The sequence below is a fragment of the Amblyomma mixtum genome, chromosome 5, assembly GCF_055824585.1.
Source record: "Amblyomma mixtum isolate Tamu chromosome 5, ASM5582458v1, whole genome shotgun sequence".
NCBI classification, from domain to species: Eukaryota; Metazoa; Arthropoda; class Arachnida; order Ixodida; family Ixodidae; genus Amblyomma; species Amblyomma mixtum.
This window is the reverse complement of record NC_143016.1, coordinates 128,919,161-128,991,249: the sequence shown is the minus strand read 5'-3', so window position 1 is coordinate 128,991,249 and position 72,089 is coordinate 128,919,161. Positions and strand designations below refer to the sequence as shown.

At 44.9% G+C, this 72,089-nt stretch overlaps 3 protein-coding genes across 6 annotated transcripts in view; all 3 read right to left on the bottom strand.

Moving 5' to 3' along the window:
- The window catches only part of CASK (peripheral plasma membrane protein CASK), a 629,306-nt gene extending 623,277 nt beyond the window's left edge, over positions 1 to 6,029 (bottom strand). The window contains exon 1 of one of the 4 annotated variants that reach the window (XM_089546010.1): positions 5,258 to 6,029. In XM_089546010.1, coding sequence (XP_089402136.1) covers positions 5,258 to 5,316 — 59 coding nt within the window. In that variant the 5' untranslated portion in view covers positions 5,317 to 6,029. The remainder of the gene's footprint in view (positions 1 to 5,257) is intronic. The other 3 variants (XM_089546012.1, XM_089546011.1, XM_089546015.1) reach the window with 3 other exon arrangements.
- A 5,956-nt stretch (positions 6,030 to 11,985) lies between these two features.
- Positions 11,986 to 65,297, bottom strand: PAN2 (PAN2-PAN3 deadenylation complex catalytic subunit PAN2). The gene is made up of 27 exons (XM_089546008.1): positions 64,713 to 65,297; positions 58,486 to 58,674; positions 57,489 to 57,658; positions 56,256 to 56,454; positions 55,519 to 55,643; positions 54,409 to 54,553; positions 52,919 to 53,057; positions 52,191 to 52,267; positions 50,710 to 50,834; positions 47,219 to 47,364; positions 45,079 to 45,236; positions 44,027 to 44,155; positions 41,870 to 42,019; positions 41,375 to 41,415; positions 39,888 to 40,033; positions 37,516 to 37,628; positions 35,406 to 35,504; positions 32,851 to 32,981; positions 32,335 to 32,458; positions 31,681 to 32,037; positions 28,803 to 28,893; positions 28,081 to 28,238; positions 27,428 to 27,513; positions 26,081 to 26,138; positions 24,123 to 24,302; positions 19,841 to 19,934; positions 11,986 to 17,957 (listed from the first exon to the last, which is right to left on the bottom strand). Exons 2-27 carry the CDS (start codon positions 58,672 to 58,674, stop codon positions 17,782 to 17,784), a joined length of 3,606 nt encoding a protein of 1,201 aa, XP_089402134.1. The 5' UTR covers positions 64,713 to 65,297; the 3' UTR covers positions 11,986 to 17,781.
- On the bottom strand, positions 63,311 to 64,706 carry LOC149343699 (syntaxin-18-like). The gene has a single exon (XM_089546009.1). It carries the CDS (start codon positions 64,313 to 64,315, stop codon positions 63,320 to 63,322), a length of 996 nt encoding a protein of 331 aa, XP_089402135.1. The 5' UTR covers positions 64,316 to 64,706; the 3' UTR covers positions 63,311 to 63,319.
- Positions 65,298 to 72,089: the final 6,792 nt, after the last annotated feature.

Here is a 72,089-nt window from a genome sequence, read left to right as displayed (position 1 = left end):
TACAAGTAACCAATAACTAGTAACGCGTTACGCACAACTCTGTACAGTATTACACTTGATCCCTCCACTGCTTTTTTTGTCGATTATATTTGAACAAATGGGCCTCAGCAAGCTTCGTCTATTGGTTCAACAATTGCTTACGATAATTGGGTTATAATGGTGGTGACTGCGAAGAAAAAGAAAGCAAGAAAGAGAGAGAAAGAAGTAGGAAAGAAGTAAAGAAAGAAAGAAAGAAAGGAAGAAAGGAAGAGAGGAAGAAAGAAAGAAAGAAAGAAAGAAAGAAAGAAAGAAAGAAAGAAAGAAAGAAAGAAAGAAAGAAAGAAAGAAAGAAAGAAAGAAAGAAAGAAAGCAGGTTTACTCAGAAACTTCATATATGCGCGATGTTTCCCGGAAAGTACACAACCCACACGCTCGTCTCTTACGTCACACACACCACAAGTCCACGGGGCCCGATGGCGCAACTCCAGCATGCGTATATGCGACTCGATATTTCTGGCCGCATGTAGTCCGGACTTGGGGGCCCCCGCGGCTTATCCCGTAAGAGTGTTCCACAATCAGCGGAAACGTAAGAGGGAGGAGCGGTCAAGTGAGCCCAGAAGAGGGGGGACCCCCGCGGTGACCGCGCGGGCGTCCCCTCGTCTGGAGAGTAGCACTTTCGGACTACGCGCGCTACTGGGAGAAAGGAGAGGGGGGGGGGGGGGGGGGGGGGGGAGGTTGCAGCGCGCGCTATCTTTCGCCGAAGTTATCGCTCGGAAGCTGAACGAAAAGTAGTCGGCACGGGGATTTTTCCTCGCGCGTATACGAGCGCGATAAACGCGGGCCCCGGCTAGGCGCGAGTTCAAGAAGCTGGGCCACGCGAGATAGTGCGCATTCTAGGGCGTCGCAGAAAGCGCAGCAGTTTTGATCGTCGTCGAGTCTCGGCAGTAAAATGAAATAAGCTCGAGTCGTTCACGGCGAAGCTATACTCGCGATCCTCACCTCGGAGGGAAAATGCAGCGGCCCATACGGCAGCCTGCTCGACGGAGAAGACGAGGCTCCACTCTTCAGATATATATTCTGACGACGAACGAAAATACTGAGTATTTAGGCAGCCCTGCAGTTAAACTACGGAGATGGAATGGCTTACGAAAGTACAGAATGTTTCTTTGGAATAAAACTGCGCCGTTTCGTGCTTGCACATCTCATTTCCTTTACTTTTCTTGAGATACATTAATGTCGTTACTATACGACATATATTGTACGTCGCATATATCCTGCCTGCACGTTTTGTATCTTTTACAGTTTATACATACTTTTTTTTTTTTTCATTGGAAGACACAACCGCGGCTTCTGGATATTATTGAGCATGGGACATCGACTACATGTCCCAGCACTCATTGCGACAGTAGGCGATACGGGCATGCGAGGCTGACTTGCGATCATGCATCACAGCTCGGCGCTTAGCATCCGTGGCAAAGAATGTGAAGCGGCGGTGTTCACGGCATGGGAATAGAAAGCATGACCTCCTGGCTTTCCGGCAGAAACTGAAGTTGTGGTCCAGAAATAGTACCGTTTATCATACAGCCCATTACAGCAGGCATCCCCAAATGTCCAGAAAGCGGTGCCTTCGAATCTCCCTCTCATAGGACGAACATGGCCACTTATTGATATCACCAACCGCTGGGCAGTCAACCAGTTTCTATTCGCACTCCATCACGTGCACTCTCTAAAGGCCGTTCAGTAAAACGAGCATTTGGGCAAGTTGGTTACTTTCTTGGGACATAACTACAGTGCGAAAACCATACGCACGTAAGGAAGAAGCACTCACAGACACGGACAATCACTGCACTCAAGTGATTTTTTGGCATCAAGGCATGGTGAATATGAAGGCTGCGTCGCGCATGCGCACGCAGAATACAGAGAGAAGGGAAGACATGTGCCAACGACACATCGAAAGGTACAGTCTTTGTCCAAAGTATACAGCCCAAGGGATCTGCTTCTGAGCCGTGCAGCGCGGCTCCTCTTGCATACTCAGGGACTCTAATCTCACGAAGGCGGATGGAACGTGACTTCTAAACCCTCCCCAGCTTAGAACTGCCAAATGTGCTTAACAACCCCGCTGGACGGCTTGGAAGCGAAGCCCCTGGGCTGTACATTTCTGACAAAGACTGCAAATCTTATCCTGTGGCAGAAAAAAAGGTCGTATTTCGATCTATACAAGAAAATCGAAGCCCTTCCCTTATATGGTACGCTTCCAGAAATTCGCGTGCGGTCTGATCTTTGCTTTTGCCTAGTATCTTTGCACTGTCAAAATGCGGCGAACGCGTCTTCAGGACGTGCAATGTTCAACCAAGCGCACACCCTCGTTGTTCTCTAAATTTCGTCCGTGCTCCCTTCAGCGGTCGTTGCCTCATCTGCCAGTTTGTCCGACATAGGCTTTTCCACATGACAGTGGCATCTCGTACACCCCACCTGATTGGCACTGCACACAGGGTAAGCCCCTGTGTGCAGTGCCAATCAGGTGGGGTGTACGAGATGCCACTGTCATGTGGAAAAGCCTATGTCGGACAAACTGGCAGATGAGGCAACGACATCGCATGGCTTAGCATTGCAGGTACTGCAAAGAAGTGCTCGCCGCATTTTGACAATGCAAAGATACTAGGCAAAAGCAAAGATCAGACCACACGTGAACTTCTGCAAGCGAATCTATATAAGGAAAAGGGCCGAGAATGCGTAAGCGATGCTTCGATTTTCGTGTATAGATCCGAACACGACCTTTTCTCTGCCACAAGACGTCTGGTGTAAGTTTGTCGTTGGCATGTGCGTGCCTTTCTTTCCGTATTCAGTAGGCGTATGCGCACCGCAGCATTTATATTCATCATACCTTAGCGAAATAAATCAGTCGTGACTGCGGCGACTGTCCGCGTCTGTGGGTATTTCTTCCTCGTGCGTTTGTATAGTTTTCGCGCTGCAGTAATGTCCCAAGGCCATTCAGGCTTGTCCGGTCGGGCAGACAAAAAACGGTCCGTGTGAACGACTTTGCACAACTTTTTTCGAAATGGAGAGCGCAGAAAGACGCAAATGGAACGCGCACTACGAGTTCTTCAACAGCGAGGAACCACGCCACGGCAATTACACGTAGTACAGGTCAGTCGAGGGTGCAGCGGTCATCCCAGACGAGGGGCTAATTGAAAATCAGCGGGAGATGCCTCTGTGCAGCGTCAGATGAATATCAAGGATAAGTCGGGCTGGCATCGCCTTCACGTAAAGCTGCCGGTGTGAGATCGCGGGCTATGCCCGGAAGCTATCCGACGGGGGTGGCAACCAGTTGCCATTGGTATTCTGGAGAGGGCGGAAAAGTTGGCTGGCACGGTGATGCTGATGTGACGTCAGTTATGTGAAGCGCGTTTTCAAGCCTGTTCTCTTCCCCCTCTCCCTCTTTTTTTCTGGGGAACAATATACGTTGGAAGGAGGATCGACACACTTCGCGGCAGGAACGGTGGTTTGCGCAGGATGTGCGCGCTTTGATGCGCTTTTAAATTGCGTTTCCTTTTTGACAACACCTGTTCCGCCGTTTACTGTTGCTCGAGAAAGACAGTCTGCTAATTCTCGTAGAGTGGGACTCACTACACTGTTACTTAATCTTGTAAAAAGTTTCACCCTCCAAGGACAAGACTTCATTCTGGCAGCAATCACTTCCGGCTCTTCACTTTAATTCTTTTGAGGCCGCATTTATCATAGCAATTCAGAAGCAATATTTTACAGCCTACACAGCTCATCCAGGACTCAAGAAAACCTATTCGCTAGTTTTAGAACGAAAAACACCCATGGTTTGTTTTTACGCCCACATACAAAATATCTTAATCAACTGCCGAAACAGTTGGAGCATGTAATATTGAAGCACCCGGATTTATCATAACAGATGTACGCGACGCAAGAAATCCAGAAAAAAAGAAATTATTAGCGGTGGTAAAATCTGCCAGCCAGGAAATGGAGGAACACGTGCCACCAAGCTCATTGTTTCGCGAAACATTTATTGCTGTGTTCGCTAGTTGGCTTACAAAAGCGCCCTGTTTGCGAGGTATGAATAAACTAAATTGTCCTAAAACGAAGAAAGCTGTGTGTTCTCAATGTACACCATTGAGTACAAAGCATCTAAAAGGGTTAACGAAACGCACTGTTGGGAAAGAATTCATCCAGAGGAAAACTTAAATGATCAGCTTGAGAAATCGCGATCACCGGGCAGCCTAGTAATACACACTCGGGGAAGAGACGGAGGTCATGGTAAGAAGCGTTTATCTTATTCGACTCGTGGCGAGACTCAAGCAAGGCGATAAGGGCCTCTTACAAAACAGTGGCCTGGAGTCGAGACACTTGGGAAAAGAGCTTTTACTCTTCGAGTATTTATTCAAGTTGCGCCTACCGTCTCCACTATCATTATCATCACTGCGCTCCGCAGCACGCTGATGCGTACAGCCGCGACAAACTGCTCGCAAAAGATGTCTCTTTCACCGCATCTGAGCGACGATCTTCTATAATAAGTATCAGCCAGCGCCACGCGATTCTCGTGCTTCAATGACGCGACACGTACTACGTCAGCGCCGCCGCTGGCGCCTGAGTGAAATACATAAACACGCCCGAGTGCGTCTACGAACGGAAACTGTAGAGATGAGTCAGGCCGAACACACACATGACGCTCTCGTGCCGGCACCATTTATAGCGCATCAAACAAAACCGGTCTTTTTCTGATGCCAATCTACCGAACGCGTTAAGAAAAAAATAATAATAGTAAGCTCCGAAACAGATGCATGCCACGAACTTTTTCAGCGAATCTGCAGTGTCGACTGCTAACGTTCAGAAATACACGAAACGAAACTAAAGCGCACATGCTCTCTTGGCTGTTCGACAGTTGCCAACAGTACAAATGTTATTCGGGAAAAGATGACACGCCTTATCTTCGTCACTTGTCTGATTGGAAGCCAGCGAATCCGTTATTCCCCGTCAGCCGCGCGGAGTATCGCGCAAGCGGATCTAGCAGCCGCGCGTACGAGCTAACGAGAAACGCGAGGCGCGTCAAAAACGCTCCAGCGCCCCGCAACAGCTGTTGGCAACGGGCGAAGGATGCTCAGGAGCACGCGCCCCGCTCCGCCTCATCCCGGCCGAGAGAAGACGCGCGACGACGTCCCGAGACACCAACCACCGGCGACCGCGCGTCGCTGCCTCCTGCGCACAGGGCGCGCGCGCGCAGTGCCAGAATCGGGAGCGCAGTCGTACTCACTTTCCGATGAACTCGTGCATCTCGTAGACGTCGTCGAAGACCACATCTTCATCGGCCATGCTTATCGACGACGCGCTCGAGACGGAAGACCACCACACGGTATTACTAGACGCAGAAGCGCCACTCGAGCCCGAAGTCGTCGTCTTCTCGCCCGGTGGTTCACTGCAGCCGCGACAGCGGGAGCCGGCGTGCGCTGCTGCTCTTGTTTATGCGATCACTCCGACACACTTGACACCGCGCACACCCCTTCTTCGTCTGCTCGCCGGCAGCGACGGACGATCCCCGCACAGACACACGCGCACGCACACACACAGAGAAAAATATACTCACGAACACCGCACGATGTGGAGGGAAAGGGAGAGAGCGATAAAGAGGAGAACGGAAGGAGCGCTGCCGAAGGCGAGGGAGAAAGAGAGAAAGAGCGGCGCGCAAGCGCGCACACACAGGAGGCGGCCGGCAAACACTTCTCCACTGGTCGGTCGCTAGGTCAGTAGGAGCCCGGCTCGGCGGCTAGGCCTAGCACCAGCGCCGGCGCATCCACTGACATATCTGTCTATCTCTCTGGTGAGCGGGATGGCTAGCGCCGGCGTCGCGCGCAACCGAGATGCGAGCCCTAGGCGCGGTCCATGGCTCGCGCGGGGGCTGACGTGCGGCGGCCAAGTGCCCTCGATCGGTGCCAGACTAGCGTCGTTGGCTCGCCCGTGACATCAGCGGCCGGAGAGCGAGCGCACTCCGCTGCGGCCTTCGCTACCGCCGCCGATACGCCGGAGAGCTCGTCGGAGCGCCGGGGATTTCTCAGCGCAGCGCCGGAGACCGCGGGCGAGCCGGAAAACGGGACTAGCGTCGAGGAGGAGGAAATGAAAGGGGAAAGAGAGCGCGCGGAGAGAGGAATGCGAGGTTGTGCAAGGAAAATCGTAAAAGGATCGAAGGGGTGAAAAGAAGCAAATTGTAACACGCGCGCATGCGCATCGGTTCTTGCGCCATTCGCCAGATGGCGCGAGAAGTAAGCGAAGCTTTCTTTCTTGCGGCCAAAACTCGGAAAAATGAACTAATATTACAGTAGGATACAGCGTAAAAAAAACAAACAAACAGCAGTTGCTAACACTGGGCTACGGTCCACGGCATACTATATTACTCTGCTAGCTAGTCACAAAAGTAAACGAAATCAACTTTTTAATCTCAAAAGAAAACATTCGACAGAAGTCTGTCTGGTTGGGAAATTTAATGTTAGGAGAAGGTAAGTGACGCCAACCAAGTAAAATACAGGAAAAACACGACGTTTCGGGACCGGCTCGGCCCCTTCTTCACGGTGTGACTACGGGCGAGCGCAGCTTGGCTTTTTAAGCCCCTGTGTGGAGGACCTGCGGGTCAATGGCCGCAGCCCATGGACGTAGGATGAGGGGAGAGTCCCCAGGGAACGATTAACATTCTCTCGTGTTTGCTGTATGTGCCACGACTCGAGTAGAAGCCTCCTGCGTGGGTTAGCTTCCGTTTCCAATACAATGGTGCTGTCGAATTGACTTCGACAGCACCCAATTGACTTCGACCCAATTGACTTCGACAGCACCATTGTATTGGAAACGGAAGCTAACCCACGCAGGAGGCTTCTACTCGAGTCGTGGCACATACAGCAAACACGAGAGAATGTTAATCGTTCCCTGGGGACTCTCCCCTCATCCTACGTCCATGGGCTGCGGCCATTGACCCGCAGGTCCTCCACACAGGGGCTTAAAAAGCCAAGCTGCGCTCGCCCGTAGTCACACCGTGAAGAAGGGGCCGAGCCGGTCCCGAAACGTCGTGTTTTTCCTGTATTTTACTTGGTTGGCGTCACTTACCTTCTCCTAACAACTTTTTAATGTTCATCATTATTGAAGAAGCCAGGTATCAAAATTCTAGAGCCATAAACCATCTTTTATCACAACTAGAGGCCGGATTTTTAGGCACTAAAAAGCACGTTTAAGGTGCCATAAATAGGCGGCTAAAATTGCATTTTAGGCACCTAACAGAGAAAAATAGGCACTTTAAACTTTATCAAAAGTGCACACAGTTCCAAACTTCAGCGCGCAATATCTTCCGTAAAATAAAACAAAAATACAGTAGGAATGATTTGGGACCTTAAGCAAGGTGCGAACATTAGAAGCCGTTTTTTTTAAGTCTGTCACTCAACTTTTCGTACAATACACATGCTTCAGCAGAGCAAAAGGGACAGTTACCAACCCTTTTAAAACACCTTGGTATACCTCGAAACAAACAATTCGCTTGTCGTGTACAAAAGTAGAAACAATGAACACCTTAACAGGAGGCCATGTATTTAGAAATTGATAGAAACATTGTCAATTCAAGGCATCTGACAAATGAGTTCAGTCTTCGCTCACACATTATTTGAAATTATTTATTGTAGGCATACATGATGCTTCAACATTAATAAATATGTTGTCATTTGTGTAAACAGCATTTTATAGTTTGTGGCTTCTCGCGTCTGGAGCCACGCGACTATCAAATGGTGCTTGCTATTAGAAATGTCTGATACCATAAATACTAGATGCTAGAAAATGTTTCACACAGTGCTGCTTGATGCGGAATATGCCGAAAAGAATCGTAGTTCTGCACGGGCCTACGTACGTCCACGAGGATCCATGGTAAAATAAACATCATCCATCTAGAAATCACTGTTAAAGCTATGGAAGCAGTAGCAGACAAGGACCATCTCCAGATTGATGGACTCAAATTTATGCTTCTTATCAGTAAGAACAAGCTTGTATGCTGAAAAGGAACGCTCAACATCAACGGATGTTACAGGAGCGTGCTTGTACTTAGGAACATTTGATGGCTTTACACTGTTCGGTATCATAGAATGTTCACCTTCGATATTTTCGGCTGTCGTGGTTGTTATTGTGCACGCAGCCGGCGTAGGTGCAGTGTTCACCACAGCCAACTTTCGAGGTCATCTAATGTTGCCACGTGTGTGTTCTACACAAAACCGAAATGGATTCGAAAGCAAACACAATCTGAAAGCAAAACCACAGCGTATTTCAGGCCCCTTTTCTGGAAAATAGGGCATTTTTAGGCACCGACGTCGGAAATAGGCATTTATAGGCACTGACACCCAAAATAGGCATTTATAGGCACTATAAAAACAGTATTAAACATATTGTCAACACCTAATTCGTGCTCATATGTAAAAATGGTGCACCTACGAAGCGCTGAAAAAAATAGGCATTTGCCTAAAATCCGGTCTCTAATCACAACACATGACAAGGACACAGAACGAGAGGACACAAACACAGTGCTAACTATCAACAGCTTTACTGTGAAAAAACACACCTATATATACACATTGCAATGCAGTGATATCACGACACATATGTGATGTCATCGAGCCTGCATGAGTGCAAATTCTTTTCGGGAAAGAATAACAGATACGGTGCTAACGCAGGCACTTCTTAATTGGTCTATCTTTTTCATTTCCATTATTTTCCATGTGCACTTATCCTTGTTTTTACCGACTATAACTGTCGGTTCCGATAGTCTCTGATAAGTTACATAGACTATACAGGGTTAACGAACCAGAAAGTCACATGCCCAGGATGTCCAAGAACAAGCACAGAGTTCGCTTTGTTGAATGTAAAGAAGGTGTGATGTATTAGATTCCGCTATCGTGTGGGAAACAATACGAGGGGGTACCCAAAAGAAACCGGACTTATTTTTGTTTGAACTTATTTGTTCACATTTTAAGCACAGACCTTCAATCTCCTTCAAAGTATTCCCCACTGGCAATGATACGCTTGTCGAATCTTTCATTCCATTTTTCAAAACATTGTTTAAATTCATCTTTTGTGATGCTTGAGAGTGCCTCCGTCGTTTTTTTCTTCACCTCAGCAACATAAGCGAAACGCTTTCCATTCACCTATTTTTTCATTCTAGAAAACAAAGAAAGTAGCACGGGGCAAGGTTGGGAGAGTATGAGGGTTGAGAAATAGGGGTCATGCCATTTTTGGTCTAAAATTGTCGTAGAGACAGGGCTGTGTGAGCAGGGGCATTGCCATGATGGAAAAACCAGTCACCCGACCGCCACCAATCTGGCCGCTTCCACCGCACACTGTTGCCCAATCTTTTCAAAACATCCAAGTAGAAAGCCTGGCTAACTGTATGACCCTGTGGAACAAATTCTCAATGGACGACTCTTCTCACGTCTAAAAAAAAAATCAGCATTGTTTTGAGGTTTGGTTTCACCTGACGAGCTTTCTTGAGGCGAGGTGAATTTGAAGTTTTCCATTGGCACGATTGTTGCTTCGATTCAGGATTCAATTCAGGAACACTTGAGTTGTCCCCATAGCATCGTCGTTGTACGTCTTTCTTAATATTTCAAGAGTTTCCATTCAACTTTTTCCGAGCAAAAATCAGAATTTCACTGGCGCACGCTGTTCACGAAAATCAGCCATTGCAAAAACGACATTCACACAAAACAGTCGTCACTCTAAAACTCTGCCTAAACTAGTCTGACCTCCTTCAACGACGGCACTCGGCTTACTGACTCTGGAATGTTCGTTCTATGCGCTCCTAGTGGCAAAACGCGGTACCACAGAAGCTTTGCCGACCAAAAAATTTAGTCCGGTTTCTTTTGGGTACCCCCTCGTATGTAGGACAGACTGGTCGGTGATCATCTTCAAGAGCACAAGTGCAACGTAAAGAACAAAAATGAACAAGATGGGTTGGTAGTAGGACATTGTAATGAGTGCCAAGGGTGTACACCTCTCTATGACAAGACAATTATAGTCAGTAAAACCAAAGATAAGCGCACTTGTGAATAACTGAAGCGGAAAAGATAGATGCAGTGTCTGCATTAGCATCCCATCTGTTATTCCTTCCCAAAAAGAATTTGCGTTCATTCGGGCTCGCTGATATCACATATGTGTGGTGATATCACGGCATTACAGTGTGTGTATATAGATGTGTTTCTTCACAACAAAGTTGTAGGAAGTTAGCACTGTATATGTGTCCACTCGTTCTGTGTCCTTGTCGTGCGTTGCACTACAAGACGTTTGTAGGTCAGAACCAACAGGCCCAAGTTCCTACATTATTGAAGTAAAATTCTAGAGCTTATAACTTTTATCTTGTGATTAGCTTCTTGTTAAGGTGACAGAAGAAGTTTTAACAACATACTATTTTTTTGTTGCGGAGGAATTCTGTGCAGCGGTGATGAATGTGGGCACAGCTTCACTGTAGACAAGTTGTATATGAGAATAGTTAAACATTGCGGTGTCACTTTTATGCAAGCTTTAGGGCCTGCTCTCCGTACCTACGACTTTTTGTTTTTGGTTAAAGAAGCTTCAGAAAATGAGTTTTACCTGTCCTAATCACCTCTATATCAATGTGCACCTTTAATACCAACGCTATAAAGATAGTTCAAACCCGCCAAAATGGATCGACGAGTTTGGTGCTCTACCACTGAGGCCAAGGTAACGGGGTCGGGCCTCAACAGCAGCAGACACGTTTACTGTTACAGTAGCTCCAAACTTTCGAGAGTGCATTGAAGCAGGCACCTTCTAAAGCCGCATCATAAATTGAATGATGTTCACGTTGCCTCAACAAATGTATTACACAGTATAGGCTAACAGGTGAGCTCGCTGAGGAGGCGATGCTACCCTGGAAATATTACTGTAATCCTGCATTAAGGGTTGCAGCACAGTATAAGACGCATATACTAGCAATATGAAAACAAAAACAAAAGGCACTCCTTTGTTTTGGTTAGTTCCTTGTTCTGTTGTTCTGCACAATATGCGCGTCATGGAGACAAACAACAGGCAAAGTGCATATCTAGGTGGTGCTTAAAAAAGAACATTAAAGGGACACTAAGAGCAACACCATTAAATTTCTGTTCTTTAACCTGTGACCACATCTTCTGGGACTGTCCGACAGATCCCCCACCAATATTGATCACTTCTGAGGCTCGCGCACCCGGGCCCATGGGAGACCCTGCTGCTCACCTTCGACCTGGAAACACAAGTACAGGTCCTGACAAGACGCCAAAAAGGTCACTGCTAGCCTCCATTGACGGCCACCTAGCAAGACCAACTAATCCACTCTTTACTCAAGCTGATAATAAAAGTTTTCCAATCCAAGTCTTTGTAAAATTTTATTCTATGGCTTTGTGCGGGTTGACATTTGCCTGGCAGCAATAAGTGCTCCATGATCACTGTTTTGAAGTAAATGACAAACTAGCCTAGCCACCGTGATCAGTGGCCAACAAACTGCGCCGACACACGCAATGTACTTGCGGAATCGACCAGTTACGGTGACCAGAACTATTTGACGACAACCATACTTCATTTTTTGGCCCTTTCTAGCTTATAAAAGCTCCGTTTTCAATTAAAGTACAATCTTTGACATTATAATGTGGCAATATATTGATACAGACCAACCTGAAATTATTTCCAATGTCCCTTTCAAGTTTGTCTGCCTCCTCCTTGAGAATGAGCACCATAGGCTGCCTCGAGAAATTTGTACAAAATGCTGCCATTACTATCAGCAGATGTCATGGAAAAATGTCCCCATGCAGTCTTTATCAACTACGTCTGTTAGTGAACCATAACTTCCTCTTATGACATCTACAGTCCTATGAAGGCTGTTGATCAGCCAATTATGTGAAAAGAAGCAGTACCACGGAAACAGTTTCTTGCGCCTGTGGCACAAGAAACTATCATCATTAAACTGCACAAACATGCAAATATAAAAAATAATGAGTGTCTTTATTTTAAATATGACAGCTCAAGATAATGTACATGAGTTTGATGAGTTGATGCAACATCACAGTTGTTTAATACACAGACCCAACGAGATCAGACCTTGGACACAGTAATAGCAAGGCTCAAGACAATCGGGCAATATTTTGAGCTTATAAAAATAACGCTCAAAACTTCCAAAAACCAAAACACAAGTTGAAGACCATTTACCTGAGTACACCACGATAAAAACCACTTTTAGTAAAACCAACAAAAAATATAAAGCACTGGATGTGGATGCACCCACGGCAGCATTTGGCAAAAAACCCATCAAGTTCATCAAGCGAACTTTACCTTCACATCCTCAAACGAGCACAAGATGAACATGCTTGGCCATTTGGCAAGAGAAACAAGACTGCAGCAGGCCAGGGTAAATTTACTGCCGCCCGAACCTCTCCAAATTTCTTCCCATAACAGTGTAGTTGGCAACACAAAGCATGCCAACAATATCGCTGTATATCAACAAAAGAAATTGTACATGCTAAGTAACAAGGCAGAGCAAAAGGATGTTTACTTGATTAGATGTAAATTTATGCAAGATGCAAGCTTCCCACAAAAAGCAGCTGCAAGAACGTTCCAGGCTACATAGACATGATACGAACACCAACGTCACCAGACACTAGATAAGTCAGCTTGTCTAATCAATACCAATAAAGCTTTTTTCTTTCTTTGTCCAAAATGCTTTAAGGGGGGATGAGGTGATCGAAGGCAACTTTTCTATTTTTCAACTTGGAGTGATGAAATTTGGCAGACTGGCTTAAAACAGCAATCAAACAAACAGATATAAAGTTTCACAGTGACAGCTTTAGTAGTTTCTCTTTTATCATTGTTTATATGTTGTCCCCATGTTGCTTGCTTGTGGAAAGCCTAGCATGACAAAAAAACAAGCTACAGGTCTGTAAATGCTTTAAATATTTACTAAGAAGTGTGGTGTAAGTCAAGACTCTCTTAATTTTTTTTTAAATTTCTCTGCTCTTTTTTTATAAAGGACACAATATGCACCTTCTTTTATGTTTAGAATGTATCATGCTCTAATTACCATGTAATAAAAACATGTGAGCCTAAACGGTAAATCTGAGACTGTCTTGACGCAGACCACATTTCAGTGATCACAACAAAACAAACGGGGTAAAAATGCATGCACCAATTGCTGTGCTACGCTTTCCACGAACAAGGTATTAAGCTCAAAACAAACTTTCGAGAAAGCTAGCCTGAAAGTTCTAAGCTAGCACACACTGTCTATGTGTAGATGCCGACGAATATATTTATTTGGAGCACTTAAAGTTTACTTTTGGGTGAAATATTTCAGTACAACATAGAAACAGTGTTGGAGATGCCAAAAAGTGTACTTTTCAAAAATTGACTTTTTTCGCAATTTTTGCGATCTGATCCACACATCCCCCCTTAAGAAAAACATATCTATCAGCACTCAAAACAATTTTTCTGGCTGCAAAGAACAGAAAAACACTGCAAGAAGAAAGGACAGGCTGACCATATACAAAATCTGTAATCTTTGTGCTACTTTCATACCACAACCAGAACATTCAGTTGGGCGAGTTGGTACAGATGCATTCTGGTAAAACAGCGCGAACTACGACGGAAAAGAACAAGGTCACGGCACGAGCGCTGACTCTAAACTAAGTTTTTAATAGCAGCCCCTGGTGCTGAAAAGGAGAAACAAATTACACCACATGTTACACTAAAAGCAATAAAACAGCAGACAGAGGCACGTGATGCTCAAAGACCACCAAGAAAAGCTATCTCTTTATCAACGAGACTAACTAATGGTTTGCTTACACAATGTTGTTCCTTTGCGATATGGAAGGCCTCCATCAATTCGCGCGTGGTTTGATCACGGTGTGTGTAAAGTACCTTTAAGTGATGCCAGATAGCTGTGCAGTTTTTCTTCTTCTTTTTCATTGCTTCCCAATTTTTGCAATAGGTTACTAGATACGAAAAGTCCTTACTAACCTTTAGATTGTTTTTGTGCCCCTGCAGACGCTTATTTATGCAACTTCCCATCTGCCCGATGTATTGGGCTCCACAGAAAAAAACAGGAATCAGGAACACAACTCCTCCGTGACAAGCGACAAACTTGTCTCTGTGCGCAATGTCAGACTCTTTTCTTTTTACCAAGGATTCCCTCTTCCTTTGGATTGCTGGAAATAACGGGAGCTGATATAATTACACTTATTTTGTATCATTTGCTAGGTTTTTCAGCCCATGGGTAATGCGATGCAAGCAAGGAAGAACCGCAACTTTTTTTCTTTTTTTTCTTCCGGTCGGTTACCTTCAGTTTTCTGAGTGTCCAGATGCTTTACCCACTTGGGCAAACCAGAGCAGGCCTCTGTTATTATACGAATTATATATTCTTGTCCATTGTAGTTTGCACTGTTTTACAATTCCCAGGTGAAAATCTTTCCCAGCTCAACTGGTTTATGGAACAATTCCCAGCTGGTTCCAGTTGGTACCAGTTGGTTCCAAATGGAACCAGCTGGGAATTGTTCCCTAAACCAGTTGAGCTGGGAGGATTTCATACCCTGTAACACCTTATTCAAATGTCTGCTGAATATTCTTGTTGCTGCACGAGAAGCAGTAAATGCACTGCGACAAGAGTCGTTAGACCCTCACGACATAGCAGGTATGTAAACACAAATGTGCCAGGAACACCCATAACAAAAGCGTACGACTTCCTTTTTGAATAACTTTTCTCCCCAAGCCCCCATCACCATCAGCAGCCATCAAAGCTAAACAAGCGAGACACACCCTACGATAACATCAATAACCTAATTGCATTTTAATGGAGCCCGCCGTCTAAAGTAATTTTGCACAAGCAAAAAGCTGGGAAGCTAGACATGAATTATGCTAAAAAATAAAGCCTGCTTAAAGTGGGTAATTTTTTCATAAATGAAGGCATTTAAGGAAGGACACAGCTTTGAAATCCCCAAGAATGGCCAAAAAATTGATTTTTTTGCTAATTGTTGTATCCACTTGAGCACCCAGTTTTTTATGCTGTGCTGAAATTTCACCGCTAAATTGGCTGAAAAGTACTCTAATTGTTTCGTGAACCACAACGGCTCTGCGCAGCGGGGAAAAGCTTGAACAATGAATGTTTTTCTCCGTTACGGTTTTCTGCCTAGCTACCTTCAAAAGCAGATTTCTTCGTGACTGTTTCATCTGTTTTGACCCTGTTTGTTTTGATGCACTCCAAGGACCACTGTGCAGGTCAAGAATTTCGTAGCTTTTCAAATTTGTGAATTTTAAATCTATTTTAGTTTCTTTTTCACTCTAGATATGCCAATGGACACTGCACCACAAAAATTCAAAACAAAAATCTGTGCATCAAAAAAAAAAAATTCTAAGGATCTCCTGACCTGCAAACCACCAGTAGGAAGGCAATGAATGTTGAACCAGCCTTCTGCCATATTTTCTTAACTCTGCAGCCTTTTCGCAAGATTCAGAAGAAAAATATATATTACACAAAAAATTATGTGAAGATATAACGCTGAAATTTCGTGAAAGAAGTTATAAATTATTTCTAGTGTGCTAAAGAAATTTAACGTAATTACGTCAAGAAATAAAAAAAAATTGCTGAAAGCAGTATCCCCCCTTATAGGGGGCACTCTGATGGTAATACAAAGATTTTGTGTTGATCACATTACAATTTTCAGACCTCTCCCTTTTAGTCGCAGCAAAACACCATTAAAAATAGTTAGCCCAACAATTTAGAACAGCAAAACAGCGGACACCAAAACTGAAATGCACAGTCAGAGGCAGTGCTTTGAATGATGCAGAAGCAATGTCACAAACACTGTCACCAAAAGTCGTGTGTGTGTGTGCATTGAACGGTTAAACCACTAGCTGCAATTGATAACCCGGCTCAAGAAATGCATGAAAAGAAGCCAGCCCAACAATTACCCTTTCAACAAGTGCAGTGCGAGTATTAGTTGACAGGCAATGTTTTCAATGTCACAAGCACACGGTTGCCTGCAGCAACTGGCCCCACTGAGGACATGAAATCCTTGTTGCATGGAAGCTACCTATATGCCACAAGGGTGTGAAATATGGTACAAATGAACACCAGAGAAAGAACTTTTCAGACATCGAAAAAAAAACCCTAGAGCTGCCCTTTAAGCAGGCTAAATTACCGTACCTGAATCATTAAGTATGTTTTATCTTTAAACACCCTGAAATTCTGTTGAGATAAATTGTTTAATACGTTGCCACACAAAAACTGCAACTGCATATCACAACTCCAAAAAAAAAGTTAAAAAAAAAATCATTCAGTTATGTTACAAACCAAAACACTGTCCTGCTGTCACAGGAAACAGTTTAAGAACAGCGCTAGCATAAACTATTCACAGGAATAGATCTTGACACGTAAAAGTCAAACTGCGCTGCAGACAATATATGCCTTTTACAGCGCAAGGAAGTTTCTGGCAAGTATTGTGCAATGGGTCAAGGCAAACTTCCCTCAGCCCATTTCGTATTCTTTCCCCAGTATTTTGTCCCTCAACAGCCAGGAAATGGAAACAGGCTCCAGGTCAGTAATCTATTTGCCCTGCCTGGCAAAAGGCACCCATATCATCTGTCCGCACACCAAAGCAATTGAACTCTTGTATCAATGTCAAATGTACATTTCATCCAGCTGGCAGCTTTTGTAATTTGATAGGCAGTCATGAAAACTTCCAAACACCGTATTGCTCCAACAACAACAAAAAAATTTTGCCAAAAGAGACATGCACTTGGCCTGGCAAGGAACATAGGCAGTGTGCAACTCCATCATGTCCACGCAAGGAAATGAGACCATCCGTGAGTGTGCGTTATGACCAGCAGAATTCGCTAAACAGACTACCAATGCAACAGTTTGAAAGGTCTTTCTTTGAGAATTCAAATTTTTCAAAAGAGCCACTTTTGCAGCTGCTAGCCACCTTAAATCGCACCAGTGAGGTGCTCTTTGCCATTTTTCAAGATGCCTGCACACAGAACTGTCCACATCACGCAAATGTGCCTGAAGCCATTCCTAATCCAAGGTGCTTGTTGCTGTCACAGGCACAGTATGCATGTGCAGCTGAGGGGTTTTATCTGCAGCTTGCTTCTTCATCGTTTGCAAGCACGCATGACAGTAAGCGTTAGAACCTTACTCTTCCTGCAGAGCAGGTCAGTTGTGCTACAGGCCTTTCTAAAAGCCACCAGAATAGGGCCCCCTAAAAACAGGGTAAGGGCTATCGCTTTTATGTGCCACTCAGCATGCACCTAGTGCTCAGTCATTGTCTGTCTCTTTGACGCTTGCCTACAGTTTGTTTGGCTGCTATAAAAGCAACAAGGCAGTTATGGGCCTACAAGCACGTTTCGCCGTATTCCACGTTTTCACATCCTGTACAAAGATGGAAGCAAGGCATAAAAAATGGCAGAAAAGATAAAAGGAGTGGCCAGCATTTTGAGAAAGGCAAAACCCTCCCCCTGACATTTCAATGTAAGATACTGACTGGCACCAATCTCCAAACGGTAAGTACCCCTCTGGCAAGTGCTCACATGCTACGAATCACATTCTGGGTGGCTGTGCGCTTAAATGCGGGTCTAAAGCAGCCCCGCTTGGAGACAACCCCGAAATATGGGCGTCTCCAACCTCTCCAGGCAGCAGATCTGGAGACCGGGATGTCTTCCGCTCCTTTTGCGTCCTCACTGGGAGTCGAGACTGGGCCAGCAGCCATCCAGGGCGGCCCAGAGGTGGTCGCACTGTCATTCCTCGTCGGCGCCGGGCACCTTCCAGGAGGACTTGCGGCCAGCCTCGTACATCTCCTTCAGGGCCTCGGTCACCCGCCCTTCCCTCTCCAGCTGCTGGTACTTGCGGTACAGGCGCAGCGCCGTCTTGGCGTCCTCGATGGAGTCGTGCATCTTGGACTGGATCTTCAATCCTGGGCAGCGATTGACACTTGTCCGTCACCACTGCCACTCCATTTTTCAGAATTCCCTTTAATCTGGCCCAACTACCATTCATAGAACACTCGCCAAAAACTTTTAAAACGGCCCCCAGAATCAGAGTCCTGGTGCACTCCTAAGGAGAGACACATGAGATGCTGCATATATAAATGCCCCAGCCTTTTGTGCCTAAATCAAGGCACCATTTTTTCATTCTATTCCACTTTTTTACAAGCAGATGGCTTCTTAGACCTGCTACATCGTTGCAGTTTCTCCCGGTAGGTATAGTGGTACAGCAATGAGTGGCATGAAGTTTTGCATCTCTAGAACACAGCATGTCATAAATGTCGACAATCTATTGTTGCTTAATGAAATTCTTATCTGCTGTTTTAGACAATGTTAATAAGCAGAATGTTAAGAATGTTAATAAGTAGAACCCCACTATAGTAAACTCGCATACAGTAATAAAATGGGTATAGAAAAGTGAAACTGAGTCGCAATTCGTCTTCGACAGATGTCTGTAGATATTTTTTTCATTTACAGTAATGACATCTTTAATAAAGAAACAGTTATAGCAGAGTGCTTGGCCTGGCAACAAACTTCCCTTGGAATGATGATGTCGCGGACATGTCAGAGACGTAATGGCGTAATCAAAAAGCAAAGATTCGTTAGGATTGGCGATAAAAAGTAAATACGAAAAATAATGCCCTGCCCGCACGCAGAGCTAACAGACGTAGGCAAGCGGATACCAAAGACGATAAACGGTGCTCTTTGAGCTGGCTTAAACACCAGACTTGTGAGATGCGAGGAGAAGCCAACTTTTCGAAAGCCTTGAGGTCGCGCGTAAGCGCACGGGTAAAAAAAAAGAAGAAAAAAAAGAACAATAAAGCAGAAAACTGGCTATGAACATGGAATGTAGAATATCATACATTTTCGGTAATATTCCACAAAATTTCACACAACAAAAACCTACCAGCCTATGTCGCAGGGCTGAAGGCTGTAAGGCACACTTATATTTGGAGTTATGCCTTGCGTGCTAAGCTCACAGGTACATTCCTGTTATGCCTTACAAAGTCACACCAGCGTTACGACTGTAATAAAAACGGCCAGGAATCAATGAAATGCACCATTTAGAAAGCTATTCTATTCACAACCAAAGAGCACTATGCCTATGTCCCATAAGACAAGTACACAGAGAAGTACAGGCGCAGCCAGAATAGCACGAAGCACAGGAATGATAGCAGAACTATGGAGAATTGCTTATGAGCGCTACCTAGCTGTACCGTCTTGAACTGACTTTGCTTGGACGCACAGAGAGGGCGCCAGCGGCACGAACCCACATTCTCCCGCAGACCTGCCAGCATCACCGCTTAATTGATATTTGGCAGACAGCAGCGGGTGCTTCGTCGCTTCTATCTAAGAGCAGCTCACACTGGGAATAGGCATTATCTAGCCCGCTCATGGCCATTGCTACGACGATGCTAAACTCAGCCCAGCGCTTACTCAGCTCGACACCGACGCTAAGCTCAACCCACTTGGAGGAAGACAACTACTGGCGGCGTTGTCCGAAACAGCTCAGCATCTTTCCAACATTGATAACGCCACGGTTGAAGCAAAGAGGGGGGCAAGAGGGCGGGCACTCTGGCTGCGCGTGGAGAGCCAGGTGCTCCTGTCTGGCATTGATAGGTGGCGCTTATATGCAGTTTCTCCTAGTTTTGCCGGCTTTCGAGGGCTCCGTATTATTCTAACCGCACCTGTACAGCATGTTGAACATCAGACTGCCCAAAGAGCAACATTTGGTGAAATGCACATGTTAAGAGTAATGCGTCTCAACAAAAAGGCATGCACAGCAAAGCAAAATGCTTTTCTCTGTACTTACCCAAGAAATGCCATGCAAGGAAACGCAGAGACACCATTCTCTTATTTGGCAGTTGAAAAAGAAGCACAGTGTCAATAACCTGGTCGGCAGGCACCTGTGTGAAACAAGCAGAAGGGTAGAGATAAAAAATAACAGACAAACAAAGCTGCACCACACACATAAGCAAATTATCACGTCCGTAATAATTGCAGAGGCACTTAAATATGTTTCAGCTGAGAACTTCAAACTCGTTCGTGACCTCCCCTGACATGATAGTTGCTGAATCTCAAAAAAAGATCACATTTCTTACCCCACATTTTTAATTATTACTTCATGCGATGTTTACACTTGCATGGTGTAACTAACTTTGCTTGAAACTGCTGCCATGAATCAATGTGGCTGCACAGAGATGATGCCAGTAGGATGACTGAACCGCCGCCATTATGTGCCAGAAACAAAGCAAAAGCCAGAACAAGCAGCCCTACCAACACTCTCTATGCTTCTCATTTTATTTCAAGCAAGGTATGGTGGAGATCCCACTGTTAGCATTTTCCTTCACAGGCATAGTCATGTCCTTTGCCCGGCACTGATGGCCTGGGCATCCCTCCTGGGAGGGTTAACATTGAACACTAAGACGGCACGAGGACAAACACATAGACAGCACAATCACACACACGAAGCAACCTTCTCAGGCTGCTGTTCGAAACAGGGTGGGTGCTCCGAAGAGTGCAGTGGGATATACAGAGCCTCTCCCAGGACTGCACCGCACGAACAAAACGGCCGTCAGGTCGGGGTGCGGCTGTATCCATTCGGTGGGTAACCGATGGTGGGTTTCGAACCTGCCACTTCCCGCAGCCGTGGCGGGCGGCCAAACCACTAGGCCACGACTGCGGTAATAAATGCTTCAAATGCTGTGCCAAACCTCCATTCAAATAACATAAAACTTGTCGGGCTAGTTGGTTCATTTCAGACGTGAGTAACCGCTGCTGTGCGAACAGGTAAAGGACAGCAAAGAACACTTAAGACACATAAAAGCACAGTGTGTGTCGCAAGTGTTTCTTTGCCATCCCTGTCCCCTTCACGGAGCAGTTACGTCCATTCCAAGCCCCACGTCATAATTAAATTCAAACTCTGCACTAAGGACCCTTTCAAACTGCCGCAACCACCCAAGTTGATGTTAAGTTAAACAATTATTTTATTTTATTACCCTCAAAGCATAAAGAAAACAAAGAGTGAACTGGAAAACATTACGAAATTTTCTGGAAAAAAAGTAGCACTGATGCAACCCCTCCATACATTTAATTGGACAAGACTGCTGGTTCATGTCGTTTGCAAGGTTAAATTAATGCTGAACCAGTTTTTCCAAAACTGTGAAGGTTTTGGTGCGTGCAGTTTTAGACATCAGCTATCACCTCTCCCTTTTTCCAAAAGCACTTGTAGGCAGAAAACTAGCAGTCCAGTCACATGTGAACCTCAAAGGCCTTGGAGAATCAGATCCTTCCGTTCAAAGGAGCACACTACATGGACACACAGCATAAATGCTGCATCTTTGCCTCAAGGGGCCTTGGAGGTGAAGGCAGCTGTTTAGAGGCCTTTGAAGTCCAAAGGAGAGAACTTTAAGAAACTAAAAGTGAATGGGAGAAAATCTTAACAACTGATGATGTTTGAAACGATGATGTTTATAACGAGCCCCTCATACCGCTTCCCTTGTTTGCTTAACTGCTTAGCGAGGGCCTCGGTTCTGGCAGCCTTGACGCCATAGGAAGCATAAGAGGGTTCTCATGCAGCTTCCACCCTCTCCGTTCGTTGACGTTCTACGTCACACCTGTGGTAAATCAGGACGTTCTACGTCCGCCGCTTATGAACGTGGGTGGCGCTGATGAACACCCTCAAGGTTAGGTTACTTGTAAACATAAATACCCCCGAAAGCAGAAGATGAGACAGCCGTCGCCGTAGCTCAGAGGTAGAGCACCGGGCGCGTAATTCGGAGGTCGTGGGTTCGGATCCCACCGGCGGCATGTGGTTGTTTTTTCTTCTGCTTTTCTAATCAATTAGCTTTAAGCGATAACATATTCAGTAATATTCTAAATCGAGCAACAGCACAAAATAAAGCAATTAATTAAAAATCCCCTGTGCCCCTTGGTTTCTGTGGCTGTTGGCTTCTTTCATATTTATAACGAGCCCCTCATACCCCTTCCCTTGTTTGCTTAATTACATATAATGAAGAAGTCAGTCTAGCTTTCCTTCATGGTGAGGTGCTCGTTTCTCTCTCAGATCTGAAGGCTGTGCTAACATAGCAGCAACACCGAGCACCCATGTGTGGTGATGAGAATGAGGAACAAAATCATTGACCACGACCTCAGTGAAGCTGTCAGCAGTCCTCTTGCGGAGGAAGTAAGAGAAAATGAAGTGCTATGCTCAACAAGTGAAAAAAATTCTCAGCTTCAATTTTAAATTATTTCATGCAATAGCATTAGGAGGGCCATGAAGGCAAAAACCTTCCGGTGTCGGCACCAGTGCCTATGTGAAGTTTCCACCAGCCAACCATAGCAGGTGGTGCTCAGGGGGATTTCCCTCTTTCGATTTGTAGGGGAGAGGAGGGAGAGGCCAGACTAAAAACGGTTAGACAAAAATGAATAAAAGAAGTGATTATGAATAGAAATGGAATAAGAATAGAATAAGAATTGCAATATAACACAATTAGAATAGATTGGTGAGTGAAAGACAATGGAATCAGAATTGGTATAGAATCAGAATAGAATCAGAGAAAGAAAAATGCTGTTGCATTCCTTTCGCATCAGTCCAATTGACCGGCCCGAATTCTTTCACTTGCGACACTTCGTGCGCTGCAAGTGATGCTAATAAGTTAGACAAGTGCTCCACCTTTGATATGCATTAAGCGCTTCACCACAGGTCTTTTCTGGTTTTTTTCATCACTGGTGAAAATAGGCACCTCTGCTAGAAAGGCCTTTTGATGAGCACTGTTGTGCGACAGGGACATGGAGTGGGTTAATTCCAACCAGCAGCAGCAGCTGGATGTGTACATAGTCAGTGCACAATCTTTTTGGCAGAAGCCAAAGATAATGTAGCAATGGCAGATAACTTGCTATCATATGAAAATCACAAATTTTGCTCAGAGGGCAGATATCGAACAGAAAAGGTATTTCAAGCTTCGGAAATACCTTCTGCAATTAGACAGACTGCCCATTTTCTTTCCCTGACATATGCAAACTTAAACAAGAATAAATCAAAAGACTTCATCCGGGCCCTTTATCAAACATATAAGCCTGTATATGTGCCTTCACAGCAACAATGACACCTGCTGCTAGTGGTGAAGATTTTATCTTATTGTATAGCACAGACAAAAGTCAGATATGTGAAAATCGAGAGGCAAGTCCTGAATTGTGGTTTCCTGCTTAGTCACCCCACATTCAGTACATTTCTCTGGGAATGGCTCAGAACAACGTGTGCACCTTTTACAAGCTGCGTAAAACCTTCACAGAATAAAGGGCTCCTCACCCCATCTCCAGTAACAAATGCAGCTGGGACTACCGAATAAAGGTAGAGATAAAGCATACCAAAGACAGAAATATATATATAGACTGTAAAGAGGAAGGTGGGCAGCGGCAGCAGCAGCCGCGCCGCCAGCGCACGGCGCGAGATCGTTGTGTTGATGACCGGAGCTTGGACCGCCATTTTGGCAAGCTGTCCTAGGGCTGTTTTCCCTACAGATCCTATTACAATATATAAATTTTATGCACTGCCCTAGCTCTCAAACTGCATATAAGAATAATGAATCATTCCTAAGATAAGTGGAAGCATCCTCAAAAGAATCTTTCTGAGCACAGCTCTGAAGTGTCCCTTCATGGGTTGAGCCGTGTCGATCGCCACTGTTGTTACCCTCAGCATAACTGGCAGAGTGCACCAGCAGCACACCGGAGGATGAAAGATAATGAATGCAGGGTGCAGCGAAAGACAAAAATACGGCAATAGCTAAAAGGGAGGAAAAAGGAGGAAAGTGGAGGAAGGGGGTACGGTGGCAGCCAGAAGACGGGTTCCACGGTGCGACGCGTGCACTGCCCAAGCTAAAACCCAGAGCCACCTCCGTTTGGCACTGTGTGTTCCGTGTGCGGTCGCCTACAAATACTGCAGCAGCTGTGCCCGAAAATCGCATTACCGAGAAGCGTAATCGTAAGCCAGTTTTCTGAGACACGCATAAAATAAGCACCTTATGGAAAAAAAAATGCATCATCAAAGAAGGAAAGCAAAGCTAATGACCAGAAGCTAATGCACAGACACCCACCACAAGGTTGATGACTCGGAAGTCATTCTTGAGCCCATGGCCGATGAAGATGACCCCTTCATCCATGAGGTAGCGCAGCTTGCGGTAGGTGGCTTTCAGTGTGGTCAGGTGCTTGGACGAAATGGTCACATCCAGGTCTCCCGGCTGAATGCCTGAGAACTGGGTCAGGTAGTCCACGACCTGGGAACACACACCACAGCAGCTAAGATTACAATGTGCAATGAGGGACAGCAAATATTAGAGCAAGCACTCGCAATAAAAAAATATTAGGGCTCGCACTGTATTTCAGACTGCTGTCGGATTTACAGAGCAAGAAAAACAGAGAGAAGCAAAAACACATAGACAGAAGGGAATAGACAGCCACAGACAAAGACACACACACAGACACAGTGATGGTAACGACAAGTAATATTAATCATTGTATCAGACCGGCATCATACGTGACACAGCAATGAAGGCCATGAGGAATGATTGATGGCAACTCATATTATTTAAGACATTAGTGACTCTGCTCTTCAGGGGTGTGCGAATATTTTCAAATACAAATTGAATATGAATATGAAGAAAAATGGCCTCAAATACCGAACATCTGTTCAGTAAGAAAAAAATATTTCAGAAAAAGATAAGCAAGCAAATATTCTTGCCCTTATTTTTATTTTAATAGTTGAGCCTTTGCAACAGAAGCAAAAAAAAATAAAAACTGGATGACTCAGCACCATATAAAAAAACATGGTGTGCAGAAATGCATACCACTTGGTTAGACAGCATAAATGAAATCCATGAAATGACATCGCAGTCGAAATCAAGAGAAAGAAATGGGGTTGGGTAGGGCATGCAATGCGAAGGCAAGATAACCGCTGGTCCTTAAGGGTACCGGAGTGGATTCCAAGAGAAGGCAAGCGTAGCAGGGGGCGGCAGAAAGTTAGGTGGGCGGATGAGATCAAGAAGTTCGCGAGGATACGCTGGCCGCAGCTGGCAAAGGATAGGGTGAATTGGATAGATAATGTGAGAAGCCTTTCCCCTGCAGCGGGCGTAGTCAGGCTGATGATGATGATGACGACTGTGCCGTTATTGGATTTATGAAAGTCAGCATTGTTTATGATCACTGGCAAATATTAGAATATTCTGGATTATTTGGGAATTTTTGAATACATATCAATTTCTCGAATACGAATTTGAACCGAATACCAGACATATTCGATTCATATTTGAAATTATGAATATTCACACACCACTACTGTTCAAGTGCCACAAAACCTCTCAGCAGCGGCAGTCCTGAAATCCACACCAACAGAATTACAGCCACATTAAGTGAGAAATCAATTCCATGACTCCAGAAAACAGTCATTTGGCTGCTGCAGCTGCAGTCAGAAAACTAAAATATGCCACACTGCATCTGCTTAGACTTCAAGCAGTTGCACTAGTATATCCTCTCCAATACGCAGTCTCCTGACACTAAGCATTGCACGCAGGTTGATAACAAAAACAAAGAAAAGACAACCATAACACAGGTGGGGCCACAAATAAAAGTTGCACGTTTGCAGAGGCAGCCACTTTTGCTGCACTTTCAGGGGGGAAAAAATAGATGTCAGATAAAGTAGCAGTCGCTTAGCTCAAACACCATGTGCTCATTGCCAGAAGCATGACGGTAGGGAAGCTTTTCCTTCATTGCACCAGAGGAGGTTGTTTGCAATGAGGTGCCACTCCAGATTACAGCCTCTTCACAAAATGAACTGCATTGCACCATAAATTTATTACACCAGATGCAATAAATGCAGCACCGATTATGCTGCATTTGCCCATAGCCTGATAAGGAAAGTAGGGCAAGTTGGTGAACATTCCTGACAGCTTGTTCTGTCTAAATGCCCACGGCTTGTTCTTTCTGCCCGCAGTAATTAGCACAGCCAGTGCATCCAGTTCATCACATCTCAGCAGCGGAACAACAGGGAGCACCTTACCTGTTCTTGAGTGGCAATATAGTCATCAATAAATGGAATCCCCTCAAGAGGGCCTTGCCTGAAAAACATGATGCATCACTGTGAAGAAACTGCAATAAAAACATAAGCAAGCAGGCAAAAGTAGCTCAATAAAAACCCCAATTCATAAAAGCCAATTCAAGTAATATCTTATGCACACTGAAAGAGAGCTGGAAGCACCCGACTGCAGCTCATGCAGTGGCAAAATATGCCCTGGAACTACTATCCAGCACTCTCACCTACTGGAGACTGTCAGAACCTCTGAAATCCCTTGACTGCTGCTAAAATGCCATCAAAATGCAAAATTTTTGAAACAATACATTCAGCCACTTGTGTTCAGCATTTTAAGAAGCATATTTTGGTTCAGCATGGGAGCATGTTTGGCAGGCAAAACTGTTATGCATACAAATAGCAGCCGCTGGTTTCCCTGCAAAGCAAAGGTACTGGCACTACCAGAAAGAAGTGATCACAGATGTAAAGAACAATAATTTTATACCCCATCGGTATTACAACATAGTAGCATAATATACTAAACTAGTTACTGTGATGAAAGTAAGAATAAAATGAAGTAACATCAAGCTGCACAAGCGTACTGTGGTTACTGACTGAGCATCCTCTTCACAGCATGTTAAAGAATAGTTCTATCTGCACGCATTTGCTTTTACTGCTGCTGTGGGTAAGCATCCAAAACATGTGAGAAGCAACAAATTATTCTAGCACTGTGGAAAGATGCTGTTCTGAGACGCTCAGTAAACGGACACTCAAGACTGCTCTATATAGAGATTTTCAGCCTGCACTGAGATCCCTGTTAAGACTTCAGACAGAATCCTTATTTCTGCCACAGTGAAAGTATATACACTGTAAGTGCACCAGGAAGCACACAGATAAACTATTTGGAAAGCACATGTAGGCTGCCCTCTGACCAACACAATGGTTGTCACTGGTGGCACACATTACCCATGTGTGGGCAACCCACCATATCACCTTAGGCCTCAATTTGCCTACTTAATTCCGTGGCCTGGTCCTAGGATGCTGAATAAAATGTCCTCTCTTTCCGTCATTCAGAAATTGTTCACTTCATGCGTGCTTACTGCTCTCACACCTCAAAGGGAAGCAGCAGAGTAACATATTTCAACAGAACATGTTTTTCAGATTTAGTGTTGTTCCCTGCCCCTTGTCACTCCTCCTACCTAATTCACTGTATTTTCAAGCTCCAAACAAAACATTATCATCAATGAATAGAAACACGATGCAGACATAATACCTAAGTCCTCTAGTGCAAATAGCATTACCCACAAGTACAAGAAGGCTAAAGTTTTAGCTACTTACCCACGCAGGCAGGAGATCCTGGCAACAGACATGTGAGAGGGGCGTATTGTAGATCGGGTTCCATCACTTCGTATCTCCGCTTCTTCCTGGAAACCCCACCCCAGACAAAAGTCTTTAATCAGATAGGGCATGAAGATGTATTAATTAAGTAAAATTCTGTAAATTATTATAGCTATCCCCTGTGTCTGCCCTCTGCTCTCTCTGAATTGTGGAAGTATTGTTCCCATATAGCAAGCATATGCTTCATACACACCCACAAGCAGACACATGAATAGCTTTGAAACATCAAATCCCTTGCATTTCTCATGTAATTTGTCCATGCTTGACGAAAATGTTTTCAGAGCAGGTGTCATAAATATGTTCCTCACTGTCCTCACAATGAGCATGGAACATAACCAGCTGCTGTAGTGGGTCAGAGGCTATGGTGCCCGGCTGCTGACCCAAAAGACGTGTGTTATTTGATCCCGATCGCGGGCGATGCATTTCAATGGAGGAGAAATTCTAGAGGCCCGTGTACTGTGCGATGTCAGTGCACGTTAAAGAACCCCAGGTGGTCGAAATTATCCGGAGCCCTCCACTACGGCGTCGCTCATGGCCCGAGTCCCTTTGGGACGTTAGACCCCAGAAACCAGAAACCATGAAACGTAACTGACCTGGTTCAGGGTGACGAACTCCGCATCCATGGCAACAATATCGCCCTGTTTGAGGATCTCAGTCGGTGACAGTGGAGTGAAGGTGACATGGCGCCGGCCACCATTGGCTGCCAGAGAGATGTCTTGCTGGAACACATCCGCTGTCAGAGGTGCCTTCTCTGTGAACAGTTCAGCACAACAGCACAACAGTTTTCCCACATATTTGCTCTGACTTCAACTCGCTGCCCTCCAACTACCTGTAAAATTCATTCATGAGCTCAAACAATGGTGTTGCCTTGTGTGTTTTTAGTTTTGTCTTTTCATGTTGTTTCCTTAACCCACTGTAGCTAGCCCAGCAAACTGCCTTGCTTGAGAACTTCAGCATGCATATGCAACAATTTATCAGCATCAAAACTGAGCAAATAATGGCCGCAGCTTCTCAATGCCATCTAGATTACCAGCCCCAACTGGTTCTTTGTGCACAAAGCCATTCGCATACACTCCTGGTCTCCGGCTTCAATTTACAAACAAACAAATTTCCAAAGGCAAAGATGCGCATACAGAAGAGATTATGTCCGATAGCCTCCCAGACTCCTGTGCAGTACACCTGACAAGTTTGTAACATCATACTAAAACCGCAGCAAAGAAAACTAAGTGCTGCTGTCATGCATGCCAGACAGAAGGTTCTTCAAACAAAAATGAATTTAAGGTGTGTCCAAAACGGAACAGCAGGAACCCCCCACCTGATGCAGGGTGCTTGGTGGCAATGTCAGCAACTGTGTAGTGAAGGACACAGGGTAGCTTCCAGTCCAGAGGAAGCCACACTGCTTCCTCCTGAAAAAAGAAAGTAAATACACAAACATGCTGCAAGAGTCTTCAGCAGTTGGCCAGTCTCCCTTGAAAATATGCAACATTCATTACTCAGTTCACACGGAGAAAGCAGCAATTCCAACCATCTAAGCACACCAGCAAGTCTGTGTAGCACTCTGGAGTGCGCAATAAGCACTCTTGATTTCAAAACTGAATTGAGTAAGAATAGCGTAACTAAATACCAAATCGAATATAAATCAAATAGAAAAAGGACCGAATCAAATATGAATTGCACTACTTGTGGCAAGAGCTAGTGGTAGCATTGTGGCACGTCGTTATAACTCATGGAGTTATCACTACAGTAGCTGTCAGAAGATGCAATGCTGATCTTCAGAAGGGCGACCAACATGGAGTCCGTATAGTAACTCGATAACCACGTGATATTCGTAGCAAAAGTTGCTTTTGCTAAATGACAACAAAGAATAAACAGTGCCACATCTTAGTACATAAAGGGGCGTCAGCCATGAGCCACAGTCTCCGAGATAAGGCATCACGGCTGGGTTTGCTAAACCCGGCTAAACCCTTTTGAGCTTTCCAACTTTGGAGGCCATGTGTGAGCACCATGAATGCCACCACACGAATAGGCCACACGTCACGACACTCAATGCATCTTCCCGCACAGACAGAATGCAGTGGCATGATGTATGGTACTACAGTGGGCCTTGTTTTTCATTAAAATAACTGGAGCATTTATTAGAGCTAATTATTTGAAAGCTATCTAAAACATTAAAACATACGTTAAAATATTTTATAATAATCATTAACCTACAGTATCCGATTCATTCAGTGAACTGAATAGGAGAATATTCCATTCACTTTTTGAAAATTCCGAATATATTCGTACGCCCTTGGCAGCAAGCCCTGGCATACTGACCATCAGTAACCTTCAGATGCAATCCCATGGGTCAAGCAAAATAGCACTCAAGTTTAAAACATCTCATCACCGAGAGAACATGCAACTGCTTCCTGAGGCTGCTTTGCGTGGTACTTTTCAGCAGTAAAACTCAAAGATGCCATCTCCAGCAGGAAAAATAATGAGAGCTTGTCTATCATATGTAGCCACACCAGGCAGCTTGCTTCTTAGCTTTGTAATATATTTCTTCCCTAAACTATATTGGGCATTTAAAACCAGCTTAAATTTTTTAAATTTAAATTTTTCCCCTCCACAAGTGTAGGGTAGCCAACTGTGTATCGCCTCTGGCTAACCTCCCTGCCTTTCCGTCCATTTCTCTATCTCTCTCTAAAACCAGCTGAAGCCATTATTACTAGTAGCATTGCAATTATAAACTTATCAATTAGGAGCAAAGAAGGCAGAGAAATAAAGACTGAGAGTTGCCTCCTCAAGGGGTGCAATATTGTTCCTTCTCAGTAGAAAGGAAACAGAGTCGATAGCAAGGAATATGCAATAAAGAATTAGAGGCAGGAAAATGAGCACTAATTAAGTTATAAGAAGAACAAGGAAATCATAAAGACTACAGCAAAAGCGTTAGGGGAAAAAAAAAAAAGTATCACGTGTCTACTACCACACAAAACTGCAGCACTGCAGACAAAACAACCCAATGTGCAGCTGTCAACTGAAACCAAGAGTGCCCTTGACAAAGCCCTGCCGAGCTATATATATATATCAATAGAGAGCAGGTTTATGCTATGGAGCCAGTGTAAAAAGCATGCAGGCTTCTTGACATGAGATTAAAGATAGAGCTCTGGTGCACAGCAAGCTGCCTCCAATGACCAAGACATAGCAGAAACCTCCTGGACAGTGAGGCAGAAAGTTCCTTCAGCTTTGAAGCAACACATCCTGTACCAGTGCAGAACTGGGCAATAACTCCAGCCACACAAAGAATGACACGCACACTTCTGATGAAGTGAATCCTCGATCCACAACAGCCACCAACAACTCACAGCTCATGTCTCGTTTCCTTGCTGTCCTTCACTTGGAAAGATGTGCCCTAGTGAGAGCTACTCATTCCAAATTTGTATTAAACAACAGTCATAAAAGTAGCCAAACCTAGCGTACTGAGTGTAGTAAGCGCACGTTAAAGAACCCCAGGTGGTATAAATTAATCCGAGGCCGTCCAATAAGGTGCAAATTATGACAGCCCCCCGTGTTGTTTTGGTACATTAAAGCCCACAATTCACAATTCAGGATTTTAAAAAATCTACATCGTGCTGAAGGGCAAGCAAGCCATATCTTTGCCCTGAGCAGTGTTTCAGTGCTTATAGTGTTGTCAGTGAGAGCAAATTAATTCCTTAAACCTCAATACACAGGCCATAGGGATGACACTGTTAGATTGGCTTTAGTTAGCTTTGGTGGTGATGTTATTCAACATCACCACCAAAGCTGAAAGCATGAGATGTTTGTAGAGGATAAATTTTAGTCCACAGGGCACTACAGTCCATATGGCACTTCAGCAGGCAGCCCAGAGAGTATCAAGCTCTGCACAAAAAAATCTGGTCTATTCATATTCAGTGAAATTGTCACACTAAATCAGTTTCCTCAACTGCAATACCATACACCAAGCTAAATACCTACTCTGGAGGCCACCAATTTATTGTTGGTACATACAACCTCCTTTCTTTTTGGTGAATACAAATGGATTCTGGGCTTGCTCTTAAGTCTCGTAAAGTTTTGTCAACAGTTTACCGCGGCATCTGCAAAGTGTCCCTTCTGAGCATATAGTGCTTGAACAACTTTGCGACATTCTCCACCAAAAACATGCCAGTAATAAGGCGGCCAGTCAACTGACTCACCGGAGAGATGGGCACAATGGTGAAATCGTTGAACAGGTACCACTGTGTGGCCGGCCCCCCCTGGTGGTGTTGGTGGTACGAAGGTCCAACCCTGATGCAGCTCACAATGTTAGTCCGGCTGTTGTTCACCACAGACACCACTGATGTCAGTTCGTAGAGGACCCCCTCCCGACCTTCTTTCCCACCCCCTTCCAGCTTGGAGGGGTCCCCTTCCTTTGTCTCAGAGCCCCCTCCTTCTTCCTCCTTGCATTCCATCTCCTTTTTATCTCCCTTAGACCCTTCTTCCTCTTTTTCACAAACAGAGCTCTCTTCACCAGCGCTGGGGCTTGTTGGCTCCTGGGATGCAGAAGCGTCAGCCTGCACCATGCACAAAAACATCAGCAAACTGGTATCAGCAAAAATTAACTTGCCAGTAAGCTGCAAAACATTACTGGCCTGGTTCCACTGAGCATCTCTGCACTCACACAGCACTGTGCTCAGGAAATTACAGAAAATGTGGTGGGCACGTGGTATGATCTGACTAACTCTCACCCACCATTTCGAGGATTTGGCATGCCTTTCATGTCTTCGCAGGACACGGGCCTATGGCACATAAATGCCTCAATCGCTGGAGGAAACCAGAGAAATGCGAAAGAACAGCTCAAACCCACCAACCTTGCAGTCTGCCCGGGAGATGTCCACGGTCCCGTCTTTGTTGAGTGTGATGCGTATGGACAGAGGGAGCCACGAGTAGGCGCTGTGATGGCTGGAGTCCACGTCCACTTTGGAGGCCACATACCTAAAACAGTGCAAGCAATGACAGTCACCACAGTCGGGGCACAGATCTGCAGCACTGGCGCCATAGCACGCGAGATAAAGTGGTCTTCTGCGCCAATAAACCACAAATATGCTGCAAGAAAACAGTCTGTCGGAATGGCAGTTCACCACTCTTGAAAAGCCTCACTGCCTGACGGCAAGAAGCGGCAATCTTTACAACCAGCATCTTTCTTTTACAAAGTGTATCACCTGTGACAAGTCCATGATTATGTCCTGAAGATAAAGAACCAAAGTTATACACTAACCCTAATCACAAATACCACATCATTCTGTCAGAGAGAAGGCAGCATGAGAAATGGTACTGATGCAAAAGCAACAGGATGGCGGTACAGTAAGGATGCTGTGCCCCCTCACCTTTTCCCTTTATCCTTTTCGTGGAAAAACTTGCACCCAGCCCGAGTGCAGCAGTTTCCGTACCGACAGCGCTTGGGCACTGGAGCTGACGAACAGAACGTCATGGCCTTGCTGTCTTTGTTGCCAAACATCTGAAGAAGTTTTTTTTTGCCCATTAGTGCGCTAAAGGCAGGTTTCGTTCGGATGCCCAAGCAGGCTGCAGTCAGGCATTTCTCCCAAACCGATTTTCCCAACAAGAAAGCTATACATATCTAACAAGGCTAGAGAGTGAGCAGAATTTCCAGCAGAGACAACATTCCCATCTCTATGCACGATCCATGATTGCAAGGGAATAGAAAGCCTGAATTAGGCCAGCTCAAACTGCCACCCCACAAGTACACTTGTCTTTACTTGGTGACTGCATAAAAACATACACAGAATTATAGCTGTGAAACTCTACACAACCGAGTGCAGCTTAGCGAATAATTGACATCAGCATGTTCCTACAGCTTTTTTTTTATCAAGAGGCGATGCGGCATTCAGTCGAAATATTTTTTATTTCCTGGCGCATCTACATGAAATTTCTTTAGCACATTTGAAATAATTTCAAGACCAATGTCACAAAATTTCACTGTATATCTCCGAAAAATTGTTTTCTATTACATGTTTTTTCTCCGAATCTTGTGAAAAAGCTGCAGAGTTAAGATGTAGCAGAAGGCTGGTTTGACATTCATTACATTCCTACTGGCATGCTACATATCAAGGTATTCTTAGAATTTTTCTTTTGCAGAGGAAAAATTTTGGTTTCAAAACTTTTTGCGATGCACTATCCACTGACATATCTAGAGTACCTATAGTGAGAAGATGTCATACAAGAAATGTAAAATTCATAAATTTGAAAAACAAAGACTGCCTTGACCTGCACTATCGAGTCGTAGGAGCACAACAAAACAAATGGAGTCAAAATAGTAGAGTCACGAAGAAATCTGCTCCACAAGGTCTAGGCAGAAAATGGTACAGCATAAGAAAGCAAGGCATACAAGCGGATACACAATTTTTTGGCCATTTTTTTTTTAATTTCAAGGTCGCATTGCCCCTTAAATGGTATAAAGAGATGTTAATTTCAATGCAACCACCCGGTAGGCAGGTTATGCTCAGTTGACCAAATTAAAAAAAAGCGACAATGTAAGAAAAATGCAAAGCGTCTGAATAGCAAGTTGTTTCCCGTACTGACATGACAAACAGGTGTAAAATGAATCACTCTTGGCTAGCAGTAGACTCAGCCTCTGACCAGTTTATACCAGAACGCTAATTTCTTGTGAAAGGTGAGCTAAAGCATGAAGGACAGAGTAATGTGGAGAGATCGCGTATACTTAAAAACTGCAAGCAAGATTCCCAGACTACCGCACGCACGTGCACATGCATCTCTGACCAACTGCCCTGCAATAGCAAACTTTTGGAATGCACAAAAAAAATTTCTGTCATGATTCTTGATTGACTGTACCTTCCTTCTTGATAACTCGATCTATTTAATTGGCCCCCTGTCAATTAATAAATTTGGGTGATCTTCAGAGTCCAAGAAAACATACATACAACTATTAGCTTGTGATTTCAAACTATGATACACTTGAACGCAGCTATCACCCAGGTGCTCATTTTAACTACGCATGCACCCACAAGGTTAGAAATCCCATGGAAGTGTCAGCAGGTGACAGCTGCTCTTTGAAGAAAATGTAGAAGTTAGAACTAAAATGTGTTCGGTAAAGCAATGTCAACAGTGTTGTTTAAAGACCAGAACAAGGCAGGGTGAGAGCAGATTACCACTGGTGCTAAGTTAGCACAAAAAAAAAGGAAACAGAAAGCAAACTATACAGTAATGTCTCAAAGAGAGAGAGAAGGCACATGAAGAAAGGATTGTCTTTCAATGTTTCAACGTATTTATTACTTTTCCTTTCCACATTAAGGTAATTCTGCGATTAACAAGGAGCCTGCGTCAACAAAGTTTTAAGGATAACTTGTAAGGTCACATGACACCAACCTGACAAAGAGTGCAGATGTGTATATTGAAGGCTCAGTTGGCTGTGAGCCCCTACTCGTCCATAATCAGCTCATTAGGCTTATTACGCAAGCTACCTGCCTAAAAACGAAAAATAGCCCCGCTGCGGTGGCTCAGTGGTTACGGCGCTCGGCTGCTGGCCCGAAAGACGCGGGTTCGATCCTGGCTGCAGCGGCTGAATTTCAATGGAGGCGAAATTCCAGAGGCCCGTGTACTGTGCGATGTCAGCGCACGTTAAAAAACCCCAGGTGGTCGAAATTTCCGGAGCCCTTCACTACGGCGTCCCTCATAGCCGGAGTCGCTTTGGGACGTTAAACCCTAATAAACCAAATCAAACCAAAAACGGAAAATAATGCAGTGCTAAGGTTGAAGAAAACAGGGATTTCTCTGAAGGATGATAATCAATACAAAGATGAATTTGTTTTCTGTTATGAGTCTAACAGCAAAAAATCGATGAGGCAGCAATAACTGCAAAATCGTAGCATCAATATAAGCAGCATGAGAAGGCAGGCCCCATCACCTCGATCTGGGTCTGCCAGAAATTGAGATCTTGCTGGTTTTCCAAGCCAGAGCTGACAGTCAATATGTCCGGCAGTGACTTGAGCCTTTTGCTCTGCAGCTGAAAAATGCACAGAAATACGTATGTGGTTATAAACTTACATCGATTAGAAAGAGTGAATTGCATACTATCATGGCACAAAGGCAACAAAAACAGGCCACATTTGAGAGTGGGCTATCTAATTGGCTGACTTGCACTCCCAAAGACAATTAAACTTGATGACAAAGTAGCTGGCAAGCGCAAACAGTAATCCTCAAAGGACAAGCGGTATGACTTACAGGTAGCAGACATTTATTTATACATCATTACAGCTCAACCAGCGGTTTTTTGTCACAAAGGTTTACAGAAATTATGCAAACATACCAATGCAGATAAAATGTGATATTTTACACATGGTGCCCTGAAACAGACACACAACAGACATGAACAAGGCAAAAACTAGGAAATGTAACGAACATGGCCACATTTTGAGCACATATGAAATGCAGGAGTGGCAACAGGAAATTTGCAGTGGACTGGCATGGAGAATAGGGAGGGGCTATAAATTACATTTTAGGCAGACATGTTCGCTCAATGACTTTGGTGCGGCAGGAAAATTTTTGAGTTGGCAGTAGCCACCCTTCACCACTTCTTTATGCCGTCATTGATGAAATGAAGTGATAAATGTCCGGAATAATCTAATACTACAGTTTGATCTGTGGCAGATTGTGTACAAGATATTCTGTCTCGACGTCATCATCAGCATCATCAGCAGGAGTGCGTCCACCGCCTAATGCTTTCCAGTTACCCATGTTTTGTGCCAGTATCAGCCACCATACCCCGGCAAACTTCCTAATGTCTGCTACGTGTTTAATAAAACAAGAGATACAATCTTAACAGCCAAACACACACATCTGCTGCAATTAAAGGCATTATCTTTTATTATCCTGAGCTAAAATGCATTTTGTCAGCCGTCATACATCAAGACGTCATAAAGAACACCCTCAAAATGTCTTCTACAAAAACAGGTTTTTTTGCGTTTTAAAAACCATGTAAACTTGCTACTGCTAGAACAAACATGAAACATGGTGAACTTCACTGACTGAATTTCAAACGCATTTCAGCAGTTGAATGCTACAGCATGATAGTGCATGTTCTTTTCATGAGTTCATTCGAGCTGTGTAATGACTCGCCAAGCGTATGAGGCGTTCTTTAGCTGTGCCCCCTGGCTGACACTGTATCACGTGATCCAGAAAAATGATATAAATCTGTGCTGGTTTTTATGGCGCAATAAAGAGCTGGTAGTCAGCACCCGTCCTGTGTTTTCGTGTTCCTTCTTGTCCTCGTTCCGCAGCGCTGTGTGAATCTGTTTCCCAAGCTGTACTCGTTGTAGGAGATCATACCAATATCGCCAATGAGAAGCCACACTGATCCGGCCTGATGTTGCACTGCTCTGACCACCAAAAAAAGAGTTACAGCCAGCAATTGAGTAGCTTGCAATATTCAAAACAGTAGATGGTCATGAAAAAAAAAAAAAGTGTTTCGCATTTTTAACACATGTTTCAAGTCTGAAAACAGACATATCATAATGGCGTCACACATGAAGAATGCCGGTGGCGGCAATGGCCCGAGAACAAGAGCTGCGTCCCTGAGCAGTTCGGACAACAGCTTTGCTGACGACCTAGAATTTGTTCTCAACACTGACTCTGACCTCACTTGCGAGCTGGAGACGGCTTCAGACAACCACAAGAGTGACGGCAGCGATGACAATGGCGACGGGCTGGGTAGCGCACGCTGACTACTAATGAAGAAACTTTATTCGTGTTAGGACGAAGAAACGTGTGCGCAGTTTGCAGCGTACTACAGCGTATTGGATCAAATAAATACGGCGCATTTCTGCACGTCGTAACCCATTGCTATGGCATGCACTGAGGGAAAACTACCCTCAACGGCAGACCCGTTAAAAAATAAAGGAATTAATTTAGCGATTAAAGGGTTAACCCAAGGCCAAGATCTTCGACAAAGTGTGCTTTTCCACTTTTCAGTGCAGGTGCAACAAACAACAGGTCAAGAGGAGACTGCTGGCACCTACTGTGGGCTGGTACTTCTCGCACTTGTCACACCAGGCTGGCATGGTGCTCTCGAGGCAGAGGCTTCGCTTGAGGATCTCAGTGAAAGGGTAGTGGGGTGTCACCCGCTCTGGAACTGCACACGACAGAGGCATGGGGGGCACAGGCATTAGGCCTAGAAAGGTGGTCAAGAAGCTACGTCTCTGCAGTCTGGCATAGCATGCTCCTAACTTATTTCACCCGCTTTACCGATGACTTTGGAAAGTGATGCATTAAGGAGAGGGTAATTGCTCCTCCAATTTTCCGAAAGTAAAGGTAACCTGCATTCATTCATCTACACAGCTACATTTGTTTCATTAATGACAGAAGACTTACTGAGTGCATCAGGATACACCAAAATTGATAACATTACAAAAAATCTGACAGAATAGGCATTGCTTCACCCATGCATACCAAAGGCAATCAAAAAGGCCATGCTGAAATGCCGCCTCAAGTGCACACCTGCATAAAACTGGGACATGCATTTATGGGCACTCTCAAATGAGGCACATGCAAGGTAGCTTGTCTATGGCAGAAAGCTCCAGCATACAAGGGGGGGACGAAGATTAAAAAAAATAGCAGTCAAAGAACCAGAAGAGGAATGGAGGGTGTCTGTCACGAGCGAAAAGACAAAAAGGGATGAGTAAAACACTGGACCGAAGGAAAGGCATGTTAATTGGCACGTGGCCCTTGAGAGAAAGAAAAGAGGGAAGGAAAGAGGCGGCAGTGGTATTTTTGGATGAGATGGAGAAAACCACATTGAAACTGAAAAACAAGGCAGAAGGAGAAGAAAATCAAGTGGAGTACAAAAGGAGGGGGGCGACGTGGACAAGAGGAGGAAGGTTCTAGGTGCGTCAGCTGCTGCAAGTGGTGTTGGAACATGTGGCCTCCCCTCCTTTATACGTTCACTTCATTTTCTTCTGCTTCTGTCTCGTCCTCTTCTCCATCTCTTCCAAAAATACCACTGCACTCTTTTTTCTTCTTTCTTTGGAGGAGAAATTCTAGAGGCCCGTGTACTGTGCGATGTCAGTGCACGTTAAAGAACCCCAGGTGGTCGAAATTTCCGGAGCCCTCCACTACGGCGTCCCTCATAGCCCGAGTTGCTTTGGGACGTTAAACCCCATAAACTAAACCATCTTTTTTCTTCCCTCTTCTCTTTGTCTCAAGTGCAGTGTGCCAATTAACGTGCCTTTCCTTAGGTCCAGTGTTTTACTCATCCCGCTTTTCTTTTTCGCTCGTGACAGTGTCAGAGAGAGCTGCAAGGACAGTGACAAGTGCACTTACCACACAAAAAAGTGAAGAAGTTCACAAAGGAGAGAGGTATGTTTACACGGACGTTAACCAAAGAGATTTCCAAAGCCCTGAACTGAGTTCCACATTTAGAAACAACTTGAAAAAAAGGGCTCGGTAGTCCAACTAGTTGGTCTAGGATGCAGTGAGGAATCAGATTTACTGCCACTGTCACTGTCAGGGCAGAAAAGGGTAAGCGTAAGCAGTACTGGAAGCCACACCAGTTGATTTGCTGTGGAGCTATGTTCTGCCCTTGCACTCCCATAATGACCATGACGCTTCCACAAGTGACGTCAAGAATCCACTGAAAAGACTGATGTCTTTCGAACTGCTCATCATTACCTTCACTTTTTTAAAAGTCTCATGTGAGTCATGGAGTCACAATCTGCTGTTCTATCTTGTGGTTCCCTGACAGGCCCCACAGGTACAGTTTTTGTCAAAAGTAACCAGGCTGCATGGTCTGCTTCCTAGGTTGTACAGTGGAGCCCTTACGGCTTCCCTGAAGCTGAGATGGTCGTTAAAGGTAAGGACTGGGGGTCTTCTTACCTTCCAACACCTTTTAATCATTAGGAAAGCCACAAGGGCTCCAGTGTACAAGCTAGAAACAAACCATGCAGCATGGTTACTTTTGACAAAGACGGTACCTAGTAAGAAATCAAGCCAAAAGGCTGCATTTTCGTGCAAAAGGAACCATGCTCGAGTCCCCTGGCTATAAATGAAATTGCTGTTTATTCCAAACAAGGAGGACACAACTGTGTTGTAGACAGTGCAAGCTGAGCGAGCTTAGGAGCAAGAGCACGCTGAGAAGAAAAAGAGAAATTAAAAGCAAGATACAGTGTGACAACATGCTGGGATGAAGCAACATGGATAGGTGCACGTAAGGAGCACAACCAAAGACAAAACCATGCAAGGCAGATAAGAAAATGATGAAGGCAGCAAACAAAAGGATATGTGCGTACAGAAGCATGTTGAGCTAGAATGCAGAAAATGAACAAACAAAGATGTTAAGACTCGGGCGGCAGAGAGCTGCTAGAAAACTGGACGCGTGTGCAGGAGTGGCTCTTACCAGGGGGCAGAGGATCGGGGTAGACGAGGGAGCAGAGCAAGGTGGCCGACTCCTTCTCACGGACGTTGCCGCATCGGCACTGGTTGCAGTTGAGCAGTGTCCAGCCAAACAGCTTGCTCACCTGGCTGTCTGTCTCACCGGCTTTCCTGTCACGGGAAGAGAAGCCGGTTGGTGCAGACCACTCAAGCACAGGCAGCAAGCATTTCACGCACATGCATGAACCAGTGCTCTCTTTCAGTGTTGTTGAACCAGTTGAAGGAACAAAAGAAAACAAAATAAGAGAGAGAGGGTTTATTGACGGGAAAGGAAGACAGGTTGGCTGGAAAAATGAATATCTGGCCTGCTACTCAGCACTGGGGAACGAAAACAACATAACATAAGAGTTAGGGAAGGCCTTGAAGCACGAAAGCAATGCACAATGATTCTCTGCTGACACCAATGCAACAGTATGGAATACATTGCAGGCTGGGAATTATTGTTGAGGAGTAATTCTCTCCTTACATTAGTCTATAGGTACAAATGCAAGAATTTGATGGACATTCTGAGTTGATCGCTGTATTATACTACACAGAGCCTCCTTCCTTCATTAACAGTGTTTTTAAAAATGCCAGTAAAACAATTTTAAAGTGGCAAAAACAAGAACAATAAGCCACAATCAAACTCGGCTACATGGCCAAGATGCAACAATGTTTATGATGCAGCGATGATGTCACAGGCATTCTTCCAAAGCTCCCGACTGCACGTAGAATGGCTGAAATAGTGGCTGCAAGTGATAAAACATCTAATATAACAACACAATCTTAAAAATTCTGGTTCAGCAAGAAGAGAATGTCAACGTGGGGGCTTTCTGTGCGGCATAACAAGCAGTGTCACCCATAGAAATCACATGAACTGACAACATGAAAATGAAAAACTTCACAAATTTCTTTGCTCAAAAATTCGGACATCACAAGGTTGCCAAAAAACGAACGCGTGACAAAAATGATCAGAACAGGAAGAGAACCCTGGCATCAAGAACAAAGCTTTACTAAATCAGACTGTTTTGGGGCATGAAAAAGAAAGCCTTTGCCTTGCATAAGTTTCTCACCATCACCAAGAACAAAATTTTTTCAGACCTTAGGGTCCTCATTCCCTAACCAGTACAGCCCTGACTGAATGAAAGAATGATGGTTTATGGTTTTATAGAGGTTTAACGTCCCGAAGCAACTCAGGCTATAAGGGACGCCATAGTGGAGGGCTCTGGAAATTTCCACCACCTGGGGTTCTTTAACGTGCACTCACATCGCACAGTGCACGGGCCTCTAGAATTTCGCCTTCATTGAAATTCAACCGATGCGGCCGGGATCGAACCCGCATCTTTCGGGCCAGCAGCCGAGCACCATAACCACTATGTCAACAATTCTCATTACATCAAAGAGCAGGGCTACTACCAATTAGTGAAGATGAGCACAGTACATCAAAGAAAAGATATATAGTGACTTGCTTACTCAGTTTTCTGGCCATCATCATCTTGAACCTCTGGTGTTTCCTGAAACAGAGTTAGGATTTGTTCACAAGAAGCATATAAGTATGCATGGCTGCATCCACTGTGAGTATAACACACCACAACCATTTAAAAAAATGTATTTTCCTTGCTTTAGGTCACCTTAAACAAGTCAGACTTCTGGCCACTAACATAGGCACAGATCTCATTCAAAGCCTGCTGCAATGAAAACGCACTCCCCACAAAAACTAACATTAAACAAACAAATGTACTCCAGTTTATTGTTCCTTGATACTGAGACCTTCAGAGTATGCAGTATAGTAATAATGTCTTGTATGGTCATACACTACTCACCAACTGCTCAAGCTTTCAGCAAAACAAGATATCAGAGAAAAGAGTTAAAAGACAGACAATGACTGCAGTTTTACAGGCAGAGAGAAGTGCTTCTGCTGCTGGCTTGACTACGAAGCAAAAATAAAGAAAAAAAAATGAAACCTACTGAGTGTATTTGCTGAAGTACGAATCGCGTCCAGCTCTGAACCAGGCGTGGAAAGTTGACCTTTTTGCGAGCATCGTCCGAGTCCGAGAGAAGCAGGCCCAAAGCGGATGCCTCCGGAATGGTCCGGAATGCACGAAGAAAGTTGCTCGCCTGTGAGAACAAGCAGGTTGAATGCCGCTCACTTCTCAATAATTACAAAAAATATATATAAGACAACATTTTATCTAAGAGCAAATAAGATGGGTTTTCTGTTCGTGGCATTCCGCTATCGGGCGCATTGCTTCAATAAAGCATCTTGGGCTGGTTTGTTCATCACTGCAATAAGTTCAAGACTGTGGAACCTGCTGTGGGTAGACGACTGCTCATGTCTGATAAGCGTGCCTGCTTCTCGTGGTCTGCCTTTTTTTGCTGGCATCAATGACCACAACACTTCTGCAGCTTTATTGCAGTTCTGGATCTCATGTTCAACTGTCTCCCTGCTGCCTGGCTCCTGTTCTTCAGCAGACATTTAGCAGCATACAACTTAATTTTTCATTGCAGCTCATTTGCTTCACAGGTGGTGTCATGCTGCACAAGAACAAGTACAATACACGCGAAGCCAAATGGCTTTGACGCTAAAATGAAAACTTTAAGCATGCACCGCTATCACTTTTCAGTCCGGTTCTGGCGACATTATGCATGATAGATACCCAAAGGATAAGATTTTAAAAGTAGCTAGATTATTTTCTCTTTGAAACATCAATTTTCTTCTGAAACGCAGTTACTGGGCATGGCAAGAAATGGCGTGCAGTGGCATGCCATTTTTCACTGTACATAAGTTGCACTGTCATAGGATGCACCGATGAAAATTTCAGAGGAAAAAAAACGCAAATTAGACACCAGAAAATACGGCACTCTGAATTGTTGTCTGTTATAAGTGCACATAAGAAACTATATCGCAGAAATTACTGGTAAGTATGGAGGTAAATGCTCCTGACACTGCAGTTGGGCATCAACTCGCAAGCTCAACACTGCGAGACAGCCAAAACTTGCACGCTACCAAAATTCGAAGTAACACTCATGGTTTGGCAAGTTGCTGGTGCATTTCAATTTCATGAAAGTGCAATAAAAATAAGCACATCCCACATTTTTTTTTTACTTTGCTGACACAAAATTGTATTGATAGTGGTCTCAGCCTCTGGTTTTTCTCCCACTTAAATCAAGAGTGCTACAATACCAATAAAAAGGAGCATTCACAAGTAATTTAACACTAAATTGACATTTAGCATTTGAACACCGCTGTAGATTTAGTAGCACAGACCACAGCTAAAGTGAAAGCAGGTCAAGCAGGCTACCAGAAACAGCACTCAAGGAATTGCTCTGAGGAAACACAAATTGAGAATGAAGCTAACTTTACTATGATTAAGCAAGTATATGGCTGCAGTCATTTCTCATAATACGCGAGACGCAATGTTGTACTGATGCTTTCAAGCACTCTTTCTTTCCACATACCACCAATAAATGGAATAAGCTGCCTCATGCTGTTGTTGAATGTCAATCTGAGAATGCTTTGCGAGCACTGTTGTCGAGCCTGCAGCGTGTGTGAATGCTCACTTACACTTTATCGCCTTTTCTCCGTTTTGCATTGGTGCCACCAGTAAACCTGACATGTGTGCACACAGTTGATGCCACTACTTTCTTTCCATTTTCTTCTTTATTGCAATGTATCACTGACTGGGTAGCCCATGTTGTTTGTTTGACATGTAGTATGTATGTATGTATCCCCCTTGCAATTATAATGTTGTGGCGCTGCAGTAAATTCAAATAAATAAATAAATAAATAAAATTTGTGATAGCTAGCACATGACATGACGTGTATACATGAGGGTAGACAAGAGATCCCTGTGGCGCTCCACATTTACTCCTGCACTACTTAGCAGAAAGTGGCAAATTTGATGAACAAGCAATAGCAGAGCTGATTTTCATGTGAAACGGCACTTTGTCTCCTAATTTCCATTTCAAACGGCACAACTGAAGCTTCACAAATGGAATGTGCTCCACTTCCTTCGCTCCTTTCTACTCCCACCCACAGCTGTCGGCGACACTGTGAGGCCACGCAAACGAATGCTTTCATGATGTACTAATCGGTTCCAGGAGCTTGAGAGGCCAGCTGCTGACCTGACAGGGGATGCCCTGGGCAGTGTCCAACATGTGGAAGAGGAAGCCCAACTCGCAGGCCAGGCAGAACTCCCGCTGGCAGCTGTGGTTCATGATCGCACATCGCAGGGGCTCCGTGAAGTACAGCACCTGGGGCCAGACCAATGCAGGGCAGAAAATAACCGTCAGGCCTTAGGGAATAACTGACAAACGAGGCATGCCCGACAGCTTCCGTCACAATGTTGCACAAACTGGACAGAGCACTGCCAATTTGAAATGCACAAAAAGAAACACTGATGAACTGGTGAAGCCCAACACTGGCCTGTACAGCAGTCTTTGCATGAGGAATGCACGTATACACTACAGCTGCAATAACGCTTGCATTTTATTACTTGCTCTTGATTAAACCGGCTAACTGCACAAGTTCATGAAGAAGGCCAAAAAGAGAAGGTCGGACACATAAGGAAATGCTTCACTAACCTCAAAAAAGAACTTTCTCAAAAAGGCAAGCTAGACACAAATCTGACTTTTTTTTTTCCACAATGAAATGCCCTGTGTTCAGTATTGCCAACTTCAAGAGGTACTATAGAACTACCCATGCGTACAGCTACTATATAAAGTGAGACAAAAGGAAGCATCACCTGTATCATGTTGTACAATAAGCGTTAGTTATCGTGTATATGTCACCGTTTACAGTGTTGCCGTCCGACACACTTTCCGGTTATCGCTGCGCACGGCAGTGCCGCCTTTTAATTGCATTTTCGGGTTGACATGTTCTTTCACGGGTGGTGTCGTGAAGGTTGACAGCGCTCTTTCTTCTCCGCGCTTAGTGGAAGCACGACCTCTTCAACTTCGGTTGTGCTTCCACTAAGCGCGGAGAAGAAAGAGTGCTCTCAACCTTCATGACACCACCCCTGAAAGAACATGTCAACCCGAAAATGCAATAAAAGGCGGCACTGCCGTGCGCAGCAATAATTCGGAAAGTGTGTCGTACGGCAACACACTTCAAGAGGTACCATATAACTACCCGTGCATACAGCTACTGTATAAAGTGAGACAAAAGGAAGCATCACCTGTATCATATTGTTACAATAAGCGTTCGGAAGGTTGGTCTCAAGGCCTGCAAAGCAGGTCCGGTTGTACAAGTTGAAGTCAAAGTCCTCTATGCCCATTTTGGAGTACTTGACGTCAATCTTCTTGTACCACTGAGGGATCATGTCAGTATCCTCACCTGTGAGAAACATGTGCACAGGTATTTGTAAACTTAAGGCAAGCAACATGTTTAAGGCTACAGACCAGTTCTAGCAACAAAAACAACAGCCAGCAAGGTTACACTCCAGTTTGTAAAGGAAACATCACTACCGCACATTATAAAAGATGCAACACCAAGCAATCGAAGCAAGCTACTGCCTGTCCAGTTTATTCACTTCACTGAGCTTATTCAGTGCACTCAAAGCCCTTTTACTAGACTACAGAGCCAAGAGCTATTTTCAAGACCATAGCTCATTCACACAGTTAAATATATACACAAGGTTAGCATAATTTATCAATCCTAAAAATGAAAATGAATTCCACTCTAAAGGAGAAAGTGCATATCCCTTGTAAAGAAATTCCAAAAATGCCGAGTGATCAATGATGCATATAAATTTTGAACTTAATCAAACATTCCAAGCTTTTCAACTGTTGTTTATGGGCAATCTGTACAGCTATCTGCATCAGTCCAAATCAACAAGTCTAGTGAAGCCACTGCCTAATGAATTACCCATCACTTTCCTTAGGTGAGTTCATTAGCATGTAGCTAAAAAGTGGCTGCATAGGATACCATACTGAGCTGTAAAACAAACTCATTTACATGAGCATGTGGGCAAATTAAGATGTTAATTTTCAAAACACTGATACTTTCTACACTGTGGAAAAGAACCTGCTGGTTCAGCCATCTTAGTAACCATGTTTGCAATGCTTAGTTTGATAATAGACGAAATGCATATGAACACATTGCCAAGTGTTTCAAAGAGAGTGCAGCAACTAGTTATCAGCTGTCATTAAATGCAGACCCTAAGACATCTCTATCCCTTTGATGCTGACATGTTTGTAACACAGTTTGCTAGCCTTCCACAACAAGATGAGACATGAAGAATCACTATGTAGTGAAGTTTTACCTTTTCAATATCAGAAAGCTACTATACATGGCACTTTTTTTGAGTAGTAATTTTGTACTTGTTTAACAACCTCTGACTTAACCATAGCAACAGTACCCTCCCATTAACTGCACTTACTAAAAGGTCTGTTCTGAGGTCCCTTCAATGTGTGTTCCTCCTGGTTCTCACAACTGCCATGGCAGATGTCACTGAATGGAGAGCTGCTTTAACCCTTTCAGGAGCCACTTAATGTTTTTATGAAAAAAAAAAAAGAAAAAAAGAAAAACTTTTTTCCACCTAGCTAGTATATCCAGGCCTCAGGCAAACCAATTTGTTAGTTTTCCAACAGAACACAATAATGGGTAATTCTTTACAAATACAAAATTTCTTACAAACTGTTACAATAGTTGACAACTATAACTTTGTAAAAATGTAAAATTGTAAAAAGCGGATTTTTGTTCGGGTGGCAAAATCTGTCTGCGAGAAAATGGCAGAGGGCATGCTACAACAGTCACTGTTAAGCAAAGCATTATTTGCTGCAATACTTAGCTGGCATAAGGAAGCATCCTACTTGCAACACGAAGGAAGCTAAATTCGCCCAAAGCAAAGAAACAAATGCTAGGGTAAAGCACACTCCGAGAAAAAGCTGAAAGTTTGCAATGTACCGTAAGGAACAAAAGTGGTGTACACCACTAGTGCTCCAGTTAAACTTGATTTCCACGCCACTTTCCAGCAACACCTACAGCCCAGACAGATGAGGAGGTGACTGTTATCATTCAGAGGCATGTCATTTTGCTCGTTGCGATGCACTATGCTCCAGCTTGCCGTAAACGCGACAAGGCACCACAAGAGCAGCAAGCCATGCAACTGCGAGTGTTATATACAAACTAGTTGTGCATCTGACAGCATGCATTTGTTTAAAAAGCGGCTTACTGACAAATGAAAGACTCACTAGCGGCCCTCTCTTTAGGTCGGGACTTAGATTAATGGGTCGTGTAGGCTTCCCCCTTCCCCACAACCCTTTGCTAAAGTGCACCAATAATGGCCGTCTTATTTCAAAGGAGCCAGCACGTACGAGTGTCCTTGGTCCTGCTACGGTGGTGTGCCTCGTGTGGGTAGCGCACTTCGTTGCGCTTCCAGAGACCAGGGTTGGGTGCATACCCTATGGAGCCCACCATCTTCATGGTGTTCAGGATGATGGGGTCGATGGGCACTGGCCTCCTGCACAAGCGCCCACACACAGAGCCATCAATAACACCAGGTAATGGTCAGGGTCTGTATTATGCACGATCAGGAACTTTCAGGAACCCGTATAAGTGCCCAAGCCTATTCAGACAGGTTGCCTGCTGAATAGGCCTGCTGAATATTCAGACAGGCACCATAAAACAGCATTTACCTGTTAGTGAAGTGATGAGTTAAGAGGAAAGCTTAAGCATCTATAATTTTTTTTTCATAATTACGTTTTACTAGTGGGCATGATGCACAGAAAGTTGAATATAAACACCATTTCCCGTACTTAAAGAGATACTGAACCAAACTTTGGGAGCTGCTCTTTTGCATGTAAACAAGAGCTTGACTGCTAAAATTGATAAATATGACAAGCATTTTAGCGAAAAAGGCGGATAACACGCTTTTTTTAGCGATTTATTGCCATATCGTTGCACCTGGTGGCCACCTGTGGAAGCTGCGACTAGACGTCATAACACCCGCACGCCCACCGTTCCCACAGAAGCACGATTGCCATCGCTACTCGCGGCTTTTCCATGTCTGTCGTCTGCTCACGGCGTACACAGATATGTAAAAATGTTAATCGATGCTGTCTACATACCATAACTGTATGCACGCTTACATCCGCTAAATGCAGGTACTTTTTCCGGACCTTGTGCCATTTCTAGCATTCTCGCTTTTAAAACAGAAGCGCGACGATGTTCAGACTAGTGGCGCCATCCGGTGGTTAGGAGGGGAAGCATTGTTGTCAACAAACCGACACCCCTCTTAGCCTAAAGTTGGCAGAATCGTCACTCTAAATAAAAACTAAAGCAAATTTATTACTCGTAAGTTTTCTTATGTGCAACAGGAGATGAAGCGAAAGACTGGTGGCCCATTTATGGCCAGTGAACGCGCTGAAGAATCCAGTAACAACGACGCAACCAGTCCGAAGCGACATTTCATGCATCGAAGGGCGCCGCCATATTTGTCGCCGCGGGAGGGTGCCATTACGTCACACTTTCCACCTCGCGCCGAGTGGGAGGGCTTGGCAGACGCTCATGAAACATCGAAAATAAAACCATCCGCTAGAAAATATGCGCAGTGACGACTAGATTTCGGTGTAATCACATTCCGAGAATCTATACTCAGCCTTTTTTGTTCAATTTTCAGATTTTGCTTCAGTATTCCTTTCATTTTTCCTACGCCTTTTGTTTGCAATTTTTAACTAGGCATGTACGAACAGTTTTCCGGTTTGAAGTGAATTCAATGCAAACAGTAATATTCTTAGAACAATTTCAAAGTGAATATTTAGAATACTTCTGGTACATAAAAAAGGCTGAATGGCACAATAGACATTTTCAGAATCATCTATTTTTCAAATCCACAAGGACATTATATACTAAAAAAAATAAAAAGAACGCACTGAACCTTTGTTGACTTCCAGCAAAATTGGCCATCGGAAATTCGGGGAGCCAACCTACATGCCGTGCTGACATATCTGTGAAGTGTGAGACCTATTTGTGGGGCTTTCAACTGCTGCTCTTAATTGCGACTGCGTTGCTGCGCACTTGTTGCTTTCAAGTGAAGACTCCATGACATGTGCTAAGCTTATGCACCATGCCCCCAGCACCACCTCACGTTCGGTGTCGGAAAGAAACATCCATCTCCATGTGCCTCATGCTAGCACCACTTCGTACTCGAGCCACTGCTCTTGTTTAGCAAATTTCACGCCGAGAAGAGTGAATGCCATAGCTACAGTCAGCTCAGAATCGTTCCGCGGGAGTCAAGGGAGCTGCACATCCTCCGATTAGAGAAATTTAGCCTAGCACAATCCACTTCCGGGGAAGGCTAATACGCATGCACGGATTGCCCTGAGGACGCCACAAGACGCCAGCCAGCTGCTTGCACGCTTGCGTCATCGGGAAAGCTCCGCGTGTACACACTAGCAGAGCGCGGAAGCGCATTGCGCTATGCAAAACCTTTCTATTGATGCATGCTGCCAAGCCAATTACGGTACATGTGCACCATGGCTAGCATGGCCACAGATATCTGGCAAGTACAGATCTGGGCTGTTGCCACGAGTATATGCAGACCAGCTCCGGCATATGCACAGGAGCGCAGGCACGCAGTGCGGAGTCAAGGCTTTGGTTGCATACACGCTGCGATGCCATCCGAGAGGAGGTACACGGAACCGAAACCACAGACAGCAAGAGTTCCAGAAACGCTATTCATTTGAGACAAATATTTTTAAGATTTCAAATATCTGACATTCGTATCGAATGGAATATCGAATACTTTTCTATTCAACCAAATATTCAACATTACTGAATGTTCACACATGCCCACGTTTAACCTTTTCGCATAGCTTACATATGCCGCTATTTCTTCGTGCAAGCCTCACATTTAAAGGTGCACTGAAGAGGATTCTGAACTTGTCTTTTTGCCGCGGGAACTCGATCTACACATTACGAGCGTTCTTATAAACTTCAACTTATTGCCCTGTATGGCCGATTTCCCTAATTAAATCGAATTAACCTCCGGCTCCCGCCCTTTTTTTTTTAATTCTCCCTCGTACGATGGGCGGAGTCGACCAACGCGTGAAGTTCCTTTCAGCCAGCTCCGTGGAGGCTTTGCTTTCGCTTTATTTTGTTTTTTAGGTTTCCATGAATAAATAGTTTCATTCGCAGATAATATAGCCGCAAAATAAGCCCGGAGAAATAAAAATACGCGCGAACTATTTGCTACTACGGACTACTACGTATTACTCCGCCGATGGCAGAGCGGCAAGCCGCCACGGGACTGGGTGAAAGGCACTCCACGCGTTGGTCGACTCCGCCCACCGTACGAGGGAGAATTAAAAAAAACGAGCGGGAGCCGGACGTTAATTCGATTTAATTTGGGAAATCGGCCACACAGGGCAATAAGTCGCAGTTTCTAAGAATGCTAGGAACGTGTAGATTGAGTTCCTGTGGCAAAAAGACAAGTTCAGATTCCTCTTCAGTGCACCTTTAACCTTCCACTTTCAATACCACAAAATTGAAGTGGTTCAAACTCAAACCATAGCCGGTATACGACAAACAGCACCTTAATTAACTGACCACTCTAGCAAAAAAAAAAAAAACTGTCTCCACTACGAGGCACATGTTCCACACTTCAAAACTCCTATGAAAGCAAGGCAAAAAACTTAAGACGAATGCCACACTGCCACATCACCACTTTCCCAATACGACAATGGCAGCCTCCCAGATCAGGACCAAAAATACCCGAGATTATGCTGGCCCAAACAGAAAAAATTTCAAGCAGTTCTACCGGTACCAATGTGTAAAGACACAAAAAACAAGATGCAACTAGACTGACCTGTAGACATATTTAATAAATTCCTTGGGCAGGTCAGAGAGCAGCTTGCCACTGCAGTAGGGCATGGGTATGGTAGACAGGATGGCAATCTCATCGTTGATGTCGATTGGGTGCAGTGGCTCTTCCTAACGCACACAGGGAAGAAGAAAAGGTGTCCACAACCTTCCACAAAAAAATATCTTCTGTAGTCAGCTTAAGTCTCTGGTAATTCACTGCATCCCACTTCCTTCCTATGTTAACCCTTTAACCATCAACCCTGAGTGGTACCCGTCTTGAGAGATTGTACTAATATCGTCAATGACGAGTCACACTTGCCCGGCCTGATGTCAGGCTGCTCCCACTGCAAAAGACAAATTATGTTAGGCAACTGGTAGCAATTTTCTACACTTAAGGGCGGTAGTTATATACGAAATGTATTTTGCATCTTTAGTGCATGTTTCTAAGCCCGACAGCAGTCATTTTCGCCAGAAATCTCCAAACAATTTGGTAATTTTGATATGTCTCTTGGGAACTAATTTGGTGGTTAAAAAAAAAAAACGTGAGTGGCTAACGTGTTCTAACCTCATCCCTCAAACCAGCTTGAAATAAGTAATTTCAAATTACTTGCCCATTTGTAGCCATGTGTGGTCAAAAATTAAGTGCGGCACAAATATCAACCAATTATGCCATTTCAGCAGAATTTCTTGCACTGCTATTTGTCGAAAAAGAAATAGAAAACTTGCACACACATTAATCAGAAAGATTCACTCAAGAAGGTCATCAAGATTCACTACATTAGTTCAGAGCTGACATTTCTATATTCATATATTTCCTGTTTTAATGCAAAAGCTGAAAAGGCCCAGCTAACATGGCAAAATTAGAGAGATGCTAAGGGTTCACGGTCCTTCAGATGTCTCCAGGGTGAAACTTCATGCTTTTAGGGCCCGCTAAATCTGCCCAGAATGCCAATACAGGGCCCTGTGCTTGCGTCTGAGATTCTAGACCATTAGCAGCTTGATATATTAGCTCATTCAAAAGAGTAAATATAGTAATTAACAAAGAGAAAAAGGTGCAGTGTCTTGGCTGTTTGCTTCATCAGCTAGTTTCCACGCACAAGCTTAGTATTGCAAGCCAGCCTGCTTGGCCTAGTATAGAAAATGTAGGAAGTGGGTAACTAAAGTAAGCAAAAATGTAACACAAAGAACCTAAGCAGAAATGGAGACAGTTGGGCCAGTTGGCAACTCTGATGCGGTGTGAGTGGGAGAGGAACGCATGCGTATTTCTTCATCTCAGAAAAAGATAATGGTTCAATTTAAAGTTAGCACTAGTGGTGTGTGCTTCTCAGTCTGTCTTGCGTGTCTGTGCTATGCTATTCTCTTAATGTACCTAAGCAGCATCACTCAATTTGAAACAAAACAATGCAGCTTTAGCTTGGCCATTACACTGGAATCCTACATAACTGCCCTGTCCCCCCCTGTTAGACTGGTCAGCCCCAAACATACCGGATCTGCGAACTCGGTTGGATGGCTGAAGTTGTTAAAGTTGACATGTGCACTGGCCCCATAAAGGTGGAGGTAGCCTGCAAACATAGAAAGTGCAAAGTAAAGACTCAGAGCCACGCTCAATGCTTACCAGCAAGAATTTGGGTGGAACTAGGAAAACAATTTCCTTTTCTTTATTTTTACTCATCACCATCATCAGCCTGACTATGCCCGCTGCAGGGAAAAGGCCTCTCCCATGTCTTTCCAGTTAACCCTGTCCTTTACCAGTTGCGGACACCGTATCCCCGAAAACTTCTTAATCTCATTCGCGCACCTAACTTTCTGCTGCCCCCTGCTACGCTTGCCTTCTCTTGGTATCCACTCCATTACCCTTAAGGACCAGCGGTTATCTTGCCTTCACATTACATGCCCTGCCCAAGCCCATTTCTTCCTCTTGATTTCGACTAGGATGTCATTAACACGTGTTTGATCCCTGACTTATCACTGTTTCTTAACGTTACATCTATCGTTTTTCTTTTTCTTTTTGTCCTTGCAGCCCCCCAAATGAATTCCGTGGCCCCTTCAGGGTTAACTGTTATGGAAACAGGGCCTATATGCAAGTTTTAAGGAATCAAGGGCCTAAGCTTGTGCCTGTGTCCATACTAGACTTGGGTGCTATCAAGGTCTGCTAAGGAAAGCGCAACCCGATGGCTGCTGCCAACTGCATCGGAAACCAAGGGAGAGCTCACCAGCAACATCTCCGAAAGCCAGGGCCTGGCAGGATGAGGAAGTGTCGAAGGCATGCACGGCTGCACCACCTGTTTCAAGCTGGTAGATGTAGGACGACTGGGTCAAGGTGCTCGTGTCCACCAGCTGGAATTGACCAGTCTAAAGGGGAGGAGAAATGATGAGAGCAACGAAAACGAAAACATTACACAACATAAAGCAGCAGCTAAACAAAACAGGCAATTATGAACCAGAGCATCCAGACTAAATAAACATTTTCTTTTAGGTTCGCCTGCTTGTGCAACAGGCAGCTAAGAGACTAATCTGAGTGATAAATTACAATAGTATTGTACAAACATACAACAAATATGGTGCCATTTCTTTCTTTACTTTTTCTTTCACAGTTAAAAAAGCACGTTTCTCAAGCACAGCTTACCAGAGTGATCAAATGCCAACGGCTAACCAAAAATCACTGTGCTTCAAGAGCAACTGAAGCATTTTTTATTATATACAGCTATCCTGTGTTACTTTGCAGATGACAGTACTTTAAACTCGCATATCTTTAAAAAAAAGAAAGCTAACCACTAAAAAAAAACTGCATCTTCATCTGCAAATGAAATGAAAATGCAGATGATGACTACAAAGCAGTACATATAATGAAATTGCAGCCTACATTGTTGATTCAGTGCTTGGAATAAATAAAAACGCCATTGTACACCACAATACAGAATTGAAAAATCTACTCAAAACTTTATCTTGCGAAGCTTTTGCGGCCTAGCGATTTCCATTATGACCACTGTAGGCTTTTCACTTGTCACAGGAGGTTAAGCAAAACAAATGTAAAAGCGATGTCACCTCTGGTATATTAACCATATGGTTTCATTGCACATTGCTTTTTGCTCTGAAAGTCATAATGCACATACTCCGCAGTGAAATACTAATCCCATGTCACTAAGGTGTGCACAAAGCTCCAAAGATCCTGAAAGACCTGCTTTCAAGTCGATCATTGCAGGGCGATTGATTTTGCATAACTGCCTACACTTAGAAACTCTATAAGCATTACTACAAGGGAAAAAGTGCAAAAACATCTTTATACTCTTTTAAAGGTTCCATGCATTTACTCTCAAATAAGACACTACATTTCACTCAAATTTATAAACTTTTACAATGGCACTGCACTATCCTTGGTTATTTGTTTACTGCACCAAATTTACAGCTGGGCTTGCTATTAACAGTCCTGGACATGAAGAGTGTTCTCTTAAACATGGCGTGACTATACAGAAATGTAGTATATCAGATACAAGGATTACTAAAGTTACATAACTAATACATACGTAAAAAAAAAGCATGCATTTCCTAGAATTGCATGCAATATTTTATTGATAACCAGCTTTCATTTTAATAAATTTAGTGGTTTGCTGAGCAATAGCGCTTCTTCACAATCTTTTGTACAAAACGGCAGATCTCTCCATAAAGGATCTCAGCACAAAAAGAATCGGGAGAATGCACAAACCTGGGAAACGACAAACAGTCGAGAAGTGAAGGCAGGAACAAAGCGCAGCAAGGATGGCGGAAACATCATCTGGATGGGGGCCACAGCACGCATGACGCGCAAGTCATAGACCTTGATGAAAGGATCCACTGTCAGTGCCCCATGCCTGTCACGGGGGAAAAAAAGGGGGGGGGGGGGAGGGGAGAGGAGGTATGGTTCATGTTTATTAAGGTGTAACATGCATAGTAAATTGATGAGCCCTGTAATGCCAAAATATCGACCATAATAAAGAGTGTAAAAATGTGAACAATTTTTGCTTCCGCTAGCAAAACTGCAGGAATTGCTAACATGTCTGCAGAAACAGCCTTTTCTAAATATTTATCAAACCAAGGTCAAAATGTTCATTGCCAGAAATACAGGAATCCTGCCGAAAGCAGATAAATTCACACAAAAGCTAATCCTAATAGCAAATCACGCTAAAATTTCTGTGGTCGTAATGCTTCATTGACAGGTGATGGATTAGTTTTAAATTTTGCTCAATTTACAGTACATATACTTGCGCATTTGCACGCAGCTGTAGCGTCCCTGAACAAAAAAAAATAAAAGTGCAAAATTTAATTACACTATAATCATCCTTTTCTTAGTACATTTTTCAGTTTGTTAAATTTTAGCAATGAATTCACCACCCGTTATGAAATTTTGGAGGATCGTAAATTTTATCTGACATAATCCCCCAAAAAAATTTCTTGTGCTGTCCCGCTGCTTCCAGAAAGCAGAGGTCAGGGTCTTTAAACTGCATCCTCAGCATTTCACAAGAATATCAGTTAATACTAAAACTCCTATTGCTCAAGTGAATGGCAAAGAAATTTTTTGTAAACAAATTAGATCTCTACAGCATGGCCAAATGGTCAAAAAGTGCTTCACAGAGCTTATCCTGCAACATACAGCAATAAAGAAAATTCTCATTAGCAAACCTCGGCTACAACATGCTCGCAACGATAGCAACAAAAAGTTCAGCACAGCTCTCTGAAAATGACCACACCTGTTAACAGAGGCTGAAATGAGCGAATATTTGCATGTGCCCAGTGTGAAGCCCAATAAACAACTATATGCTGTGTTCTATCCACTTGCCTGTTGGTAAAGCCACAGGTGACGACCATGTTGCCAAGCACATCAAAGTCAGACAGCACACTGGTCTCTGAAAGTGACTCCAATGTGTATTCAACCTTAAAGCTGGATGAGTCCCGCAATGTGACCTGAAACATGCAGCAACAACAGGCAAAGCCACACGTTAAGAAACAAAGCCTCAAATAAAACTAAACCTCGCTGCTCGTACAGCCAACTTTCAATAATTGAAACTGAAAGGAAACTATAAATTTGTACAAACTAATGAGAGCTTCTGAACACACATGATGTTGACACGACCAAACTGCCAGTTTGAATAAACCGGCAGTTTGAATTTAGCCAGTCTGAAGCCTGAATTTTTCGTTCCTGCATGCATCAAGTGAAAATTGTGAAAGAGTATGTGCTCTAGTTCATGCAGAATACGTATGTTTAGTTCCAGTCCAATGATACAGTGTTTGACAAAAATGCCTAGACCACTACACAACTCTAACTGTGGACACCTCTGGAGCTTTGAAGCTTCACATATTGAGGATGGCTGCGTTTCTTTCTTTACTTTCCAGAGCATTAAGGCACCACATACTTCTGACAATGACTGCGCTGAACTCCAAGGATGCTGACGGCAGACGTGAAAAGTTACTTTCAAAGTGCACAACACGGTATGGTTTGTTCACCAGTCACTAAGAAATGAGTCACACCATCCTCGAACAACAACTGAATGGACAGCAGCAGGGAGCCTGTCACACCTTGCCCGTGAAGTCGGCGCAGCAAATGAAGCGTGGGTGCCTCCGTATGACGGCACAGCCGTTCTCGCCCACGTCGGCCACCACTTTCTGATCACCCGTGGCCAGGTCCAGCTCAACCAGGGTCGCCTGGTTGCCACCCATCAGCAGGGAGCCAGAGGGCGACACCACCATGCAGTGCATGTCCTCCAGTTCCTCAGAGCTGCACAGAGCCAGGGATTGCGCATTACAACTGCACGGGAAATGATTCCGCTCCCCAAAAGGTGATGATGACAAGTGCGCAAGGGCAGCAGAGAGCCCCATGGCCAATGGTATGCTTGAAGTGTGGCCGAAGACCCATTTCCCCACTTACTTCACCCAAGAGAAGGCAAGCACCAGGCCGGGAGACAGCTTATTCACACAAGAAAACTGGCGGCTACCCAGCAATGCACCTCCCACATATGGGGCAGATGCTCAAACCACTACGACACTACTACTGCAGTCCATGCTCCCTAACAGAAAGCATTTTCTCAAACAAATGTAAGCTCAATTCTCTCCTACTTTTTGTAAGATAGTTATTACAGTATCCTTTCAAGATTCTAACGTTTAAAACCTCACACGAACACCATGAGAAACAAAATCCCATTACTATACAAAAGGCAACAAAATTGAACCAAGCGGATGACATGGCTGTCCAGCCCTAAGCCACTGACAAATGACACAGCTCTCAGCTTGGCACATGAACTTCATGCTTGTCGCAGTGCTCATCTGATGACTTTTCTGTTCCATGAGTATGACACAAGGAGCAATACTGAAACTGTACATGCACTGTCACAACAAATCAAGAAGGTCAGCTGTCACAGCACTCTTTTGACATAGTGTCATGGTAGAGCACCAAGGTGGCGCAGTAATTTTATTTGATTAATACTTGGATGGTACTTTATATTTTGCCCCTCTCTGCGAGTGCAAAACCTTTCAGTGCCACTGTTCAAACTGGTGCAAACAGAACTTTAACCTCTCCTGCGATTGTACATTACAACAGAGCCCTTGCAATGGCTTCAGTAGTAACATAATTTATAAAATACTATAATTTGCCTAAACATTAACAGTGTGCACTATGCGATATATTTCTGGAGTGCTGTAAATTCTGAGATAGTGTGGCTAGATTAAAACAGAATAAAACAATCCAATACCCCTCCACAGATAAATCAAACCTGCAGTTTGAATGCATAGAAAAGAGAAAAACATGGCACACACCTGTGATGGAAGGCAATCAGTCCCCTGCGATTGTTGAGTCGAAGAGTGTTGCAAGTGAGGGACAACACTCCTGCGTCGATGGTTAGCAACTGACGCACTTCATTGGTTGCATGGACTTGGAATGATGTGTACTTCTGCAGCTCTGAAGTGTAGTAAGATGTCACGTGACCCTGGGTAGATAAAACATAAATGTTAATCTCTGGGTGTGTGAGATACATAAACATGCCACAATGTTAGCAGCCACTGGAACTAAGGCAATGCAGCTATGCATATTGTGTGTAACCTCTCACAAACTTGAGACTCACTGCTGGAATACTGATGGCTTTTCATTGGTTCCAGGAATTCACAGCGATGCACCTCCAGCTTTTGCAGTGTCAGTGGTGAAAGACTCAATAGATATGAATGTGACTCCAGAATTTCAAGAACGAAAAGGTTCAAAGCAGCTTCTTGCATTTTCCACACCACGAAATTTCATTTCTTGTTCTGTTCAACTGAGTGGAAATACGATATTGTAGAGTCAATACTTGCTGACACTGTTTCTTGACAGATATACAAGGCAGACTACAGATTATTATGAATAACCCAACAGTATTCTGCCTTCTGATGTTTTGCCTAGGGAAGCAGTGGGCCCATGGAAGTCACCTTTGCTTACATTTTTTTTCTTTGCTTCATGTAAAAACTACTCGTGTACTGAACCTGTTTATGCCACGTGTAACCAGGTTGCATTATGTGATACTGTCATTCCTCCTCACAGCGTTGCCAGCACAGAGGTCAAAATTCCAGGAACCAGACACGTAAAGAAAAGGGCACCAGTCACCCCTGGTCAAGCCGTTCCTGCTTGCAGTAATTAACTTGTAATACCATTCATTCTTAGATATCGGACTATCTATTTACATTTACCAAAACAGTAAGAACAGCCAGACAGATCTAAGCAGCAAATAAGTTTCACCGGGCACCCTGCACTGGCTATTATTAACCAGAAAGGAAACATCCGCACCCCTTGATTTCCCATCCAGAGGAGCTCCTCTTGTGAGTCGAAAGCCAGTGCCGACACACCAAACTGGCTGCCGCCATCCACCAGGATGTTCTGCAAAAAACTGTAGTCCTGTCCATGGGCCAAGGCACCAGGGAACTGCTCCAGGCCAGCTTCCCCAACTCCTGGATACTTGGGCACAGCATACTCCATCTGCCAAGAGACAGCATCGCACAGAGATCAGTGCTGCTAATTCCAACCAGCTGTCAAGGTCACAAATGGGTCTTGTAACCACTGCAGTCATTTGTGCCTCACACATCTTTTTGTTTTTAGATTAAATAACTGATTAGTTACTTTTGTACCTGAACACATTCTTACACAGCAAGCATTCCTGCACAAAAACTGTACAAACTTACCAGACAAAGCTACAACCTCAGGGGTCGTTTATGTTACAGTAAGACAATAAGGGGCTTTCAGTTGGGAAAGATAGCACTGTCACTTGCGATCTTTGGGCTTTTCGGAATGACAGTAATACTGACCAGTATAACTACAATGGAACTAACAATATGCACATTACTATAACAATGTAACTATGATAGTATCAACATGATAGTAACACTGCTTCCCAATTGAGTGCCATACTTGGACCAGTAACAAAGCTGTCACCATATATGCATCAAACCACTAATGAAGGGCTAGCCTGTGCTAGTTTGAAGTGTCTTTGATATCGCAGCCTGGCCCCTTCTGGCAATGGTGGAAACTCTCTTGAACCAGCAGTATAAAATTTTACATTATACCACTGCAAAGAAACGAACTTCAGAGTATTTGACGTTAACAGCTAAGAATACGACATTAGCACTAACAAGGTAAATAATCCTTTTTTTACATAATATAGCAGTTCATTTCAATGTGGTAGGGGTTTTTGTTTCCTGTTTAATGCTTTCAATAGTTCTTAAACTATTTAGCATCTAGCAAGAATGGTTCTTCAACTATATGCAGGGGCTCCTGGAAACCTCTAGGCATTATACAGCATGATGAATGGTTGTTCTTAATGCACAAAGCATCAAAATCCCAGCACTAAAAAGCCCTGCTCTATTGCTCAGAAAATGTCATTTGGGGATTATTTACTTATTTATATACCAACAGAAAAACTTAGTACTCATTACTAGCCCTTGTATGGTGGCCATTAATTCATAAAAGAAGTGAGAAGAGTAATGACTGGAGTTAGCTCTACGTTAAAAAAACAAAAACAAGTGGAAAAATCACAGAGAAGCAACAGGTCATCTGAAGCAGAACATAAACTCGGAGCAAAGAGCAATATGTAATCATACAAATCATGATTTGTACAGCATGCACATGCATGAAAATAGCCAACAGTTATCCCAACATGTTATCCCAAGCAGCTGTAAAAAATCTTACCTAAAAGAAAATGGATTAGTACAATTGTTGGCGCATAATTACATCAACATAAACACAGACAAGCCGTGCTGTTTTTGGAACTGCATTTTGGAGCCTAATTTTTAGGACAAGGAATTGAAATTGAAAGTGTTAAGTTCTAATGTGAATGTCCATTCCATGTGACGATGCTTGCTTTGCTGTAACATGAGAGGAGCTGTAAGGATTCAATGCTAGACAGCTGTTTTCATGATGGAAAGGAAACTTTAAAGATTTTCATATCATGGATGAGGTCCTTGGGTTCATTAGTGCGACAGCACTCATACACTCACTAACAGCAATCATGAATCTTGTCTTGATCTTTCTTGTGCCGCTGCTTAGCAACAGCAATGACACGTTATGTTAAAAAGAAATCAAATAAATATCCATGACTGGGAGTCGAACCCGCAATAGCGTGAACAGATCAGCTTCGCAGGCTGATGCACAAGAGCACTAGGTTACTGCCGTAGCTGCACATGCATCATGTTAATTGTAGCCGCACACGCCTCATGTTAAACTGCAACACACTCCCGCACTGCGCATTGCACATTATCACCTTCATCAACTTCCACCTGTGGCGCTAACAGATAATACCAGCTTAACCTCAATTGGAGCTTAACCTGAGTTTAATATCGTCACCAGACATGCCAACGACCTATCAATGCAAAACTATGAGCCAAACAGGCTAATCACATGCTTTCGCACGTCTACTGAGTTTAACTACGGTAAAACCCTGCAAATTTTTTTTCTTTGTTACATCAGCATGCCGAACTTGTGAGGCTATGTGATATTCAGACAAGATGAACTGGTTAAATTTCAACTGCATGTCTCCTGGTGCACATATTTCTCAGGTGGGTGGGTCAAAGATGATTGAGCTTGAGCTTACGCCAGACATATTTACAATCTAAAAGCTAACCACTTCCAAAAGTATGCCTGCGATTATGTCTGAGAAAACGGAGCTAACAAAAACAAAAAACACACATATTTGGCAAGTGTTTTTTTCTAACTTGTCAGGATCTCTATCACCAGAGTATTTAGATCGAATACCATTCATGAGGGGTTTGAATGTAAGCTTGTGAAGACATGAGAACTGATCTTCCTTCCTGGTTATTTCCATGCAGGCTGTTTTGTAAGCATTAGTTTTCACTACCTGTTGATTATACTATTCAAAAAATATTATGGCATGAATTTGAGGGTGGTTGCTCATTTGCATTAGCAATTTTAACAGGGTGCCACCAATGACAAACACTTAGCCACCGCGGTGGCTCAGTGGTTATGGCGCTTGGCTGCTGACCAGAAAGACGCCGGTTCGATCCCGGTCGCGGCAGTCGATGAAGGCAGAATCCTAGAGGCTCATGTACTGTGCGATGTCAGTGAACGTTAAAGAACTCCAGGTGGTCGAAATTTCCGGAGCCCTTCACTACTGCGTCTCTCATAGCCTGAGTTTCTCTGAGACGTTAAACCCCCATAAACCATAAACCAAACCGATGGCAAACAATCATTCTTGAATAAGTTTAATAAAGAAGTTGCAATGTCACTACCATCGGTGTTCGCTTGCAACAGATAAATCTCTTGAAACTCTCACCGAAACTTCTTGGAACTGAAAAACACTACTGCTTTATTGCTTTTTCTTGCCATATTGGTACAATAACTCCAGCTGCAAACATGATTAAAATTGTAAACTGTGGGGTCTACATTCCGAAGCGACGCATGGGCTATGAGGGAGGTGTAGCAGCGGGCGCTTGATTCATTTGGACCACCTAGAGTTCTTTAACATGCGTTGACATTGCACAGCACACCAGCATTTTTACATGACAGCATAACGGCCTTGTGTCACAGCAAAGCCAGTGTTGGCGCTGCCATTGACGTAACGATGAAAAAATCTGGATTGATCTAAAGGTAGCTGTTAAAAGAAGCTCCCATTAGATGGCGCCAGCCATACCAGCGGCGCATGGGTTGCGAGTCGGACACATTTCCAATATTATGCCACACAGGCACATTCGTGCGGCTTGGTTAAAGTGCGGCTTTATGTATATGTTTTGTGGTCTTTCGCATAATGATTGTGGTTGTGAAAGAGGAAACAGTGTCTGTGTGGGCAAGAGGAACTGCTGTCAAAACTTTAAAGGCGGAACTTGAATGTCCCCCCAGCTTTTTTGTATTTCGCCTCCACTGAAACATGGCTGAAGCAGCCGGAAAGGTTGGTTTGGTTGGTTTATGGGGTTTAACGTCCCAAAGCGACTAAGGCTATGAGAGACGCCGTAGTGGAGGGCTCCGGAAATTTCTACCACCTGGGGTTCTTTAACGTGCACTGACATCGCACAGCACACGGGCCTCGAATTTCTCCTCCAAAGAAATTCAGCCGCCGCGGCCGGGATCGAACCCGCGTCTTTCGGGCCAGCAGCCGAGCACCATAGCCACTAAGCCACCGCGGCGGCTCTCCTCAAGTATACGTCTGTTTGCAGATGACTGCGTTTTGTACAGGAAAATTAACAACGCCAATGATGTCGTTCAACTCCAAACTGATTTAACACTTATCCACGATTGGTGTCTGAAATAGAAAATGTCTTTGAATACGGAGAAATGCGCTCATCTTTGTTTTTCACGAAAAAAAATCAAAGTCCAAGCTCAGTATCGCATAAGTAATGAATTGATCACACAGAAATGTACTTACAGATACTTAGGTGTTATACTAACAGATGACTGTTCCTGGAATGCTCACGTGGATCATGTGGTTACCAAAGCCGGTAGGGCACTAAATTTCATACAGCGGAGTTTAAGGTCTTCGCAGCCAAATCTCAAGAGAACTGCTTTTCTCTCTTGTGTTCGACCTATCATGGAATATGCCTGTATTGTATGGGACCCTGCACATCGGGTGTTAATTGAAAAACTTGAAAAAATTCGTAACAGAGCAGCAAGGTTCGTCTTGGGCAGGTACGGGCAAAGGGATAGTTGTACAGCAATGAAAATAGAATTGCAATGGGAACCACTCGCTTCCCGTAGAAGAAAATTGAGGCTAAAATTGCTGTACTTAATAGTTCACGGAAAAACGGGGATTGATTTTGAAAATTACTTAAAACAGCCCTTTTACGTTTCTCAACGACATGACCATTCCCGTAAAATTAGAGAGTACCGTACCAGGACGAACTTGTTTGCAAATTCATTTTTTTTGCTAAAACAGTGCAACAGTGGAACCGGCTTTCCGAAATGCAAGTGTGCTCTGCAAGTGAAGATGTATTTTTTGCCAATCTGTAACCCCCCTGCTATAACGCCTTCAGGCAAATGCGGGTTAACTCTTGAATAAAGAATAAATGTTACAGCCTTATTTCTGGAATGAAGACATTACAAATGCAGGCATGCACGCAGACTGTAAAGCTACTGATAGTGTCTTTTTTTTTTTTTGCCCCTCAGTTGAATACTCTGCAATCTATGGCGTCAGCCAGTGCAGAAAGAGCAAAACAAGTGAAAGCCAGAATATGAGGACCGCAGCCCAGTATTCAAAGGAAGTCCGGTGCACAACATTGTTCTCCAGCACCCTCGCGGCAGCCGACAAGTGAGCACTGGCCAGGCGGGTCGCCGTGGCCATCCTTTCGACGTCGTCCTCCTGCTCGAGGATGTGACCTGTCAGTACTCTCTGCAAGTAACAGATGTCGATCAGTTGCGTCTCGATGTTCCGCACATCTTCTTGCGGGCTGTGAAGTCGGTCCACGAGGGCCTTGCTTTCCTCTTCGAACTGAACGCATTCGTCGTACGTCAAACTCAAATCGAGGCTGTTCGACTCTCGCTGGCCCTCGCTTTCGTCCGTCGACTGGAACCAGCTCCCTACGGAGACCATCTTGGAGGCCGCGTTTGAAAACCGGTGGAACTGTCGGAGGCCCTTCATCAAAGGCGCCGGTACGAAGCCCGACGAGCTGCCGGCGCAATCCGGACCAACTCTGCGGTACGGTGAACCGAGTCTGCTCCACCGGTGCCGGTCGCACACGCGCTTCACGTAGACAGCCTTCATCTCGGCGTAGATCTGGCACGTCTCCGAGAGGTAATCTCGAAGTAGTATTCGGACGTTCCGGCGGTGCTCACAAGCCTGGAGGCTCCGCAAGTTGTCGTTTCTTTGCTGCGACAAGGCGTCGATTGCCGCCCGCGCTTCTCGCACAAACTGCTCCACCAGTTGGTCCGTGCGCCTCCGCTCCAGATCCACCGAGATGCAACGCGACTCCGGCAGCAGACCCGGAGCAGCGGCGCGGACGTACTCGCCACGACGGGACAAGAGGAAGTTCTTCATCGCCGTAATACTACGAAGGATCGTGTATGCCTGGGAAGACCTCTTCGAGGGGGGAAAAATTTGCATGCTCTCGCTGCGGCCATCTTCGCCGCGTTCCAGTAATAAAAGTCCGCAGATTTCAGCGAATAATTTTGTTCTCTCCATGAGTGCCGGCAATGAACGTGCCGAATTTTGAGTTTGCCCCTTGCCGGGTAACAATTTTTGTTCTCCTCGCTTCGAACAACCGCGTTAAACGTGCAATGAGAAACAGTTTCGAAAGTGCGCGGGGAACTCATATCTAAGCGAAGCCTGCGCTCACGTTTCATGTTCCCAGCGTTTTAAAATATGCGCAAGCATATTTTAAAACGGAGTCATTTGACTGTCACGAACGAATGGCAGTTTCGGTTTGACAATGCACACAAAGAAGCTTCCCAAACAAGAAGAAGGGCAAACAAGCAAGACAAAACAGGAAATCTTAAGAGTAAGGGGTGTTGTAGGAGGCTTGAGAGAAAATAATTTATCTCAAAATAAACGCATTGTGCTGTTTAGCTACAATACTCACGTTGGCGCAGCTTCTGCTGATGTTTACGAGCGAACCATTTTGTAAATAGCGCCACCTGGCGTTTAGAGCTAACTTCACTGGAAGAAAAAAATGTTTCAGTAGCAAAACAATTCTCTTTTCGGAAAGTTATATAGTTGTGCAAGCAACATTTAATAGAAATATAACTACGTGTTTAATGGAACACTACGGGATATATTCATTTGTTTCGAAACAAACCAGAACTATAAGAGTCTGTTGCGGCATGTCCTGTGCTAAACCTTTCGAACGTTCTGTGCTTTAGTAGGCATACATCAACAATCCAAAGCACAAGAAAAGCACGACCTCAAAGCGGAATAGCTGCGTTTTCTTTGTTTTTTTTTTTAGGGATTTCATGCATCAGGATGACATATGTGGAGCCAAACGCGCACCACGGAGGACTTGACGGAGGCGTGTGGAACATGGATTGCTACCCACTAAATTGCTACCCACTAAGAGAAGATTGACACAAATATGTATTCGCCTAATACATTCATGTCTGATATGAGCTGTATCAGAGTAAGCGGAAGCAACATGTACAACCTTAAACAAGACTCACTTGCCGCATAGCGCTAAACAGACAGGGACACAGGGAGGACGGGCGCTAACTTACAACTGAAGTTTATTGCATGAAACCAGGCAATATAAGCTCTTTCTTAACTGAAAAATTGCCTGGTTTCATCTTTCATGCAATAAACTTCAGTTGTAAGTTAGCGCCCGTCCTGTGTGCCTCCCTGTGTCCCTGTCTGTTTAACGCTATATATGTGGCAAGTGAACCATCACCAACTCGCCCAAGCTTCCACTCTGGCTTAAACAAGAACAGCACTAACGAATACCCTCATTTGACTGAATGTCACTACTACTCGAGAGCCAACTATACTCGGGGACAGCTTTCTGTAATTATGCAGTGGAAGCTACGAGCGTGAGACGCCGGCTCCCACAAACGCGCGGTTCGTAGGCGCTCACGAACGAGAGACGCAGACCTATTAGCGGGCGGTGCACGCTCGTGGCTTCCACTGCATAGCCACAGAAAGTGCGTGAAAGTCAAGGATAGACCTCTTCCGGTTAAAACTGAATTTCGAAAATCGTTATTTGTGTATTTATTTAATGAAAGTTCTTTATTTTGAGAGGAAGGCAGACCACTGGGGGGGGAGGGGCATGTTGGCTTCCATATACAAATAGGAGCTGTGTGTCGGTGTTCGTGAGCAGCGCGGTACGATAATCTATGAGCTGAAGTGGCTGCATGGCCATTCTCCCAGTTTCAAATGCAGTGCACTGCCAGAGTAAAGGTGTAAGGTCCCCGCGGCGGTGGAGCCCACAGTGCGAGCACGCGGTGTTGTCGGGTCGTCGCCATTTTGCCAGAGTATATGAGGTACATGCGGAGATGCAGAGTTGCATACTGTTATCGTTTTTGTTTATTTCAACCTAAAAGCCCAACCGCCCAAGCCTTCACACGTAGTCAGTTAGTAGTCAATAGGGTGCCTTGATGTCCGCTGGCCTCCGCTTTCAGGGTGGGAGGTAGGGTGGGGAAATCTTTTTGTAGCGGCACTATCGCCATCAGCAGTGCTGCGCCGCCTCAATAGCTTTATGGCTATACCCATGGAGGAAAAAAAACTGAGGAGGGAGCGTCCGGCGACAACCTTGAAGCCTAGTCTTAAAGGGGCTGCGAAACACTGCTTGGGGGGATACCGGCTATACTTCAGGTGGATTCTTTATGTCACACAGATGCTGACTTAAAAAGAATTACAGGAATCGATGCACAGGAACGGGAGTTATTCAGTGAAGAAATGTCAAAATACTAGCAAACAAAACGCTGCCCTCAACTCGATTTTGGCGGGGCTTCCCACTCCTATTTCGCCCTCCCAATGACGGCACCTGGCGCAACCAATCAAAACAGCCTGCCAGTGCACGTCGCGGAAGTTTGCACTCCATGATTGCCTGCTCTTTCTAACTCGTTCTTGCTGAGACTGGCAGCGTCGTTTCCATGCCAGAGCCCCTGGTGGTGTATTTTTTATTTTACTTGCTTTGCAGGGCTTTTATCTAAGACAAACAAGTTGTTTTTATTGATCTAATATAAAACACAGACAGGTGACAAAATGTTTCTCTATTTATTCACACAATTTGCAGTATATTTACTGTTCGTACAATCATCAAGCTCGCGCCAGGTGATGTCATATCCGCTGCTGAAACCCGCCACTGTGCGGGGACACCATCAGAGCCAAGAATTTGTTTTTGGGAGGATATTAAAATATTAAAAAACGATATATACGCGGTATTACCGACGCTAATAGCACCATTGTAACTTACTGCATGCGATCAACAGACAAAATAGTCAAGTAAGATAGTGTTTCTGGGTCCCTTTAACAAGTAAAGATATAGCAAAAAAAGGAGTGTGTGTCCCCCCGTGATCGCACCACGTGATAGCGTGCGGTAAAGTCTAGCCCCGCTGCGCGCGCGCATGCGCCGATTAGCGCGGCAAACTGTAGATCAACTTCCTTGCTGTAGACGCCCGCGCCGCGGGTCGCGCATACGCGCGCACTAAAACATACCGGAATCAAAACATAAAGGACCGGCTCGGAGAGAGAAAAACTGAGGGAGAAAACGACTTCAAAACACTCGGCTTGCGAACGCTGGCCGCGTGACGTCATGCTCCCTCCTTAGTTTTTTTTCCTCCATGGCTATACCCATGGCTACATTGAACCAGTGAACTAGAAAATTGGGTAGTGTGCTCACTCCGCGCCGGCTCAATGGGGGAGCGGTGGCCCAGCGAATGTCGACAGGCTTCTGTTTCGCGGCGCCGACACGAGGTGGCGCCACAGTAGACTTCACGGTAGGATTTGCCTCCGCTGTCAGTGAGCCGTGTGTATTTGTGGGCTCGTTAATGTTGTGTTGTGCGGATTTGCGCTGGTTTGAGCGCTTCTCGTGGGGTCATTTCACGTTTTTTTTTTTTCACGTATGGTGCCAGTGCTTGTTCAAGCTTGCCCAGATAGCGGCCTTCGAATGCAGTGTGAAGGCCCTCCAGATTCAAACTTGGGTGCCTGCGCATGACCACGATGAGCACGTAGCCAGAAGTGGCTGTAGACTTGTTTTCTACGTAACAGGGTATGTTCCACGGAAGTGTACATTGAAGACAAATTGCCAAATGTACATTACCTCGCTTACAATGCGAGGTATAATGCATGAAAACGATGAAAACTGTTTCCTTGCGAGGCTGACAAAATACCGCGACCACGGAGGAGTGCTGTACCCATCGGCGCAGCTTTATGGATTTCTGCTAAAGCTTGAATACCTCTTCACAGAAAACCTCACAGAACCAACTCCTTTCTGCAGTCTGCTTCTAACCACTTCCAACACATCAAGAATGCTTTCGGAATGTAATTCATTGCAGTGAAGAAAAACGCGAGCTGGCGAAGCACCTTAAACTGTGCCGTTGCTAACGCTGCTCTGAAGGGCCAGAATAAGTTGAAGGGGAAAGAGGCGAAGTGTTTTGGTTTACGGGGTTTTGACGTCCCAGAACGACTCAGGCTATGAGGGACGCTGTAGTGAAGGGCTCCGGAAGTTTCCACCGCATGGGTGCAGGTCACTGTAACCTGGGGCTCTTTAACGTGCACTGACATCGCACAGTACACGGGCCTCTAGAAATTCGCCTTCATCGAAATTCAGCCGCCGCAGCCGGGATCGAACCCGCGTCTTTCGGGTCAGCAGCCGAGCGCCACTGAGCCACCGCTGCCAGAGGCGAAATGAGCGAGCATAAATGCGCGCAGTGATGACAAATCTGCCTCATTTTTTTTTTTCAAATATCAGTGGATGCTGCATGGCTGTCCAAACAAATGTGAAGGCATTGTTACTGTTGTGTCTAAATGGTTTCAGTGCGCGCGCCTCGTGTTCAGCGCAAAACGCCAATTGTAAATAATGTATATACCCCCCCCCCCTCCTTGTACTTTGTCTCACTTACATGTCTCCGTTCTACCTATCGTCACCCTGCCCCTCAGTTTTCTTTCTGCTGCACAGGCTCCTTGCGAATAGAAATAATTGTTGCCGCCGGCACTCTCTCTATTCCGCGTTTGTCGCATGAATCAAACTCCGCTACACAACATGCGACTACTATTGGCTTTAGGTATTAATAGAAAAAGCTGTATGACCCCTCGGTATGCAGTACATTATAACTACACGGAAACATTGCAGGCACGAGTGACAATACGTGATCATCCCTGCGTGCCAAACGTATACTGATAAAAATTTATCATGCGACCCCTCATGCAATGTCCCTTGTGGATCCTTGAGCAATAAATAAGCATGTGCACATGCAAGAAATTAAGTTCCATTAAAGATCCGCCCAGCCATTTCAATGACACCCATGCGAATGTTGCGATAATAATTCAATTTGTAGGCGCGGCTACCACGGCTACTGCGACGCCGGCCGAATGCGCCACGCGTTTTCACCCGTGAAGTAGGGTGCCTCGATGCCAGCGCCGCCGTTCGGCGGCGCTGGCATCGAGACACCCTACCCGTGAAGACGCGTGCAGCGCCACCACGCGCCATCGCGCCCTGTCGACACCGGCGGGCTCACCCCGATCGGGTCTGTGAGCACACTACCCAATATTCTAGGTCACTGTAGCTATACTATGGCCGCCTCGGCTCGTGACATGCGCTCGCGCTGGTGGGGCCACGTGCGGGTAGAATAAACACAGTTGATGGTGGTGAAAACTTTATTTGAAACTGGGGAGTTTGGGACACGTAGGTCCTTGGGCCCCCGCACGGCCCCACTGCACTCACACGTTCATGTCCCGGAGGCTCATGACGCTGGCAGCCCGGCCTACGGCGATGGCTTGCTTGGCCGGGTCTCCCATGCCTCCCAAGTGGTAAGGTGCTCCAGGCCCCGCGGGGGAGGGTCCGCCGGGCAGAGGAAAAGGATATGGTCGAGAGTGGCTTTGGGGTGGTGGCAGAGGGTACAGGAGGGGTTTGTGTGGACTTGGTGATAGCGCGAGAGTATATAAGGGCAGGGTAAGGTGCGTGTTTGGAGCCGCCTCCAAAGTGTCTGATGGCAATTGTCGAGGGGGGGGGGGGGGGGGGGGGGAGGGGTAGAGCCGAGGCTCGGCTTTGCAGGACTGCGTCATTACACTGAATGAGTGCATGTGCTCCCGCGAGAACCCCAGGTCGAAGGCCGCCGGTGACCGGTTGAGAGAAGCTCGGGATAAAGCGTTGGCGGCCTCGTTTCCGGGATTCCCGGAGTGGGCAGGCACCCATATCAGCTCCACATGGCGGGGCGGGTGTGCGGCGAGGGAGTCCAGTATGCGAAATGCAAAGACGTGAACTCTCCCGCGAGCAAAATTTAGTATGGCAGTTTTAGAATCTGACAGTATATATCGAGCCTCCGTGCGTGTGATGGCCAGGGCAATGGCGGCCTCCTCGGCCTCCTCGGATGTGGCAGCGGGGGGATATGTGAAGGGTGGCAATCGGTTAGAGGGAGGGGTTTGTGATGGCTACAACCGCGTCTTCGCCTGTGCATGCAGCATCCACCCAAACGGCAAACGGTTCCGTGCCGTAGTGTTTGCGGAGCGCCCGAGCGCGAGCTCTGCGTCGGGGTTCGTGGTAGGTGGGGTGAATGTTTTTGGGGAGAGGCTTGATAAGTAGTTCGCGGCGGATATGGCCCGTTCTGTTCGCCCGCGTCGCGCTCCGTTTAATTTGTAGTGGACTGTCCCTCTACTCCTTTGTATCACCTCGCGTCTCCGCTTCCCCCTCGCAGCGGCGTGTTGGGTGCCACGCGCCGGTCGCGTACTGCGCGCTATGCGTGTGGCGTGGTTTGTGTATGCGGTCACGTGGCGGCTGAAATAATGCGACTGAACTGGAAATAGGCAGTGCACAAATGTTTCTCTCGTGGCAATAATATACTAGCACTTTTGAGTGTGTATTATATGCACGCGCAGTCGCTCAGACTGCGGCAATCGAAAAGTTATGACGGACTGCTGTGTTCCCCAATCGCTGGCTGCGCTGAAAAAGGACAGCGGTTATTTGGTCTTTCTTCGCAGTAATTTAGTGTACCAGGTTCACCGAATTCCGCAGAATTAAGGTTCATTTGTTTTTCTAACGTAAGTACTGTTCACAAGACGCCAAGTTTCTCGGGTATGCCAGCATCGCGGAGGATGACTTGCAAAATATAACTATTTTCGCGTTGTTAACACCCGCTTTTCCAACCATCTCTGGGATCCCTTTGTCTTATTACTGCACCGTAGGGAGGGAATTCCCTGCAGTAATAATGGCAAATTTCTCTTCCAAATGGTCCGTCACCCTGTGGGGTGCAGAACTGAGGACGACACGCCTGAAACCAAATGGTCATATTTTCTCAGCGGCTTATTGCCTTGAGTTGTTCCATAAAAAAAACTAAGCAGACGGTTGAGTTTCCCTCTGAACGGTGTTGACTATACGCAGAGAAAATAATAAACACTTGGCAAATGCGGCCTGGCATGTTTTAACCCTCGTCTTCCCTTGGCGCGATCAGCTGCGAGGTGTACCGAGGCGGCTGTAATAGGAAGAAAAAATGCTGCGACGCGTAATGAGGCGCCTATAATCGGGAAGAGAAAGGTGGCGGGGAACTGTAGAAACATGCAAAATTTTGGTGAAAGTGGGCAATTTCGCAAATTGGGCAACGCCCCTTTGCTTGATGTGAGCTTCTGTTGTGTGTGTGATGCAGCTGCCGGAGATCAAGCAATGAGAGGCTGTTGTGTTGCCTGCTGTTTTCGCGACATTAGAAAAGGACAGCGGCTATTTCGCTTTGCTCGGGATTAGAGCACTGCACGAGCCTCAATTTGAGGCCCAAGCCCGGCCCGGGCCCGAGACCTGAAGCCTGAGCCTGGCCCAGGCCTGCGGCTTCAAGCCCGGGCCCGGCCCAGGCCCACTAAATTATCGCTCTAGCGAGCCCGGCCCGGCCCTTTGAATCCCGGAGTGAAGCCCAGCCCGGGCCCGGCCCGGCCCGTTTCACAGTAACGCTTGAGGCATACTGCTCACTCTGAGCAAGTAGACTGCTACTAGACCGATGAGAAACTAGCCGACAAAGGTTTTGAAACCATAGTATGGCTTTCAGAAAGTTGGTTCTTTTTAATCCAGAAGGAAGTGATTAAGAGTAGCGCTCGCCAGGCCCATTTCTTCGACAGTGATCTCGTGTAGGTGCGCAAAGATAAACTCGGAAGTTCCGAGAGCCAAATAAAAAGGGCTGCATACGCGTGTAATAGACTACTTTGCATTCTCCCATGATTTTAATCAGTTATATTTTGCCGCCCGCGAAGTATAAACATTAAAGCTGCCTAACAAGCAGTAGGACGACATTTTTTTTTAGTGAACGCGATCTCACAGGTTGAACTCATA

Bases quoted from the DNA above. Each gene is read 5' to 3' on its own strand.
- PAN2 (XM_089546008.1), bottom strand. From the start codon at position 58,674: ATGGAGTATGCTGTGCCCAAGTATCCAGGAGTTGGGGAAGCTGGCCTG. The intron at 50,835-52,190 runs GTATGTTTGGGG...TGTGTGCGTTAG, and splicing joins CAACCGAGTTCGCAGATCCG to GAAGAGCCACTGCACCCAAT. The intron at 19,935-24,122 runs GTGGGTGTCTGT...TGTTTCACACAG, and splicing joins TCCGAGTCATCAACCTTGTG to GTGCCTGCCGACCAGGTTAT.
- LOC149343699 (XM_089546009.1), bottom strand. From the start codon at position 64,315: ATGGAGAGAACAAAATTATTCGCTGAAATCTGCGGACTTTTATTACTG.